Here is a 72,089-nt window from a genome sequence, read left to right as displayed (position 1 = left end):
GGCTTAGAGTAGACACTTTTAAATCATCTAAAATGATTAAAGAGACAGAGTGACTGGCTGTCAGGGTCAGTGTGGTGTCATTCATGTTAGCAGTTGACTGAACATGACCTCAACTCTCATGAATATTATAGGTTGTTACGTCCACTCCAATAGAGGCGTTCCCCATTCCTGAACATGTCATAGATCATCATCAATGTTCAGGACTACATTTTACACAGGTAATATTACGTAATGTTTTAAAAAGCACACAATAGTGGATGTATTGACGTAATGTGGATATTATTATTCTTGACGTGAGAGGTATAATTCAGATGGTTGCTTTTCTTCAGTTCGGTAAACTCTTGTGTCCATGATTATTCATTTTTACACTGCAAAGCTGGCTCGATTCTTATCTCTTTCTTCTGCCCACCAGCCTGTCATCTTATCTTCTGCTCCCTCTGTGAACTGTTTTCTCATCCTCTTTTTCCAAGCACAGCAGGGAGGGACTGGATGTCTTGGACTGGCCCTGATTAACACCAAACACAGGCCAGGTCACAGAGAGGCTGTGTGTCTGTCAGCATCACACGGCCTGCTCCTTTATCTTCTCTGTCAGTCTGGTGGAGCAGCAGAGACACTAAATGTAGCCCCCCCCCATGCTAATGAGCTTTGTGTGTGCATTTCACTGGTGCGTTTGTGTTGCAATGTGAGCCGCCATCCATGCATGCAGGCGTTCATGCAAGCCTTCCTTACTGAGTGTGTGCATGTCTGTACGTGTCACTGTATAGGCGTACATAGCCTTCTCCACATAGTTGTGTTGTGACAGGTAATGAATAAGAAACAAATTCATCTCAAATTCTTATCAAAATCAAAACCATGTTCGATTTAACTTACAAATGGCCAATATAACTGTGTGCAGAGCAGCCACTTAAATGAAATACAGTGCCATCAGGACTCTGCCAGGGAACAGCATTATGTTTCTATGGTGCAATAAATCTTGCTTTACTAAACCAAGAGCTATCATATTACTATGGCTGTGGCATATTGGGTTATCAATTCCTTTTCTTCTTCTTTCCCTGGAGGAAGGAGCGTTACCCTGGTAATTGTCATGGTCAGCTGTGACGCTTGATGAGATCTCAAATCTGACCATGGCTGTAATGTGTGTGATCTCCATTGTGGCTTCTACCAGTTTTGTAATCTATGCAAGTGAATCAGGATTTTAGGGCTTTTATAGCAGAATCTGGTTCAGGGCTATTCTGTGATTCATGGCTTTGTGAGGTTAGCATTTTCGTCATGAATCTTGTTCTGGAGGCAGCTCTGCAGAGTGGTCACTAGCTGGCACAGCCACAAAGTCATAAAATCTGATTTTAACCTTAACCCTTTGTAGCTTGCCTATCTAATGGGCACTGTTTTTTTGTATTTTTGTAAAAATACTTTAAAGTACTACTTAGTTAAGTAGTTTTTTGAGGTATCTGTACTTTACTATTTACTATTACTTTTACTTTAACTTCACTACATTCCTAAAGAAAATATTGTACTTTTTACTCCATACATTTTCCCTGACAACCAAAAGTACTTGTTACTTTTTGAATGCTTAGCAGGACAAGAAAATTGTCAAATTCACACATTTATCAAGAGAACCCTTGGTCATCCCTACTGTCTCTGGGTTGATCGACTCACTAAATACAAACACATTTTTTGTAAATATTGTCAGATTGTTGGAGTGTGCCCCTGGCATTCTTTTACTTTTGATACCAAAGTACATTTTAGCAATTACATTTACTTTTGATACTTAAGTATATTTAAAACCAAATACTTTTAGACTTTTACTCAAGTAGCATTTTATTGGCTGACTTTCACTTTTACTTGAGTAACTATCTATTAAGGTATCTATACTTTTTCTCTGACAATTGGGTACTTTTTTCTACCACTGCTATTGGGAAATCGCTCAGTTCTGCCTCCAGGACAAAACTCATGACAATAAACATCAACATGCGACTATCATAGTGCTTATGTGAAACACCACTCTAATGTGCTCTGTATGACATTAGACAACCAGTGTCCGGAGCTCTATATTCCACCACAATCAAGTAGATTTCATGAAAATAATCTAATCGTGATCATTGTGAGACTAAACTAGACATTGTAAGGGAGTAATACAAGCTTATGATAAGTCTTACAATGTGTTATGCCCTATAACTGCATCTTAATGAATGTATTTCTTAACAAATACTTGCCTGTTTGTTTCTTTCTGCAATGCAGTGAACCTTTCTGGGTACAATTGTGTGTCAATGCTCTGGCAGTACAGTGTTGGTTTTCAACCAACCATTTACATTTGCACTGGTCAGTGTGGGAGTAGGATGTTCTCCTGCTGATTGGTTTCCTCCTACGCAGCAGGCACAAAGACATGTTCTGGAGTGCCATTCTGCTCCTGTTTCATTTCATCAGGTGTTCCTGGTACTAAATAATGTATTGATTTACCAGGTGAAATCTCATCCAGGGTCATAGTAGAGAGAGAGAGAGAGAGAGAGAGAGAGAGAGAGAGAGAGAGAGAGAGAGAGAGAGAGAGAGAGAGAGAGAGAGAGAGAGAGAGAGAGAGAGAGAGAGAGAGAGAGAGAGAGAGAGAGAGAGAGAGAGAGAGAGAGAGAGAGAGAGAGAGAGAGAGAGAGAGAGAGAGAGAGAGAGAGAGAGAGAGAGAGAGAGAGAGAGAGAGAGAGAGAGAGAGAGAGAGAGAGAGAGAGAGAGAGAGAGAGAGAGAGAGAGAGAGAGAGAGAGAGAGAGAGAGAGAGAGAGAGAGAGAGAGAGAGAGAGAGAGAGTTCATCATTACTTTTATTTATCTGAGCAGTAGTTATGGGAACAGGCTTTTATGATACTGCCTTGGCAGTTGCACTGATTAGCAAGGATGGCTTTCAATCCTGCATGTATTAGCACTTGAATAAAGGTTATTGTGCAGTTGGCAGGCTACCAAGGTCCATTTGTTTGAATGGCTGTGTACTGCACATTTAAACCTCTTGATTGGCACAAAGTAGTGGTCCAACACAATTCTTATTTCATTGGTCTGGTTTTTATCCATGTGTCAATGTTTCTGAGTTGTTTATCTCAGTAAGGTAGCTCTCTAATAAAGTAAGACTTCACAGTGTCCAGTTGTCAATTTCGAGACAACAAACTTCACTCCTAAGTGGTAAAACTGCCCTTACCACAGCTGCACTGCACTGCCCATGTTCTTCAACTTAGATGAACATGGACAGTGCTGGTTATTGGTCAAAAATAGTTACTTGTTCTTTTGTGTTTTCCAGCTAGTTTTATGTAACCACACATATCTGTGTGTCTGCTCTAATATAGCCTGTTAGTCTGGAGTTCACAGTGTGTCTCTAAGCTGTTAACAAGCTGCTGAATGGGATACCACCTACTGTACTTAAGTAGTTTTCCACTGTGATATTTACAGAAAGGCTGCTAATTTACTTTTACACTGAGATGAGAACAATACTGTTCAAACCGACATGTTTTGTTTAATATGTGACTTAACAGTGCAGTTAGATTAACAAGAATTTAAGTTTTCAACCGATATAAGACACTTATATGTACCTAAATGTTTAATATCCATAATTTTTATCATTATTTATTTGAATTGCGCGGCCTCCAGTTTCACCGGAATTTGTCCCGCTAGTGGGACGCCTAGGCTTATTAACTACAAGCTCATATCTTGGTGTCAGAGAGATTTTTATTTAATTTTATTTTTGCAAACCGATGTGCAGCTGTCAGATTTCAGGACAGGGTAAATTCAATCACTTTTTGACAGCACCCCTTTCGATTTGAACGAAACCTTCCATATTGTCACGTCCTGACCAGTAGAGGGAGTATTAGTTATTGTAGTTTGGTCAGGACATGGCAGAGGGTATTTGTTTTATGTGGTTCGGGGGTTATGTGTATGTAGATGAGTGTTGTATTTATGTGTTCCGGGGTTTTTGGTGTATGTTCTGGGTTTTTGTGTTCTAGGTTTCTAGCTTGTATATTTCTTTGTGATCTGTGTGGCTCTCGATCAGGAACAGCTGTTCATCGTTGTTCCTGATTGAGAGTCATATTTAAAGAGCTTGTTTTCACTTGTTTGTTTGTGGGTAGTTGTTTTAGCACTGCTTTTAGTTAGCCTGCTAAACTGTTGCTGTCGTTCTTTGTTTATTGTTTTTTCGTGTTCACTTTAATAAATAAGTATGAGTATTCACGTACCCGCTGCGCCTTGGTCTCATCTATACGACAGCCGTGACACATATATATTTGCCCATTGTAGAAATGCCCAGAAAGTTACTTTTTGGACCTGAATGTTCAAAAAGAGATGAAGGTGTTCAAAGTTAACTCAATTTGCATACCCCACCATACCATGAGACATCCATGTCTTGATCACTGGAAAAGATAAACGTTTGAGATTGATAGCATTTAAAAGCTTACATCCAGGGTTGTCAAGCTATTTTATAAATTATGGGGGGGAAAGGATGCCCTTTTTTCCACCGTTAACGTCAATTATCAACAACAAAAAATTAACTCCAATGTTTTTCATGTTCGCCAGTGTTGTAGCTAGATCCTATTTTACATCTAAGGTTTTTGTGTTTTGCCCGCCATCTGTCGAAACACAACATGCTCTTGAATACAGGATCGGTATTTTGGCTGATAAATGTCCTAAAATTTGAATACATTGAAATGTAAACTTTAAAATGGTACAACAAGATGGTTAGAGGTCCACACATCAGAGAATGTTGACTTGAATGGGAATATCCGTTGTTTTAAATTATACATCCAAACCTCCATAGGGAACTTATTGAAATCATAGAAATATAGATAATAGAATAGACATGACCGTTCAAGTTAACATTCCATGGTGGGTGGATCGGCTAACATCTTTGTGGTAGTAATCAGAAGTTAAAATGTCAATTCAATTGACATTTCAATGACGTACCAGCTAAATTGCAGTGGTCTGAAGGGATAGGTCTATTCTATGGATTATATTTCTATGATTGAAATGACACCCACCATGTATTCAAGAGCATGTAGTGTGTCAACCGATTGCAGGCACAACACAAAAGCCTCAGATAATGTAAAACAAGGTCTAAGCTACAACATACAGTAGGAGAATATGAAATCGGGGTTTATGAATTCTTTGATAATTGTCGTTAATGGTTAAATTACATATTTTTTAAAGAAATAATCAAATAGTTTGCAACAACGTTCTAAAGCTTTTAAATGATATCAAACTCAACCATTTATCTTTTCCAGTGATGAAGACAAGAATTTCTCATGGTATGGTGGGGTATGCAAAATGGGTCAACTTTGAGCACCTTAATCTTCTGAATGTTTTGGCATTCAGGTCCAAAAATCACTTTCTGACCACTTCTTCCATGGCAAACATGTATGGAAAGTTTTGTTAAAATCAACAGGAATTCTGTCAAAAAGTGATTGAATTCAAATGGATTTAACCTGCATCGTTTTGCCTTTTTGAGGGGTGGGGTGGGGGTCTTCACTTCGTTGCATTATTTTTCCTCTTTAACGTGAGGGGCAAACAGAAGGTACTGTTTTTGAAAGGTATACTGTTATCCAGGCAGCCTTTAGGCGTGTTTCTTCAGTCTGCGTCTTCTATATTTTCATGTTTCCTAGAACCACAAAACATAAGCAGTCTGACTGATGTATTATTGACTCTGTTTGCCTTGTAGATTTGTTTGACTCCATCCTGGTTGTTTCCAGGGTTGTTTCTTTCTGTCCTCACAGTTTCTCCCCGACACCTTCAGATGTGTCTGCCAATCACCCTCTCTGAGTTTTGGAGGCTCCAGAGCATGAATCAGTCAGTCTGGGCATCTGGACATCCGCCTAGTTTCCATCCTCTGATCTCTCTCTGTCCCCCACACTTCCTCTGTCTCTAGGTTTCTAGTCATATGGTTGAAGAAATATAGATAAAATAGATTAGATAAAGAACAGAGTAGCAGCACCATATGACGAGTGTAGAAGTGTGTTTGTATGCCATATACAGTGTGTGTCACAAGTGTGACACATTTGCATGTTTAACCAAATAAGCTTTTTATATTGCTTAATTGCCTGGTCATGTGACTTGAGCTGCATATATTTAAACCCCCTGTTTGGTGTTTCTTAGTGGCTGCCCACAGGAAGTGAATGTATTTCGGATGCATGGTGGAGCCTAGGTTTTGCCACGATGACTTCTTCTGGTTAACACACATGGCTAATGGAATTAGTTTGAGCTGAAGTCTCTCCTGGGCTGTATCGCTTCCTGTGCCCTTTTTTGTTTGGTGTGTGTGTGGGTAATTTATTTGAGGTTTTTGTGTGAGTGCTAGTGTAGTGTGTGAGTGGGTGTGTGAATATTTAGTGTGTGTGTATAAATACTGTGTATATATATATATATATATATATATATATATATATATATATATATATATATATACTGTACCAGTAAAACATTTGGACACCTACTCATTCAAGGGTTTTTCAAATCAAATCTTTATTTTTACTATTTTCTACATTGTAGAATAGTAGTGAAGACATCAAAACTATAAAATAACACATATGGAATAGTAACTAAAAAAGTGTTAAACAAATAAAAATATACTTAATATTTGAGATTGTTCAAAGTAACCACCCAAACTTTTGACTGGTACTGTATACGCAGTATACAGTGTATATATGGTCTTGTGAGAGTGCATAGGGTCAGTGCAGATAGTCCTGGTTACCATTTAATTAACTATTTAGCAGTCTGGCTATTTAGCAGTCTAATTGCTTAGGGGTAGAAGCTGTCTCGGCACCTGTTGGTCCAACAGCTGATGGTCCAATACCGTTTGACGGATGGTAGCAGAGTGAACAGTCTATGGCCTTCAAACTCAACTCTGGACCAACTGGCTTCTAGGTCCATTGTTCGCCTCTAATCAGGGACTGATTTAGACCTGGGACAACAGGTATGTGCAATTAATTATCAGGTAGAACAGGAAACCAGAAGGTTGCGGACCTCGAAGGGTAAGAGTTGAATAACCCTGGTCTATGGATTTGGTGGCTGGTCTTTGGCAATTTCTGCATGTTTTCATTGTTCGCCTCTAATCAGGGACTGATTTAGACCTGGGACAACAGGTATGTGCAATTAATTATCAGGTAGAACAGGAAACCAGAAGGTTGCGGACCTCGAAGGGTAAGAGTTGAATAACCCTGGTCTATGGATTTGGTGGCTGGTCTTTGGCAATTTCTCGGGCCTTCCTCTGACCCTGCATGGTATAGAGGTCCTGGATGGTAGGGAGCTCAGCCCTACAGTGATTTACTGGGATGTCCACACCCCCCTCTGTAGCTCTTTGCGGTTGAGGGCGGTGCATTTTCCATACCAAGCGGTGATGCTCTCGATAGTGCAGCTATGGAACTTTTTGAGAATCAGAAGGGCCCATGCCATATCTTTTCTGCCTCCTGAGGGGGGAGATGAGATGTTGTGCCCTCTTCATGAATATGCAGGTGTGTGTGGACCATGTTAATTCCTTAGTGATGTAGATGCCAAGGAACTTGAAGCTCTCGATCCGCTCCACTACAGACCCGTCGATGTGGATGGGGGTGTGCTCTCCCCTCTTTCTCCTGTAGTCTTACTTACGTCATATGGGAACACTCAACAAACGCTCTCTTCCTCTCTCCCCCCTACCTCCCTCCCTCTCTCTCAGTGTGATTGTGGTTGACTGGGTTCAAAGTGTTGTGTGTGACTGATCCTGTGTCTCTGGATAGAATGCCATATACAGTGCCGTGAAAAAGTATTTGCCTCCTTTATGATTTTCTCTATTTTTGACGACATGGGTCCCATTATGCCTGGCGAAAACCTGCATTCCACAGTAAGAACCTTATACCAATAGTCAAGCATGGTGGTGGTAGTGTGATGGTTTGGGGACGCTTTGCTGCCTCAGGACCTGGATGACGTTCCTTAATAGAAGGAAGCCTGAATTCTGCTCTGTACCAGAGAATTCTACAGGAGAATGTCAGGCCATCCGTTTGCGAGTTGAAGCTGAAGCGCAGCTGGGTCATGCAGCAAGATAATGATCCAAAAAACACAACGAAGTCTACATGAAAATGTAAAGCAACAAATTTGAAGTTTTGGAATGGCCTAGTCAAAGTCCAAACCTAATCCCAATTGAGATGTTGTGGCAGGACTTGAAACGAGCAGTTCATGCTTGAAAACCCACAAATGTCACAGAGTTAAAGCAGTTCTGCATTGAAGAGTGGGCCAAAATTCCTCCACAGCAACGTGAGAGACTGATCAACAACTACAGGGAGTGTTTGGTTTGGAGTCATTGCAGCTAAAAATGGCACAACCAGTTATTGAGTGTAGTAGGGCAATTACGTTTTCACACAGGGGCATTGTGTGTTGCATAACTTTGTTTTATGAAATAAGTATGTAATTGTTGCGTTATCTGTTCTCTCAGGTTATCTTTATCTAATATTAGGTTTTGGTTGAAGATCTGATAACATTTAGTATCAAAAATATGCAAAAGTAGAGAGAATTAGAAAGTGGGTGTCACGTCCTGACCATAGAAAGATGTTATTTTCTATGGTAGAGTAGGTCAGGGCGTGACAGGTTTTTTTTTCTATGTTTTGAATTTCTATGTTCTCAGGTTCTAGTTTTGTATTTCTATGTTGGGGTTTTGTTTGGGATGATCTCCAATTAGAGGCAGCTGGTCCTCGTTGTCTCTAATTGGAGATCATACTTAAGTAGGAGTTTTTTCCACCTGGGTTTGTGGGAGATTGTTTTTGAGTATGTGTATTTTCACTCTGCATCACGGTTTGTTGTTTATTTGTTCTTCAGTTTAATTATATGTATTGCATAGTTTCACAGTGTAAATAAAATGTGGAACGACACACACGCTGCACTTTGGTCCGCTCCTCCTTCCTACGAGAACCGTGACAGTGGGCAAATACTTTTTCACAGCACTGTAGATCAGGCCGCCTGTCTCCCATCTCACTCTTCTGTCACCACCAGAGGCACGAATCACCAAGCACAGATAGGGAGGAGATGGAACATGGTAACATAAATATTAACTAAAAAGGGGAGAGCAGAATTGATATTCCTCTTCAACACTGTGACAGTATAATAAAGCAATGGGAGTGAAATTAAACCACTATAAACATGGGCAGAAACTGTTATGAGAGGAATCGTAATTATGCTATGAAATGTCAGGAGCAAATACTAACTCACAGTCCCTGTACTCAAAGTCCCCCATACACAATAAAGCTATCAGTCTCCTTCATTGATTAAAGTGACAAACATTTTGATGATCGTATTTCAAATGTTATTTGGAGAATAACACACCATCAATCAGACATTCAATTCAAAGTCTGGAGAAATAATTGCTTGAGACCACATCCTGTTGGTCTCGTTGGGAAATTTTGAGCACTGGACTGCTGTTTCACATTTTGCTTATCATCAATTTTGTTGTTCATGGGGGAACATTAATGCAGGGGGTGAAAACAGACATCAAACGCACTGAGAAGCGTTCAGTCATATCTGCCTGTGTGTTCTGCATTGTGCCAGGCTGCACTATCATGGCAAGGTCTATCTCTCCAAACCACTGAGAGCTAACCTGCAGAATGAAGATAAAGAAAATGGCTTCAATTTTTCCTATAAGAAAAAGTCTGGTTGTTAGAGCGGAGAATCCATCCCCATTTCCCTGGGACCTTTGATCATGGATTACTCAGGGAGCGTGGTGAGGAGATAGCTCTGTGTTTGGCTGGGAAACCTCATGGAGCTGCCTGAGGTACACTGTCAGAGTCTCTGAAGTCCACTGAGAACCATTCAGGGCCAGCACTCACATTAGTGGATCATTAAAGTGGCACTCCAGTCTACTTTTTACCTAATTTAACACCTGATTTACTTAACGAAAGGCATATTCTCATTAGGTGGTCCAGGTAAGTCTTTCGTTCTCTATTGCTCCTCTATTGTTCCTCAAGCAAGGGAGGAGGCTGGTGACATCACGAAATCCCATCAGACCAACTCATTGAATGACCTACTTCTTGAAGTTTGCAGTTGTATAAAAAAATATATATATTTTGCTCAAAATGTAATTTTTTGCCGTTTAGTGTGTGTGCAGGTGGCCTAGTTGTTAGAGTGTTGAGCCAGTAACCAAAAGCTTGCTGGTTCGAATACCCGAGCCGGGAAGGTGAAAAATCGATGTGCCCTTGAACAAGGCACTTAACCTACATTTTCTCCAGGGGTGCTGTACTGGTATGGCTGACCCTGTAAACAACACGACACTGCACCTATCTGGTGTTTGTGATGATACAACTTTGTATTTTTTATTTACTGTATTTATACTTGGGATATCGCTTTTAAACAGTAAAAGTTCAAACATTTATGGAGGATGTCTTTAAATACGACATACGACTAATAAAACTTGAAACTTAAATGATAGCCAATTTTCCTGAGTTGGCCCAAAACTCCATTCACATTGTCCAATTTCTCTGCTTATAAACCACTGATACTAGAAGAGATTTTCTATACATTTTCCTTGAAATCCCTTGAATGAAATATTGCTAGCTTGACTCTTAAAACTAATCAAACAATATCTTTCATCAAGCTGCTGCTCCCCTATTTTCAGAAAATCCAGTGGGTGTTTAATGTGAGTTTCTGGTCATTCCTTCTGTGTTTCTTTACTATTACTCCAGTGACTATGACTGCAACAGCCAATAAAAGTATGTTAAGGTGATGAATCACGCACGACATCTGTTATTTATTGTATTCACTCTCTATTATCAGAGATAAATGTGTATTGAACAGCAGTCAGAAGACAATAGTGAAGAGCAGCATAATAGGCAGAGCCTGCCTCTAAACTGCTTTGTATTAGCCAGCACATCCCTGGAGAAAACTTGTCTGCAGTCAAAGAGTTAAAGGGAATATGAGTGTCTGGTTTAAACAGGTTAACCGTCAGGTCTGTAGAGCTTTGGAGATGGATGGATTTCCACTGACCCACAGGCACTCATGAATTAAAGACATGACAGTCTAGTGAAAACTACAGTGTTTTCTTCTTTGAATGCTTCAACATGTACTGTGTTACTCTATGAAATTGTACGCTCAAATGGCAATGCCTATGTATGTATGTATTTATTCATTTATTCATCAAATACACGGTATGGTAAATTGGGCTGTACTACGAAAATGAGTAACTACTGCATGAGAAAAATGATTGATCAGTTGGTCATGAGGGGAGGACATTCCCCCCTCTCTCTTTCTCTCTCCTCTCTGCAGATGCATGTTGTGATGTTATAGGGTTATAAATGGCTTCTGTGGCTGAACTTAGATTAGATTTGTTTCAATGAGATTCATTCCAGCCCTAACTCTGGTCTCAGTGCTCTCACAGCTTGTTGCTTTGATGAATACCTCCTGCCCTGTCAACAGCCATTTGCTAGCTCCCCTTTCATAAACTCCTCCTCAGAGGGAGGCCGAAACTCTTCCTCTCACAGTCAATGCCCCTGTCACTTCCTCACCTTCTCTACTCTTACAAAGTCAACAGAAATACAGCTCCCTGGAAATAACAGCTATAGCTTGTTTGTAGATGTATTGCAATTTATATTAACAAGCATAGCCATTCCTAATTTTGTATTTGCATCACATGCAGTATAAGGGAGTATGTGGGATGCTCTGATTGATACAGTATGTTGGGACTGTTATAGAATTAGGAGTCTTAGGAGTGTAGGCTTTTTAATGCCTGTTGCTTCATGTAGAGTAAAGTATTGATGGGAGGGGCCTCCAACTTCTGTTCGTTACACACCCTTAGGCCTCCCAGCTCCCAGCATGCTTTAGCAAGATGTGACTTATTCCTGCTCAGTGAAAGCCTTCTCCATGATAATGACCGGGGGTGAAAGTTAGCCAGTACTGTCCGGTATGGAGTATTGGAGCCTATTACAATAGTTAAAAACAAAGATGCCATGAAAACTGTAGGCTACTACACTATTATTTAGACACCCTGAAGGTTGCACCTCAAAGCAGCATGTACCATACCCCTAATGAGTAAACTCCAACATGGCTTTTAGGAAGTGCCACAACATGGCAGAAAGACATCTCTACTGTATTAACAATGTTTCATTCTCATATGAAAGGATACAAAAGGGGATTGCTTGCCATTAGGATTAGTACGGCAAGTCCTTTACAAGTTGTCCAAAGGCTCAGAGTCAAGGAGAGGCTAGTTATTCAGTCTAAAAAGCTTTTTCAGACAAAGAAAAAGAGTAGGAGAGTAGGGGCTGGTTCACAGCATGGGTTGACTGAAACAGTGGTCATAATATAACAGAAACTCTTGAGGGTGCTGTGAATTAATGTGGACATTGAATTGTGTGCCCTGCGCACTCATCATTAGGCCTAGAGATTTTCACTTTCACTTAATCTGGATCAGAGTGGTTTGGCTAAGAGCAAAAAGTAGAAAAAGAACCCGACCCTCACTCCCAAAATGTAAGATATTTTCTTCTCAGTGCCATGGCAACTGGTAGACATGGAAATTACTTCTTGTCCAAACACAGAACATACTGTACACAATAGAAACAATTCTACGCTCTGCCTGCTTAATAGTTCCCTTATGACTGATAAAGAATTAAAACCTCTGATGGAAAATAACATCTCTGATTGTGCATGCTGTGGAAAAATACAATTCCATTGTGTTTGTCTAAATAGCCTATATGTCTACGATAGCATGGAATAGATTAAACAAATCCAATTCCCGCCGCAGAAAATGTATAAAGGATGACATGATGCATTTTTGATGTCTCGTCTAATAGCATGTCATATTTGATGCAAGACGATGAGCCATATTAAGAAGAGACATCTCTTTATGTTGGATGGGAAATGATGGTTACTAATATGAGCACAGAGGGGATGTTCTTCAACCCTGTCTTGCTTTACCAATGACACCTCTTATCAACTGTATGATGTGCATAATGGCTAAGGCAGTCAGTGATGTGCTGGATTTAGTCATGCATCAAAACACAGATCAGTCGACATTGACTACAATAAGGGAGCACAGAGATTACAATGACGCAAAGATCACAGTGTTCAAATCAAACTGTGAGAAAAGACAGTTGTGTGGCTTGTGAAGATGTGGTTGTAATTGTGATTTTCTCTCTCGGTTAGAAAAGCTGAGTATCTTTGCCAGTGCTATTTATGTGCTGGCATGAGTGCCACCCGATTGGCTTTATAGTGTTAATGAGGTTAGGTGGGGCAACCTGCCAAATGTGTCTTCATGATGGATTTTGTTTTACCACACTGACAGTATCTCATAGTCTACAAAGGGTTTCCATTCTATTCTCCATCCCAATCTCACTCACTGAATCGGTTGGCACCCCCTCTCAATATGATGATGTCCCTGACAAACTTATATGAACTGCACCATAATTGTGTGTGTGTGTGTGTAACACTCATTCTGAGGTGGATTTCAGACCCAGTGATCAGGTCTTAGCCATCCTCTTGACCTGGAAGCAGAGATAGACTTCCTCTCTCAGTGATAAGTCTACTATCGCTCTCTCTACTCAAATTGAGATTGGGAAATGCCACCATTTTTCCTCACAGGACCTGACCTTTTCTGCTCTGAGCCTTTTCTCATCCTGGGGTTTTTCTATTAGCTTTTGTGAAGAAGCCTTGATTTCTGATATCTACAGTATAAGGAAGCCACTGTCACTGCATTGTGTATGTTTGTTTACCGTCAAGCAAACACACACGTAACACACACACTTTGTGCGCCTTCAAATTTATGTCCCGAAGGCAAGACACAAATCTTCAATAATCAGTCTAGTTTCTGCATCTGTAATTCAAGAGCCCCTTGCGACTGTATAATTTAACAAATGTGCAGCACAATGTTCAATTTAGACAAATTATGCAATTTATAATAAATGCAGTTTTGAGCTGGGAAAACAAACATTACATCTACAATATCTGCTGAACAACATTAAGTGCAAAAAACAACAATGCATAAAATATACAACTACTGTAGATTCATTTGAAGCAATTAGGAATAGTCTAGTCAAATAGTGTGCTGAATCTCTACCAATGTTGCACATTATTTTGTAGCATGTGGCTAAACTGGCTATCCTCTTTTACGTGATTTGCATTATCTTGTTTTAAGTGAAACACCATTAAAACCATAATGTCCAACTTGAATGATCTGTGCCAGTGTTCTTTAGGGTAACACTTATGTTGCAGTCAATGAGATCAAATTAATAAGCACAGAGCTTATGATGCCACCGTGAACTCTTCAACATCAGAACATTGGATCAGTGACTCTATAGGATCTCTGCAGGAAAGCCGATAACGGCATATAGAGCAGGGGGTTACCATCTAATAGGCCTCTTCCATACACTCTCCCCCTGCAGAATGCACATCGCTGCCTGAGAAACAAGCAGCAGGGGTAGGATGTTATTTGCAGAAAGACCCTCAGAGGCTGAAACTATCAAGGCTTGTTCTTTCTCTGTCTGGTGTCCTTAGGCCAAAATTCAACAAATGACAGGTACAGAGTGGGCTCAGAGATGGCTGAAACATTCATATATGACTCTTCATCTCTGTCACACCAATAGACAGCTGCTCCCTCACATACAGGTTTGGACACTCTGAAATAAATGTAGAATAGATGATGAAGAAATAAGCTTTATACTGTAGCTGATTCACAGCATTGAATGATGAGGTATGCCTAAGCCTCACAAAGGACTGGAGATGCATGTCATAGACAGTGCCTTATCCCATAGACTTTATAGAGCCAAAAATACATGATCCTAATCCCACAAATCCGCTCCACAGAATATTCTCTGTAACCCCCTAGATCCTGACAGTCAACTAGCCTATTACTCTAATCACTATTTACTATGGGAAAAGATCCTCACAGGAAAAGCTCTATTAGCTTTTCCTGCATGTTTATGTGATCATGCATACGAAAAGTCTTCTTAACCAAGACTGAGATGCCCATTTGGGTATATATACTGACCCTTGCGAATAAGACGTTTATACAGTCATGTCTTCATCTTACCTTCTTACAGTATGTGTACATAAGCAAGAGTAAAGAGAGAACAAAGAGTGCTTCTGTGTTTACAGTAAACTGCTGATTATGTGTTGTGTGATCTACTACATGTCGGTGAACTGTTTGAACTCTTCATATGCTCTTGAGACTACAAGGTTAGCTGCCTGTTCTAGAATGCATATTGTGTGTGTTGTGTCTGTACCATTTAGTTCTATGGTCAGTACATCTAAAGTGGGTTGTTTCCAGAATGCCTATTGTGTTGTGCATGCTGTTCTGTACATCTGGGTGTGCTGTTTTTGTTAACCCCGTCCAATGCCATAAACGGGTCACCACTCTAGGGAGGTGATTATCCTCTAGCCTGGGTAATGGTCCTTACTCACAGCACTTAGTGAAAAGAAATGGAGGGCTGAAAGACTACACACTAGGAAGGAAGAGACTCTCTCCATCACTACTGTATGTGTTTAGTAGGGTTCTTTCATCTTGTTTTCATGTTTAAGTAATCCCTTTTTGACATTCAACGGAATTAGGCCAACAACAAATAGAATGATCAGATTACTATGGAAACACAGGGGAATGAAAAAGCAGCTACTATAGCTATACTGTTCTTGCTTTCCTTTTTTATTTTACTTTAAATAAACCATTAAACCGTATACTGTATGTGAATGTCTTGGTCCCGTTTTCAATTGTACCACAGTATGCTGAAGAAGGGCTCTCTTTAATATGACTGCAGTAGAGACAATAAGGGTATCTCCTACACTTCATTGGTTTTCCATTACCATATTTCACATTGGACGATCCGCCAGGGTGAGTGCTATGATCAAATTTGATTATTGCCTTCATACATAAATAGACTGAAAATGGCATGATAAGGGGGTCATTTGGTTAATTGTGACTTAATTTAGCAACAATACTGCCAATAAATCTCATCCTTGGATTGAATGGGTGCCAGGGGAACGGTAATACATACGAGCAAAATAAAAAAGCAAAAGCACAACAAATTCTGATTGCTTTTATCCCTTTGTTTTCTGGCTCCTCTTTGTCTTAATTTCTGTATTATGACCTCTAGAGTCGATGTCCGTGCCCCCACGGAAATCAAATGAGCATAATAAAAAAATCCCCCATAAAAATCTAAGGCATGGGCTGCGTCTCAATCAACCGTATCTACCAATGTCGGCCTTCCATATCTGCAGTGAAAAGTGTCATATCTACAGCGGTGTTGTCAGGCCATTGTCAGGACATCCCGAAAATCGTTCTTCTCCCGAAAACGTCTTTACCGTCCAAACGGTTTGTTCCACAAACTATTATGGAAATTTTTACTCTCACGACTATCTGTTTTGCTCTACGACCCCCACAAGCGTCACGGGACTAGTCTTAAGTTGGTACCGCAGATCTGCCAACTTCTGTCTGTAGAGGCCAGACAGTTTGGGCTACACACTAATACAGTTTGGGCTACACACTCATCTTTCCCTTCTGTGGAAAGATGAGACTCTCACGAACACATACATGATGCCCCCAAGCCTCACAAGACTCGTCTGAAGGTAGCAGTTAAAAAAATGTATGGAAGTAGTTTAGAGCCTAAAAAAATTGGTTAAACTAATGTACATGACAAAATGTCCGTTGGCATAATACTAAAGCTCTGAAATAGATGTTATTCCTGTACAATGGGTGTGGAAGGGAAAGTAGTAAGGGACTTATGCAACGTATCTTCACATCGACTGAGCTGCTTTTGATAAATGACAAAGTTGGATATTTGGCTAAACTGTTGTTAGAGTCAAGTGGCAGGGATAACAACACCATTAGCTACCAAACCACCTTGTGACTCTCATAGTGTAATTAAAAGGCTGTCATCGAAAGCCTGTCGACTAGGGAAGCTGTCCAAGAGATCACATGGGTGCCACACCAACATTCCCTCCCTCAACCAGCCTCGCTATGTTGCATCCTCTTCTTCTCTTCTCTCCAGCTCTCTTCTCAAATTGCTTTCCTCTTCCAACCCCCTCAATCTCTGTCGTTCCCACGCTTGGCCCCACTGCCTCATCTCCTCTCTGACACAAACCCAACTTCCCCATCTCTCCTCCTCTGCCCCTTCACCCCTCCAGCCCAGCTTCATTCATTTCTCTCATTCTTTTTCCCTATCCGGTATAGTTGGGCAAGACTGCCCTCTCTAGTCATAACATTAGTTTCCTTCTTTCCTCTCTCCTGTCAGTGTCAGTCCATCCCCCCTCCGTGCTGCAGTCCCTGAGGTGTCTTTAGTTTGGTGGGGGCGAAAGGTGTTATGGAGGAAGACTGTCATCTACTATCTTCAGTATTCTCTGTTTGTTTCTGAGCTATTCTCTCTGAGATATGGCATCGGTACAGTAGGACAACAGTGCCATCTGCTGCACCAAAATTTGACTTAAAAAGTGGGCAATCCTTTCAAATAATAACCCTATTTAATGTCTCTGCTTGTGTTCGATAGCTACACAATAACTGTCATCATGGATCATGTTTCAATGCCTGTAGACATATTGTGCAACAATATTTTATGGAATATTTGCTGTACATTACTGTTTTTCCTCATACAATACAAGCCACCTACTTAATAAATCTGCAATTAGCCTAAACGGTACAATTGTGTAGCTTATTCTTGTTATTACTGTAGCTGCAATACTCTTTCTCCCTCTACCACCCCCCCCATCTCTCGATCTTTGTCAGACTGTCAGAGTTGTTCCTTTCGTATCTTATTGCTAAACAGCAGCTCACTCACACAGCTCCACCTGAAGCAGAGGTCACCCTCCATGCTCCCACACAGTGGCTCCATCAGCACCTTCCCTTTGTCTGTCTCCTTCTCACCAAATCTCTCCTATTTTAACTCATTCCTCCCACATACAAGCTCTTATTCAATGCCTTTTCACGTAATCTCTCTCACACACACGCACGCACGTACACACATAGAGAAGATGGGGAGGGATTTGTTATTAATATATGTTCTGCGTTTTTGACACAAATCAACTGTACTAGTTGTTCAGGCTCTGGTCCTGTCCCATCTTGACTACTGTCCGCTAATATAGTCAAGTGCAGCAAAGAAAGACCTACAGTAGCAAAGCTGCAGCTGGCTCTAAACAGAGTAGCACGGGTTGCCCTTAACTACACACACAGAACTAACATCAACAACATGCATGCCAGTACTTCCTGGTTGAGGGTTGATGAGAGATTAACTGCTTCTCTTCTAGTTTTTATGAGAAATATTACTGTGATGAAAATTGTCTGCATAATCAAATAACACTCAGCTCAGAGACCCATTACATACCCCACAAGGCATGCCACCAGGGGTCCACAAGTCCAAAACAAATTGACAACGACGCACAGTATTAGACAGAGCCATGATCGCATGGAACTCCCTTCCATCTCCAGTTACTCAAGCAAACAGCAAAATGACCTTTATTAAACGGATTAAACAACAACTCATGGAACGGCGGGGACTGTGAAGGGGAAAACACATAAACACAGGCACATACGGGTTGTGACTTCTGACAGTGAGATGAAAGGTTGTCAGAATGCCTAGCCTACATACCACAGCCAGCAGGTGGGAGAACTATACCTACCTTTTGATTGCTGGCTAGTGGGAGGTCAGTGCTGGGAGCACTACATAATGTGTCAGCACACTAGAAAATGGAATTAAGTAGTCCTACCTCCAGTCAGAGGCACATTACAGCTAGCAAAGAATGTGGCCAAAACAAAATGATTTGTGCGCGTGTGTATGGACTCACGCCTGGGAGACCACCCGGTTACAAAACAAATGCAGTTCTGCTAACCTGGTGCACTTGTTTATGTACAGCAGCCTATAACAAAATTAATGCGCCCCAGCACAGGCCATCATCCAATTATAGAGCCATAGCCAATAGGCACAGTGGCCCCATTTTATTCCAGTGAGTAAAATGTTTTGATATTTTTTATTTTATGATTTTTTTTTATGTTGAGTATGCAATAAGGTGTCTGTAATCGAGTATATATTGGCAAGAACTAATGTTGACATCAGTGGAGGCTATGGAGGGGAGGACGGCTCATAATAATGGCTGGAACTGAGCGAATGGTATGGCATCAAACACATGGAAACCATGTGTTTGATGTATTTGATAGCATTCCACTTACTCCGCTCCAACCATTACCACAAGCCCATCCTCCCCAATTAAGGTGCCACCAACCTCCTGTGGTTGCCATTAGTAAATGCATTTCTATAGCTTCCAAAATATTTTGTACAATGGTGGAGTACAAACATGGCTGCACAGTAGCTTCAAAACAGCGTCCAATTAGTCTTCTAGGGTTTATACCAGGTTTATACACATCATTGGATCTGACATTTCTGCATGCTGGCATTCATAGATATGAACATTAGCTAGATGCGAAAGTCAAACCTAGGCCTATCGAACGTCAAGCTAACTCCACCACAGTGATTCTAAGAGGGAAAAGGCTATGTGGACACTTCTGACCTGCAAACCAATATTTAATTTCAGAATTGGTGAGAGGTGAGGCATACCTTTGAAGCACGTCTGGAGTAGCTGCAGCCCCCTTCCTTTCTTTCAGTACCTGGCAGGTTATGATAATGTCATGTGGGAGAGTATTGATGAGTCTGCAGTCCTCTAGCTCACGTCGTAGACAAGACCTGCTGTATGAAGTACTACAAACCCATGGCAGGGTGAGACAGATGGGTATACAGATAAGATTTACTTGGATCCCAGTCCATGTGGGACTGGAGGGGATCAAGGCAGCTGATGTACTGGCCAAACAGGCCCTTAGCAGTGGGGAGGTGGGAAGATGTTTTCGGGTACTTTTCTCCCAGCTCTGCTGACAAGTATTTTTCTCCGCTCGTACAGGAATAAAGGCCTAGTGTATTACTTTGTTAGTTACAGCGAGCAAGGACAACCAGCACCATCAATCATAGTTAACGAGTTTTAATGTTATTCCACCATTGCTACACATACACCACAGGTGTCGTAAAAGAGTGTTGTAAACCATCACTCAGAACCCCATCAATTATCTTCCTTTTTTTATACATATATATACACACTACTGTTCAAAACTTTGGGGTCACTTAGAATTTTCCTTGTTTTTGAAAGAAAAGTAAAAACATTTGTCCATTAAAATAACATCAAATTGATCAGAAATACAGTGTAGACATTGTTAATGTTGATAGTAGCTACTTGCGCCTTACAGATTGTGGTTGTTGTGGATGGCTGTTCACAAATCTAAATGTGTATTTGAACCCAGTAATGGTTGAATTCAAGATGTTTAAGCTGCCTATCAGTCATTGTTTTTGAAATCGGTGGACAGCCAGTGGAAAATGCACTCTTGCAACAGCTTTATAGTGCGGATCCCAACCTATGGAATAAAAGTGGGGCTTTTATTGCTCAATATAATTAATGCTGATAAGAAAAATATCCATAGGCCTAATGGACACATGCTCAAACTTTTGATAGACTTAAAGGGGCAATCTGTAGTTGATACATCCATTTTTGGTCTTAGAAATTATGTATATATACAGTGAGGGAAAAAAGTATTTGATCCCCTGCTGATTTTGTACGTTTGCCCACTGACAAAGAAATGATCAGTCTATAATTTTAATGGTAGGTTTATTTGAACAGTGAGAGACAAAATAACAACAAAAAAATCCAGAAAAACCTATGTCAAAAATGTTATAAATTGATTTGCATTTTAATGAGGGAAGTAAGTATTTGACCCCTCTGCAAAACATGACTTAGAACTTGGTGGCAAAACCCTTGTTGGCAATCACAGAGGTCAGACGTTTCTTGTAGTTGGACCCACCAGGTTTGCACATATCTCAGGAGGGATTTTCTCCCACTCCTCTTTGCAGATCTTCTCCAAGTCATTAAGGTGACGAGGCTGACGTTTGGCAACTCGAACCTTCAGCTCCCTCCACAGATTAAGGTCTGGAGACTGGCTAGACCACTCCAGGACCTTAATGTGCTTCTTCTTGAGCCACTCATTTGTTGCCTTGGCCGTGTGTTTTGGGTCATTGTCATGTTGGAATATCCATCCACCACCCATTTTCAATGCCCTGGCTGAGTGAAGGAGGTTCTCACCCAGGATTTGACGGTACATGGCCCCGTCCATCATCCCTTTGATGGGGTGAAGTTGTCCTGTCCCCTTAGCAGAAAAACACCCCCAAATAATAATGTTTCCAGCTCCATGTTTGATGTGGGGATGGTGTTATTGGGGTCATAGGCAGCATTCCTCCTCCTCCAAACACGGCGAGTTGAGTTGATGCCAAAGAGCTCCATTTTGGTCTCATCTGATCACAACACTTTCACCCAGTTGGCCTCTGAATCATTCATATGTTCATTGGCAAACTTCAGATGGGCATGTATATGTGCTTTCTTGAGCAGGGGGACCTTGCGGGCGCTGCAGGATTTCAATCCTTCACGGCGTAGTGTGTTACCAATTGTTTTCTTGGTGACTATGGTCCCAGCTGCCTTGAGATCATTGACAAGATCCTCCCGTGTAGTTCTGGGCTGATTCCTCACTGTTCTCATGATTATTGCAACTCCACGAGGTGAGCTCTTGCATGGAACCCCAGGTCGAGGGAGATTGACATTTCTTTTGTGTTTTTTGCATTTGCGAATAATCGGACCAACTGTTGTCACCTTCTCACCAAGCTGCTTGGCGATGGTCTTGTAGCCCATTCCAGCCTTGTGTATGTCTCCAATCTTGTCCCTGACATCCTTGGAGAGCTCTTTGGTCTTGGCCATGGTGGAGAGTTTGGAATCTGATTGATTGATTGCTTCTGTGGACAGGTGTCTTTTATACAGGTAACAAACTGAGATTAGGAGCACTCCCTTTAAGAGTGTGCTCCTAATCTCAGCTCGTTACCTGTATAAAAGACACCTGGGAGCCAGAAATCTTTCTGAATGACAGGGGGTCAAATACTTATTTCCCTCATTAAAATGCTAATCAATTTATAACATTTTGATGTGTTTTTCTGGATTTTTTTGCTGTTATTCTGTCTCTCACTGTTCAAATAAACCTATCATTAAAATTATAGACTGATCATTTCTTTGTCAGTGGGCAAACGTACAAAATCAGCAGGGAATCAAATACTTTTTTCCCTCACTGTATATATATACACTGCTCAAAAAAAGAAAGGTAACACTAAAATAACACATCCTAGATCTGAATGAATGAAATAATCTTATTAAATACTTTTTTCTTTACATAGTTGAATGTGCTGACAACAAAATCACACAAAAATAATCAATGGAAACCCAATTTATCAACCCATGGAGGTCTGGATTTTAAAGTGGAAAACCACATTACGGGCTGATCCAACTTTGATGTATTGTCCTAAAAACAAATCAAAATAAAGCTCAGTAGTGTGTGTGGCCTCCACGTGCCTGTATGACCTCCCTACAATGCCTGGGCATGCTCCTGATGAGGTGGCGGATGGTCTCCTGAGGGATCTCCTCCCAGACCTGGACTAAAGCATCCGCCAACTCCTGGACAGTCTGTGGTGCAACGTGGCGTTGGTGGATGGAGCGAGACATGATGTCCCAGATGTGCTCAATTGGATTCAGGTCTGGGGAACGGGCGGGCCAGTCCATAGCATCAATGCCTTCCTCTTGCAGGAACTGCTGACACACTCCAGCCACATGAGGTCTAGCATTGTCTTGCATTAGGAGGAACCCAGGGCCAACCGCACCAGCATATGGTCTCACAAGGGGTCTGAGGATCTCATCTCGGTACCTAATGGCAGTCAGGCTACCTCTGGCGAGCACATGGAGGGCTGTGCAGCCCCCCAAAGAAATGCCACCCCACACCATGACTGACCCACCGCCAAACCGGTCATGCTGGAGGATGTGCAGGCAGCAGAACGTTCTCCACGGCGTATCCTGACTCTGTCACGTCTGTCACATGTGAACCTGCTTTCATCTGTGAAGAGCACAGGGCGCCAGTGGCGAATTTGCCAATCTTGGTGTTCTCTGGCAAATGTCAAACGTCCTGCACGGTGTTGGGCTGTAAGCACAACCCCCACCTGTGGACGTCGGGCCCTCATACCACCCTCATGGAGTCTGTTTCTGACCGTTTGAGCAGACACATGCACATTTGTGGCCTGCTGGAGGTCATTTTGCAGGGCTCTGGCAGTGCTCCTCCTGCTCCTCCTTGCACAAAGGCGGAGGTAGTGGTCCTGCTGCTGGGTTGTTGCCCTCCTACGGCCTCCTCCACGTCTCCTGATGTACTGGCCTGTCTCCTGGTAGCGCCTCCATGCTCTGGACACTACGCTGACAGACACAGCAAACCGTCTTGCCATTGATGTGCCATCCTGGATGAGCTGCACTACCTGAGCCACTTGTGTGGGTTGTAGACTCCGTCTCATGCTACCACTAGAGTGAAAGCACCGCCAGCATTCAAAAGTGACCAAAACATCAGCCAGGAAGCATAGGAACTGAGAAGTGGTCTGTGGTCACCACCTGCAGAACCACTCCTTTATTGGGGGTGTCTTGCTAATTGCCTATAATTTCCACCTGTTGTCTATTCCATTTGCACAACAGCATGTGAAATTTATTGTCAATCAGTGTTGCTTCCTAAGTGGACAGTTTGATTTCACAGAAATGTGATTGACTTGGAGTTACATTGTGTTGTTTAAGTGTTCCCTTTATTTTTTTGAGCAGTATATATATATCCATTGATTCTTGAAGAATATATCTTAGAAATAAATTAATGCCTTGAGCTTAGTTCAACTGTCATACTCCATGAGAACCCAAAATATAAGCTTGTTTTACTCCAATGTTTGTAAACATTGTAAATGTAAACAAACACTGTATAGCCTTATAACATGGTTAAAACACTAATTGTTATATCGTGGATGGTCAGTCCTTGCATCCATAGCTCTTAATCTGAGAGTGGTTACATTTCTCCAGGCCCATCCCTCAGCTTTTTATCAAACCAGATGCGGGGTGTCCGTTTTGTTATTGTTTCATCTGTGGATTTGCCCTTTAAACAGCTGCATATTATGAAGATATCAAAGTGTCACCAACAAAAAGGTCAACAATAGGGCTATAGCAAATGCAGAATATGGCATTCCATTTTTCATGATCGCAGAATTTATTTTTCAACTCGAATCAATGAGCCCAATCAGTCCTCCATGACAACACAATCATAAACATTAGAGTAGTGCTGGCTAATAAATCCTTAGTTTTGGGGTCATGCTCAGGTAAAGCAATTTGGCTAATCTATACTTCCATATTTCCAAGTCTTATTCTTGAAGATAAAGGAGCATAACATTAATTGGAATTACTGGAATTCTGATAGACTTTGTTTTTAATGTAAAGATATAATTTAATTGTATTATGATATGTAGTAGAAACCAATGGGTTAGAAGAAGCCTATGTAACCAACCCATAAAGTAAAATTTAACATCCATATATGGCCAGCTATGTAAACTTTAACATTGATTTATCCTGCAATAGATGTCGTTTAATTGGTAACATGCATTTTTGTCTCCTTCTAATGCCTCTTAAGGGGAAAGTAATCTAAAATGAACAGAACGTAATCATATTACGTTACTGAGTTTGGGTAATCCAAAAGTTACGTTACTGATTACAATTTTGGACAGGTAACTATTAACTGTAATGGATTACATTTAGAAAGTAATCTACCCAGCCCTGGTCAAAGCCCACATCACCTCCTCCCTCCCAGTACACTCGATCCTATCCAATTCGCCTACAGCCCTGACAGATTCACGGACGAAGCAATCGCAATTGCACTGCACACTGCCCTCACCTACCTGGACAAAAGGAATGCATATGTGAGGATGCTGTTCATCAACATCATCTTGGCCATTAATACCTTAGTGCCCTCTAAGCTCACCACAAAGCTTACAGCCCTGGGACTGAACTCCTTCCTATGCAACTGGGTCCTGGACTTCCTGATGGGCCGCCCCCAGGTGGTGAAGGTAGGAAACATGACCTCATCGACACTGATTCTCTACACAGCTGCATCCTCAGTTCCCTCCTGTACTCCTTGTATTCCCCATGACTGCGTGGCCTTGCACAGTTCCAAGTCCATCATCAAGTTCGCTGACCACACAACAGTAGTAGGCTGATGGCCTACATGGAGGAGGTAGGCACTCTGACGGCATGGTGCGTGACGTCTGCCTCTCGAAGCAACATCAGTACAAGAGCTGTTCGTCGGGAGCTTCATGAAATGGGTTTCCATGGCCGAGCAGCCACACACAAGCCTAAGATCACCATGCGCAATTCCAAGTGTCAGCTGGAGTGGTGTAAAGCTCGCTGCCATTGGACTCTGAAGCAGTGGAAACTGTTCCCTGGAGTGATGAATCACGCTTCACCATCTGGCAGTCCGACGGACGAATCTGGGTTTGGCAAATGCCAGGAGAACGCTACCTGCCCCAATACATAGTGCCAACTGTAAAGTTTGGTGAAGGAGGAAAAATGATCTGGGCTAATCCCATTAGTTCCCTTAACGCTACAGCATACAAAGTCATTCTAGATGATTCTGTGCTTCCAACTTTGTGACAACTGTTTGGGGAAGGCCCTTTCCTGTTTCAACATGGCAATGCCCTCGTGGATAAAGTGAGGTCCATACAGAACGGTTTGTCGAGATTGGTGTGGAAGAACTTGACTGGCCTGAACAGAGCCCTGACCTCAACTCCATCGAACACCTTTGTGTTGAATTGGAACACCGGCTGTCACGTTCTAACCTGTAAAGGTGTTATTTGTTAGTGTTTAGTTTGGTCAGGATGTGGCAGGGGGTATTTGTTTTATGTGGTTCAGGATGGTTGTGTGTATGTGTCCATGTAGAGAGGGGTATTTGATTTATTAGTCCAGGGTTTTGGTTATTGTTCTATGTTAGTTTATTTCTATATTCTGTCTAGTCATTTGTATTTCTATGTTTAGTTAATTGGTGTTGGGGCCTTCAGTTGGAGGCAGCTGTCTATCGTTGCCTCTGATTGAAGGTCCTATAATAAGGGGTGTGTTTGGATTGTGGGTAGTTGTATTCTGTTTTGTGTTCTTCACATGACAGAACTGTTAGTGTCATTTTCGTAATTGTATAAGTGTTTCATTTTGTTTCACCTTCTTCAATATTAAAAAAAAGATGAGTATACACTTCCCTGTTGCGTCTTGGTCCTCCACACACGACACCCGTTACATCGGCTGCGAGCCAGTCCTAATCGCCAACATCAGTGCACGACCTCACTAATGCTCTTGTGGCTGAATGGAAGCAAGTCACTGCAGCAATAACCCAACATCTAGTGGAAAGCCTTCTCAGAAGAGTGGAGGCTGTTATAGCAGCAAAGGGGGGACCAACTCCATATTAATGCCCATGATTTTGGAATGAGATGTTCAATGAGCAGGGATCCACAGTAGTGTACAGTATGTATGTATTATTATTTGTATTATTATTATCTATTTTTATTATTGTCACGTCCTGACCAGTAAAAGGGGTTATTTGTCATTGTAGTTTGGTCAGGGCGGGGCAGGGGGTGTTTGTTTTGTGTGTTTCGGTGTTTTTGGTTTATGTTCTATATTTTCTATTTCTATGTGTATATCTAGTTTTCTATTTCTATGTTGGTGTTTGGCAATGACCTCCAATTAGAGGCAGCTGGTTGTCGTTGTCTCTAATTGGAGGCCATATTTAGTGGGGTTTGTTTTCACTTGTGTTTTGTGGGTGGTTGTTTCCAGTATAGTCTGTGCACCTTACTGGACTGTTTTCGTCGTCAGTTTATTTTGTTTAAGTGTTTTCTTTAAATAAAGAAAGAAGATGAGCACTTTACCCGCTGCGTTTTGGTCCAATCCTTACGACGCCTATGACAGAACCACCCACCAAACAAGGACCAAGCAGCGGGGATTGGAGCACCACACAAGGACCAAGCAGCGGGGATTGGAGCACCGAAGAGAAGGATGGACATGGGAGGCAGAACGACGTTTCCGGGAGAGGAAACTAAGGGAACTAGATGAGGCCGAGAGGCATCCCCCCCCCAAAAAATGGGGGGGGGGGCACACGGGGAGTTGGGCAGAGTCAGGATGGAGACCTGAGCCAACTCCCCGTGTTTATTATGGGGAGCGACGGATCAAGCAAGCACCTTGTTATGTGGAGATACGCACTGTGTTGCCCATACGCGTGCACAGTCCGGTGTGGTCAACAAGGGCTCCGCAGCATTGCCAGGCGAGAGTTGGCCGGCAGCCAGGGAGAAGTGCGCCGGCGCAGCGCATCTGGCCACCGGTGCATCTCCTCGGTCCAGTTTACCCTGTTCCTGCTCCTCGCACTAGCCCTGAGGTGCGTGTTACTAGGCTGGCGCCTCTAAAGCCAGCCCCACGCATCAGGCCTCTAGTGCGCCTGCCCAGTCCAGTACGTCCTGTTCCTGCTCCCCGCACTAGCCCTGAGGTGCGTGTTACTTGTCTGGCGCCTCCTAAGCCAGCCCCACACATCAGGCCTCTAGTGCACCTGCCCAGTCCAGTACGTCCTGTTCCTGCTCCCCACACTAGCCATGAGGTGCGTGCTACTAGTCTAGCACCTCCAAAGCCAGCCCCACGCATCAGGCTTCCAGTGTGCCTGCCCAGTCCAGTACGTCCTGTTCCTGCTCCGCGCCCTCACCTTCCAGTGCACCTCCATAACCCAGTACAGCCAGTGCCTGCTGTGAGCACTCTGCCATTAGTACGTCCTGTTCCTGTTCCCCGCACTCATCCTTCAGCGACGCTCCTCAGCCCGGAGTCTCCAACCACGCTCCTCAGCCCGGAGTCTCCAGCGACGCTCCTCAGCCCGGAGTCTCCAGCGACGCTCCTCAGCCCGGAGTCTCCAGCGACGCTCCTCAGCCCGGAGTCTCAAGCGACGCTCCTCAGCCCGGAGCCTCCAGCGACGCCGCGCAGTCCAGAGTTTTCTGAACGGGAGCTACGCCCAGAGCCAGAGCCACCTCCGTAGTGGGAGGATTGGGAAGGGGGAGGGGTGTAGAACAGGGACCATCGTTGACGGTAGCCACCCTCCCTTCCCTCCCTTTAACCTGTTGAGGATCTTATCCCGATCTTATCCCGGTATTGGGATTCATTGTCATGTGACCATGGCGGGGAATTCAAAACTGCAAGAGTAATCATTTCAAAAAATCAAATAATCAACTATTTTCCTCCATTTGAAAGATATATCTCCTAAATCTAACCACGCTGTCCGATTTTCAGAGGCATTACGGAGAATGCATAAAGTTAGGTTATGTGAGGAGAGTACATTGACAATAGCTGCGTGTAATGTTTAGCCAATTCAAAGAAGGGCATCAACAGACAGAAAACTAGCTAGAATTATGCACTTACCTTTGACAATCTGCATCAGATGACACTCATAGGACATTATGTTATACAATACATGCATTTTTAGTTCCATCAAGTTCATATTTATATCCAAAAACAGCATTTACAGTCGCGGTGAAATTCAGAATTTTTTTCGGCTCGAATGCACCCAGTGAATCCAGCATTACAAATCACGGAATTACTATTCGAAAACATTGGTAAATTATAATATTGTCATTCAAAGAATAATATATTATCATCTCGTAATTGCTACCGAAGGGCCAGATCTCAAAATAACTTTACTGGGAAATCACATTTTGTATAAACTGGGTACTATGCTAACAACAATAAGCTATATGCTAAGCTAAGCTAAGCTATACCGTTAGCATTAGCATCATCTAATATCGATAATAACATTCTAAATATCCCCTTACCTTTGATTATCTCCATCAGAAGGCGCTGCCAGAGATCCCAGGTCCAGAACAAATGTGGTTTCTTTTGACAAAGTTCATAATTTATGTCCAAATAGTTAGCGTTCAGTAGGCTCCCACAAAATGAGGTGGGCAGTGTAAAGTCACGTCGAAAAACTAAAGAAAACCTAGTAAATAATCTATTTACGTTTGTTTAAACATGTCAAACGTTGTTTAGCACTAATCTTTTGTTCCATTTTTAACGTGAAACATCAGTAAACATCAGTAATATTTTCACACAACCTATCAAGTGTCTAGAATAAACGATAATGACAAAGGCACTCTTCTCAGATTCATGCGCAGGCGCAAAAAATGAAGTGATGACGTGTCAACTTGTAAGCTTTCTAATTCGGTGTGTATTTATCACAGATGCTTCAAACAACTTTCTAAAGATCGTTGACATCTAGTGGAAGCAGTAGGAGTTGCGAACTGAATCCTTTCTCACTGTGGTATCTTTAAAACAATGACACTAAATAGTACAGTCACAAAATTCTCTTTTTTTTTTATCTATTTTTCACAGGTTTTTGCCTGCAATATGAGTTTTGTTATACTTACAGACACCATTCAAACTGTTTTAGAAAATTCAGAGTGTTTTCTATCCGAATGTGTTAATAATATGCATATCCTAGCTTCTGAGTTGGTGTAGGAGGCAGTTAAAAATGGGCACATATTTCTTTCAAAATTCTCAATACTGCCCCCGTGGCCCGTAGAGGTTAAGTTTGGGGTTGTTTTTGTGTTTTTTTGTTGTTTTTGAGGTGCATTCGGGGTCTGCACCTTTGGGGGAGGTACTGTCACGTCCTGACCAGTAAAAGGGGTTATTTGTCAATGTAGTTTGGTCAGGGCGTGGCAGGGGTGTTTGTTTTGTGTGTTTCGGTGTATGTTCTATATTTTCTATGTGTATATCTAGTTTTCTATTTCTATGTTGGGTTTTTGTCAATGACCTCCAATTAGAAGCAGCTGGTTGTCGTTGTCTCTAATTGGAGGCCATATTTAGTGGGGTTTGTTTTCACTTGTGTTTTGTGGGTGGTTGTTTCCAGTATAGTCTGTGCACCTTACTGGACTGTTTTCGTCATCAGTTTATTTTGTTTATGTGTTTTCTTTAAAGAAAGAAGATGAGCACTTTACCCGCTGCGTTTTGGTCCAATCCTTACGACGCCTATGACAATTATATACTGAACAAAAAATATAAACGCAACATGCAACAATTTCTACGATTTTATAGAGATACAGTTCATATGAGGAAATCAGTAATTTGAAGTACATTTTTTAGGCTCTAATCTATTGATTTCACGTGACTGGGACTACAGATATGCATCTGTTGGTCACAGATACCTAAAAGAAATGGGCCTCACAATGGGCCTCAGGATCTTGTCACTGTATTTTTGTGCATTCAAATTGCCATTCGATAAAATGCAATTGTGTTCGTTGTCTGTAGTTGCCTGCCCAAACCATAACTCCACCGACACCATGGGGCACTCTGTTGACATCGTTAACTTCAGCAAACCGCTTGCCCACACGACACCATACACATGGTCTGCAGTTGTGTGCCCGGTTGGACGTACTGCCAAATTCTCTAAAACAACATTGAGGGTGGCTTATGGTAGAGAAATTAACATTCAATTATCTGGCAACAGTTGTGGTGGACATTCCTTAAGTCAGAATGCCAATTGCACCCTCAAAACTTGAGACATCTGTGGCATTGTGTTGTGGCAAAACTGCACATTTTCGAGTGGCCTTTTATTGTCCCCAGCATAAGATGCACATGTGTAATGATCATGCTGTTTAATCAGCTTCTTGAAATGCCACACCTGTCTGGTGGGTGGATTATCTTGGCAAAGGAGAAATGCTCACTAACAGGGATGTAAACATATTTTTGCATTTTAAAGAAATAAGCATTTTGTGCATATGGAACATTTCTGGGATCTTTTATTTCAGCTCATGATACATGGGACCAACACTATATTGTTTATTTGGCTTTGTCCTGCATTGTTGGATCTCGGAGCTCAAGAATTTCATTGTACCCTGTAATTACATCTGCAACCCTGTTAATGTGACTACTAAACTCTCTAATCTAGTCTAACATTAGTTCTCTTAACCTGCTATGTTAACATTAAGCTGACCCATGGTGCACCTGGCTATGGCCGGTCTAACTAATATTGAAGCGCTGATGTTACACCCATGACTCAAACAGGTCAAATAAAATCAAATGTGATTTGACACTCCATGTCTGCAGTTACCCAATTTTGACTTTATGGTTTTGGAATATGATTTTGGTACTGTAGAATCTGACTTTGTGGCAATGGTGGAAGGGTTAGTGCTATCAGGAAAGCTTGGGACATCCCTACCCTAAACTCTAACCTTAACCCCTACTCTAACTTTAAGCATAACGCTTACCTAACCATAACCCTTTAAAGGGACATTTCTAAATTGTTCAACTTCATATTCATCATCTCCAGCACCACCCCAACATCAACATATGTGAAAATGGAGTGTTTCTATGTTTTGTAGTAAAAAAAAAACATAGAAGTGTTTCCAATGACATAATCAACCAATTAGTAGTCGATGCCTACTCATTGGTTAAAATCACACGATGTCACTGGAAACACTTATCTTCCCCTCGTTTTTTTCCTCAAACATAGAAAGGTGCCATTTTCACATGTTGATGTTATGGTGGTGTTGGAGATTATGAATATGCAGGGAGGCAAACTGGTGAGGGCCCAAAAAGGTGAAAAATTCAAAAAAAATCCCTGCTAGGGGAAATGCAGGTTTTTACTAATTAAACAACAACGAATATGATCTACATGATCAGTCTGTGTGTAAAATAAAGTGGTTAATGTCAACCTAACTCACAGCTAAAAAAATTTAAGAAAGCAATCCAATATTATTTGTTGCCTAGACTTTACTGAAAATGACACTCAAGTCTTGAGAAAAAACAATACACTAATATTGCAGTTTAGGTGCCAAGGATTCGGACATGTTGCAGTAGTATGTAAAAGGGAGATCCCACGATGTGAGAAATTTGCAGGAGGGCATAGTCAGAGAGAGTGTACAGGTGGAATAAAGAAAGCACTGTGTGTCAACTGTGGGGGTGCCCATGTAGCTGGGATCCGAAGTGCCCTGTGAGAGAGAGACAGGTTGAGATTGCCAGTTTGAGTGGTGAGGCGGTGAAGAGTATAGAAGATAGCCAAAGGGTGAGTGAGTTGACTGGGAGACCCTCATTGAGTAGGCCTGAAGAGAGAGACCCAGAGAGGCTGCTTTAGTAAGGTTGGATTTCTTGCTTTTATAGCCACGGTGATCAACGCAGTGCACTGATGGAGCGGAAATCACAGAAGATAGATGTGGTAGTTGCAGCAGGAGAGAAAGATTTGAGTGTGAGAGATTTTAGTGCAGAAGATCTACAGGAAGTTTTGAGAGAAAGGTTTTCATCCTCCCAGGCCTACGGCCTGGTGTAGGATCGTTTAGGGCCAAGGAATGGGATGGGGTGGTGGGTTTTGGGGGATAGTGTTTAGGTGCAGGGTTAGATGCTGGTGCAATTTAAGTTTTTCCCATATCCCCTTTTCCCTTAAATGTTTTGTTTTGTTACAATGTGGAATGCACATTCCCAACTGAGATAGGCAGCAATACACAAAAAGCGTCTAATCCGCCAGGAAATTGACAAGAAGAAGACCCTAGAACATTTACAACTTCAATAGTGTAACGTCAGATGGACTTGTTTAGATGTTTTGTGTGTCGGCTGCTCAGAGGGAGAGGGCGCTGCTCGTTTCAACACTCAGGACGAAAGCAGTAGCCTGATTATGTTATAGTCACCATGGTGGCCTAGTAGCAGCCTTAGCACAGAGCTCCTGTAAATGTGTACATGTTTCGTTGTTTTTACTTTTTAATTGTTGTTTTTTAATCAGCTCTTTGTATTTAATAACATCAAGTTTTTAATTGCATATATCTGGCGTTTTTTGAGCCACGGATTTTCAGATTGACTGACAGGTTAACACTTTTTGACTTGGCTAGCTAGCTTTTGTTTGAAAAATGCATCTGGACACAGTACCATCTTTTTTGTTTCACCTGGCTGCCAATTCAAGATCTTTTGAGAACATAATTTGAGGAGTTGTCTGAAGCGTGAGAGGAATGGGAGATACAGAAATACAGGAGTGCTGAGGCAGAGGGTTTGTAATGAGGATGACTGGTTACTATTCTGAACTTTGTGTGGTGAGCTTTCTGGTGCCCAGAGCTGCTGAGGCATCACCCACGTGGGTGCTACACAGAGTGGAAGTCCAGTAGCTATAAGACTCAGGCTGGTTCCCAGTCTTGCCCTCTACAAGATCATCAGCAGACTTCATCACCATTGTCTACCATCCTCTGACCAGCTCTCTCTGTTCAAGCCATGAACTGATCCTCTCCATCTTCAGAGGATGCAGCTTTCAAATGATTGGCCTCTACTGGCTGACCTTTCATGATATATTGCTTGTCTGTCTTTTGCTCTTCAAGCAGTTTGAGATTCCATGAAAAGCGCTATAGAAATGTAAAAATATTATTATTATTATGTTGCAGCAGTACGTAGGAGGTAGATTCCGAGGTGTGAGAAGTGTGGAGGAGGGCATGGAACAAAATAATGTGTAGTTTCGGTTGAAAAAGTGCAGTGTGTCAATTGTGTGTGTGGTCATGTTGCTGGGGATCAGAAATGTCCTGTGCTAGTGAGACAGGTTGAGGTTTCCAGGTAGTAGCAGCCACAGAGAGGTTTTTGGTTGTCAGAGATTTTAGTGCAGAATAACTACAGGGGGGTTTGAGAGAAGGGGTTGCAGCCTCCCAGCACTATGACCTGGAGTAGGTTATGTTCGGACCAAAGTAGTTGGTGTTGGAGGGGTGGTGAGGATAGTGGTGTATAGGGTTAGATGGCGGTGCAATTTCCTTTTCCTTTTCTCGTGAACAAATGTGCTATGCACTTTCCAAACTGTGAGCGGCAGTAATACGAAACATAGCGTCGAGTCCACCCGAAAGCCCCGCACAAAGAAGAAGAGTAACGTCAGAGTTGGGACGTCCCAAGGATCCCAAATAGCATCGACCCTAGTGGAAAAAGACCAGACGCGGTAGCGCCATTTTGAACTGACTGTGAATGGCTGGTGTTGAAAGGACTTGTCGGGGAGGGTGCGCGAGTGATTGAGCAAGCCGGGAGAGGGAGGAAAGAAAGACAAGCAGGAGGGTGGCCCGCAACCTCTGTCCCACTATATAGCGCCATCATTTGAGAAAGACCGCTTGCACGAGTCCATACCCGGCCATACAAGCCCGGGAATCCCACTCGCCATGGCAGGTAACGTTAAATGGAAAGCGTAATGTTAACTAGCTAACTGATAAGACATCTAGCTAGCTACCGGTGGTAATAACGGAACTGTAGCTAGCTAGAGAAGTCTAAATATAGCATTGTAATGTGTGTGTATATATATATATATATATATATATATATATATAGCTAGTTAGTTGCTAACGTTAGCTAGGAAATATACCGGCGGTAATGACGTTATATATAAACAATACTATATTTAGATGTATCTGTAAGTCTAGCTAACTTAACGTTAGTTAGCAATTAGTTAACTAAGTAAGGTAACTCATGACATATCACTGGCCCTGAACCAATCATCCTCACTGGGGTCCTAGCTCCACGTTCCTCTCACACATCATAACTAGCTAATATGCATCGCTGTCATTTCAAGCTAACTGTTAGTATTATACTGTTGCTAGCCACAGCTATACCAAAGACTATACTTCCCTTTACCATTGTGGCTATAGTATATAATATAGCTAACTGTCTAAAATGAGTTAAGTTAGCCAGGCAACCAATTATTGTTAGTCAAGCTAGCTAGCTTGCTAAATTATCCATAAAGTGATGGTACTATCGCGTTAGCTAACTAGCTACTGGTAGCTTGCTAGGCCTGTGCGCAGCAAGCTAACCTAAACTTTGAGGGAGACACCGGTGGCATTTGTGAGTTTCTTCTGTCCTGCATTGTGGGATAGCAAGGCTACTGGTTAGTTCACGTTCTCGAACCACCATTTCTATATGATGTCTTGAAATGGAAGGCTATCTTATCACATTTAGCAGGTTCGCCAGTCGCCGCAGCCTGACGAGTTGAGCGGGAGTCATGATGTGAAAGATGAGTGGATGATGACTGGCTTCTTCTGAACAGCACCTTGCACCTGTACGATGTCCACCTTTAATACCCCACCACCATCATGGATTAAGCCATGAGTCACAGTTGAGTTTTACAGCTGGATGTAATTCAACTGGTTGTGGGATTTGATATTTACGTTTGCTTGAAAATGAAGATTAACAACACAATATAACTTCCATTTCTCTCAGAAGGAATGCTAGGTGTGATGATAAAGACCTGGCTGAAATCAATCTAATGCAGAGTGCATCTAGCTATGACTCAGATTATGCATGAGATTCAGTGTAGGCAGGGTAAACCCGTTTTGGTGATTTCTGCAGTGGTGAATCGTGACTATAGGACCTAGGCCTTCAGAGGGACCAAAAATCTTCCAATACATTGTATCTAACAAAATAATCAAGAAAATTACAAAAAACAGCTTCACTTAATGCGCCCAACATATCTGCTGTAGTCGGACCATTCTAGTTCTATTGAAGGTGGAGCAATAGTTTTTGAATGAATCAAACAGGCCTGGCCGTGCTTCGGACTGCCGCACACAGAGACAGAACCGGCATGGACACAACGTGAAGCACAGCATACAATAATGCACTGTTTACACAACTCATGATAGCCAACACCACTATAACACCATCACCAAAAGGGACAACAGTGTCACATCATAGGTGACAGGCTAATGGTGCTGAAAGAACAGTGACCGTAATACTTGTAGACTCCATGGCACTGAAGGAGAGCTAATTTTGGTCAAACACATAGACACGACTGATAGACAGGCTGCAGCAGTCACACACAGCATCAAATAATGTTAAAGAATAAGCAGCCCATTCACTCTAGTAGGCCCCATGAAATCATAACAATACAAAAGCACAACTATTTCATGTCCAAAATGAAATGAACCTCTTATGGACAGACAGCTCACCAATATCCAATGGTAGCGCCTGGCGCGAAATACGAAAAACCTTAAAAATGCTATAATTTAAATTTCTCAAACATATGACTATTTTACACCATTTGAAAGATAAGACTCTCCTTTATCTAACCACATCGTCCGATTTCAAAAAGGCTTTACAGCAAAAGCAAAACATTAGATTATGTCAGGAGAGTACCCAGCCAGAAATAATCACATACCCATTTTTCAAGCTAGCATATATGTCACAAAAACCAAAACCACAGCTAAATGCAGCACTAACCTTTGATGATCTTCATCAGATGACACTCCTAGGACATTGTTATACAATACATGCATGTTTTGTTCAATCAAGTTCATATTTATATCAAAAAACAGCTTTTTACATTAGCATGTTTTGTTCAGAACTAGCATACCCACTGCAAACTTCCGGTGAATTTACTAAATTACTCACGATAAACGTTGACAAAAAACAGAACAATTATTATAAGAATTATAGATACAGAACTCCTTTATGCAATCGCGGTGTCCGATTTTTAAAATAGCTTTTCGGTGAAAGCACATTTTGCAACATTCTGAGTACATAGCCCGGCCATCACGGCTAGCTATTTTGACACCCAAGTTTGGCACTCACCAATCTCAGATTTACTATAAGAAAAATTGGATTACCTTTGCTGTTCTTTGTCAGAATGCACTCACAGGACTTCTACTTCAACAACAAATGTTGTTTTGGTTCGAAATAATACATAGTTATATTGAAATGGCTCCGTTTTGTTCGTGCGTTCAGGTAACTATCCGAGGGTGATGCGCCGGGGCGCTTTTCGTGACAATTTCTTTTGAAATATTCCATTACCGTACTTCGAAGCATGTCAAACGCTGTTTAAAATGCATTTTTATGCGATTTTCTCGAAAATAGCAATAATATTCCAACCGGGAGACATTGTATTCGTTCAAACAGTGAAAGAAAAAAATTGAGTCGTCTCGTGCACGCCAGTGTCATTGTCCTCAGAAGGACCACTCACAAAAACCCCTGCTGTTTTTCGCCCAGAGACTGCAGAGCTATCATTCCACTTTCTGGCGCCTTCCTAGAGCCAATGGAAGCCTTAGAAAATGTCACGTTACAGCAGAGATGCTGTATTTTTGATAGAGAGGCTACAGAATGACAAGAAATGGTCAGACAGGGCACTTCCTGTATTGAATCTTCTCAGGGTTTGGCCTGCCATATGAGTTCTGTTATACTCAGACACCATTCAAACAGTTTTAGAAACTTTAGAGTGTTTTCTATCCAAATCTACTAATTATATGCATATTCTAGTTTCTGGGCAGGAGTAGTAACCAGATTAAATCAGGTACGTTTTTTATCCGGCCGTGAAAATACTGCCCCCTATCCCAAGCAGGTTAACAAACCAGCTATTACTTCCCATTGCAAATACAGTTGAAGTCGGAAGTTTACATACACTTGGGTTGGAGTCATTAAAACTAGTTTTTCAACCACTCCACAAATTTCTTGTTAACAAACTATAGTTTTGGCAAGTCTGTTAGGACATCTACTTTGTGCATGATACAAGTAATTATTCCAACAATTGTTTATAGACCAATATTATTTCACTTAAATCACTGTATCACAATTCCAGTGGGTCAGAAGTTTACATACACTAAGTTGACTGTGCCTTAAAACAGCTTGGAAAATTCCAGAAAATTATTTCATGGCTTTGGGCAAATTTACATAATTTGAGTCAATTGGAAGTGTACCTGCATTTCAAGGGCTACGTTCAAACTCAGTGCCTTTTTTGCTTGACGTCATGGGAAAATCAAAATAAATCAGCCAAGGCTTCAGGAAAAAAAATGGTACACCTCCACAAGTCCGCTTCATCCTTTTGGAGCAATTTCCAAACACCTGAAAGTACCATGTTCATCTGTACAAACAATAGTACGCAAGTATAAACACCATGGGACCAGGCAGCCGTCATACCGCTCAGAAGGAGACGTGGTCTGTGTCCTAGAGATGAGCGTACTTTAGTGCGAAAAGTACAAATCAGTACCAGAACAACAGCAAAGGACCTTGTGAAGATGCTGGAGGAAACGGGTACAAAAGTATCTATATCCACAGTAAAACGAGTCCTATATCAACATAACCTGAAAGGCCGCTCAGCAAGAAAGAAGCCACTGCTCCAAAACCACCATTAAAAAAAGCCAGACTACGGTTTGCAACTGCACATGGGGACAAAGATCGTACTTTTTGGAGGAATGTCCTCTGGTCAGATGAAACAAAAATAGAACTGTTTGGCCATAATGACCATCGTTATGTTTGGAGGAAAAAGGGGGACGCTTGCAAGCCGAAGAACACCATCCCAACCGTGAAGCACGGGGGTGGCAGCATCATCTTGTAGGGATGCTTTGCTGCAGGAGGGACTGGTGCTCTTCACAAAATAGATGGTATCATGAGGAAGAGAAAATTATGTAGATATATTGAAGCAACATATCAAGACATCAGTCAGGAAGTTGAAGCTTGGTCGCAAATGGGTCTTCCAAATGGACAATGACCCCAAACATACTTCCAAAGTTGTGGCAAATTGGCTTAAGGACAACAAAGTCAAGCTATTGGAGTGGCCATCACAAGGCCCTGACCTCAATCCCATAGAAAATGTGTGGGCAGAATTGAAAAAGCGTGTGCGTGCAAGGAGCCCTACAAACCTGACTCAGTTAGACCAGCTCTGTCAGGAGGAATGGGCCAAAATTCACCCAACTTATTGTGGGAAGCTTGTGGAAGGCTTCCCAAAACATTTGACCCAAGTTAAACAATTTAAAGGCAATGCTACCAAATACTAATTGAGTGTATGTAAACTTCTTACCCACTGGGAATGTGATGACAGAAATAAAAGCTGAAATAAATCATTCTCACCACTATTATTCTGATATTTCACATTCTTAAAGTAAAGTGGTGATCCTAACTGACCTAAGACAGGGAATTGTTACTAGGATTAAATGTCAGGAATTGTGAAAAACTGAGTTTAAATGTATTTGGCTAAGGTGTATGTAAACTTCTGACTTCAACTATATATTTTATTACGTTCCTCCCACTATCCGATGATCTAAAGTTTAAATGCAACAATGTTTCAGTCATGCGCTGTTGAAACTACCACAACTCAAAAACAAACTCAATATTTTTACCTCACTGGTTTGATGACAACCTGCAGAACACAGTCGGCTACATTTTGGAATGATACAGGTTCACCAAAACAGAAAGATCACCACAACACTTTTTTTTTTTCAATCACTCATCGATTATCATGTTGAAATAAATTGTGTGAGAGGGGGGAGATGAGGTTGCGCATCCTTTTAAAATCAACACAGCAACAAAAAAAACACAATCTGGGAATACTGTGTATATCACTGGTTGATGGACAATTTTTAGAAGAGAGCTAGCTACATTTTGAAGTATTGCCAACGCGGTAACTGTAACGCAACACTTTTTTTTTGTTAATCAGTTCCATGGACATCAGGGTGAAATCAATAGAACAGGGAGCAAACTTTTGGGGTGTAGCGCAGTTTAAAATAACTATTTTCAAAGTCCACATGGTAACTTGGAATAACCTATACATGGTTGGAATGGCAGATGTTGATTTCAGGAGGCTGCCATCACGGAAAATGGAACCAATCACTTTTTCTGTTAACCTCAACAAATCACGACCCGCCATAGGATATCAACAGTGACAATGGTTGTCTGCTTTTAAGTCATAGTTTGACTGTCAAATCAGTGTGTTGGCTGGTGGCCCAGCACGTATGACACAATCAATAGTACAAAACAAAATATGTTGATCTGTTTTAAGCAACTGATCTTATCATTGTCACCAATCTGAGGTTAAAAAGGATGTGTAATTCGATCTGGTCAAAGCAAATTCACAGATTTTTACAGTCATATTTCTCACTAGTGTAACCATTTTAGAAATAAATAAATCCTCTTGTGCACAATTTAACTGGGCACTCTAGAAAGAACTCCCCATAGTGACTGTGCAGCAGCCCATTCATTCGACTTCCCTATTCAGTGTGACAAAGTAGGCAGCGCTCTAAATATAGACCGGTCTGCCTTCCAGCATGTATTGTAAGTTAGCCAGCTAAATAGGCCTTTGCAATGCCTCTCATGATGGAATTAGGGCTGATCAATTTAAATTGAATTAATTCCGATTCATGTTTTGCGCGATATCCCAAATGCCTGTATCACAAGAATCAAGTTTTTTTTGAAATTTTTTTTATTTTTTTTTTATGAGCGTTTATGTCCTCTTGTTGTCTTTTTGGTCTCATCTCCTTCGCTCCTTCTATGCTGTGTGCACCTTCCCATTTACACCGGAGATCTGAATATAATGACGAGATACTCATGTCTCTGCCCTAACAATCGGAGTCGTTGTCCCGAAGGCTGACGACAAGCTTAGGTCCAAAATAAACCCATATAAACGCATTGGGCTTATTTTGGACAGATTTTGGCAGTAGTGAAACCTCTCACTTTGCCTCTTCCTCTCTGTTTACACACACAGACACCAAGCCCCTGCCACTCACACCAACAAAGTTGAGTGATTTCTACTTCTTCTCTGACAAGCGGTTTCAACTCGCTATTTGCTTTTGAGGTTTGGTCCAACAGAATCAGTCATATTAACACCAAAGCACACTGAGAAATTATTTTACTGAAATAGAGGAAGTTGACCTTTCTAACGATACCTTTTTATGTTCCAACTACTCAAATTGCACTCCGAGATGACCCTACTAAAACAGGAGTATCATTGAACATTGATTCTGGAAAATGAATGCTCAATTGGTTGCGTGTTGCGTTGCGTTACCGTGTAGCGCTAGCATCATTTTAGCCAAAGACTTATACTGTCTAGTCTGTTTTATAAATGTGCAATAAGCAGCAAACGCTATTTTATTAGGAATTGGCAACTTGTTCTCATTCTGCAAAATAAGGTAGGCTACTTGATTTCAACATCGGAACAAATTGGACAGGCTAACATCCTTTTCAGATGGACAGAAGGGTGTGTTTATAACAATTCAACTGTTATGCCTTTTTTTAAATAGCAAGTAGTTGGCAACTTGAAATAAAGATTATCTGGCTATTCACCAGCACGTGGGCTTGTGCCTGAAGTTGTTTGAAACCTGTGTTGATTTTCTATAATTCGTGCTACAAGAAGTTAGTAGTTATTAGTGAAAATGCATAATGCATGGTTCTGGTTACATTTGTAACAAAAAGGGCATTTTCATGGCAGACATGAATGCCAGATCAGTGATTATTGCAAAAACGTTTATTTACCCTAATTTCACAAGCTCTGAATTCATTAGATTATTGCTGACTGTTTGAAATGTGGTGTACTTGACCTTTTAATTGTACAACAAAGCTTATTTATTTAAAAAATTGCCCATAAATCTGTAATAATCTAGATATGATTTCTAGGCCATATCGCCCAGCCCTAGATGGAATAAGTTATTACTTGTTGACAGATGGCTCTATGGTGCTTGTATCACAATTTTCTGCAGAGACAGATGACAACCTAATTTGGCATACTAACCACATTTACAATTGAGATCACTTGTAGTCAGCCTAGTAACATGCTATATGTTTGAGGGTTCTGTAGTTCACTCACCCTTTTTCATGGGGCCTAATTTCAGAAAATAAACCAGTCCCATTGCCTTTTATCGATAGGACATTAGGCTTCACCCTCTGCATTGAGAACCTCATTGTCATTACCGCTCCTCCTGCAGTTATCACACACCCAACCAATCTACACCCCAAACATATATTTGTATGGACAAATCTAACCAGTTCCATTGTGCAATGAAATAAATTATTACATGTGGAAATGTACAACTCAACCTGTTTCATTGTGCAATGCCAGTTTTCAATCAAGTACGTGTCAGGACTAGTTATACTGTACCTGTATTAACCCAGCAAGAGAGAGAGATTTTGATATTGACACATTTGAGGCTGGCTATGTACAAATCTTTTTGGAGAAAGTTATATTTCTGATCTACAGTGCATTTGGAAAGTATTCAGACCCTTACATTTTTCCACATTTTGTTACGTTACAGCATTATTCTAAAAATTTTTTTTTTTTTAAATTCTCAATCTACACACAATACCCCATAATGACAAAAACAGGTTTTTCGAAGGAAAAAAAATGTATTACAAATAAATACTAACTGCAATATCACATTTACATAAGTATTCAGACCCTTTACTCAGTACTTTGTTGAAACACCTTTGGCAGCAATTACAACCTCAAGTCTTCTTGGGTATGACGCTACAAGCTTGGCACTGTATTTGGGTTACTCCCATTCTTCTCTGCAGATCCTCTCAAGCTCTGTCAGGTTGGATGGGGTGGGTTGCTGCACAGCTATTTTCAGGTCTCTCCGGAGATGTTAAATCGGGTTCAAGTCCTTGCTCTGACTGGGCCACTCAAGGACATTCAGAGACTTGTCCCGAAGTCACTCCTGCATTGTCTTGGCTGTGTGCTTAGGGTTGTTGTCCTGTTGGAAGATAAACCTTCGCCCCAGTCTAAGGTCCTGAGCACTCTGGAGCAGGTTTTCATCAAGGATCTCTCTGTACTTTACTCCGTTCATCTTTCCTTCGATCCTTACTAGTCTCCCAGTCCCTGCTGCTGAAAAACATCCCCACAGCATGATGCTGCCACCACCATGCTTCACTGTAGGGACGGTGCCAGGTTTCCTCCCGATGTGACCCTTGGCATTCAGTTCAGTCTTGATTTCATCAGACCAGAGAATCTTGTTTTTTTAGTTTTTTAGGTGCTTATTGGCAAACTCCCAAGCTGTCTGTTATGTGTCTTTTACTGAGGAGTAGCTTCCGTCTGGCCACTTCTCCCCCAGCTCTAGGAAGAGTCTTGGTGGTTCCAAACTTCTTCCATTTAAGAATAATGGAGGCCACTGTGTTCTTGGGTGCTTCTATGCTCCAGAAGCTTTTTGGTACCCTTCCCCAGATCTGTGCCTCGACACAATCCTGTCTCGGAGCTCTACGGACAATTCCTTTGACCTCATGGCTTGGTTTTTGCTCTGACATGCACTGTGAACTGTGGGACCTTAGACAGATGTGTGCCTTTCCAAATCCTGTCCAATGAATTGAATTTACCACAGGTGGACTTCAATCAAGTTGTAGAAACATCTCAAGGATGATCAATGGAAACAGGATGCACCTGAGCTCAATTTTGAGTCTCATAGCACAAAGGGCCTGAATACTTATGTAAATAAGGTATTACTGTTTTTTTTTTTTTATATACATTTGCAAACATTTCTAAACCTGTTTTTGCTTTGTCATTATGGGGTATTGTGTGTAGATTGAGGGGGAAAAAGATTTAAGGCTAATGTAACAAAATTTGGAAAAAAGTCAAGGGGTCTGAATACTTTCCAAATGCACTGTATTATAGAAATATCGTACTGTAGTAGTATTCCCCCTGCCTTGACCTAGTGTATGTTGTTGGACCTTTTGACATTAACAGCTGTTGATCTTGAGCTGTGCCTCGGTGCCTGCGAGTCGTATCTCCAAGTGTATTGTCAATAGGCTGTGGAAGTATAGTCCTAGGCCATTGCTGTTAATTTTTACTGTATTGTCTGTCCATGAAGTATGATGTTATTAAAGACAAATTGGCTTATTGCACGAGATCAGACCAAGACAGACATAGAATGACCTTCTGAGACTGTCTACACATTTTCTCACTGCAATGGTCAGGATACAGGCTCCCGACTCTCTTCTAAACTCCTTTTCCAGTCAGATTTGTAACGTAAACCGTCATGCAATATCTTGATCCGTAACTGTCATTCGACCATTTCAGGAACTGGAGGGGGGAGCAATGACGTGCAGTGGTGCTTCTCACAGGTGAAGGGTGCCATTGATGATGACGTGGCCGAAGGTAAGAGCCCTTACTCACATTGGTCATAGCAACAGTGGTACTGTACAATGGCAGTACTTGTTGCAGAATCATCATGGAGTCCTAGTAGTTGTTAATCATAGTAATTTATTGTAAACTATTGTGCTGGATAAATCCTAGTCAATGAGACACGCTCGTCCACTTATCTTGCATTCCCCCGCGGTCACCCATGTCTCCTAATCTCCCTAAATATTACACTGCTATCCTTGCAGACAGTCCAACACTATGTGCAAGAGTGGCTGCAAAGTTTATTTCTGACAGTGGCTTGCTTGCTTGCTGCTGTCTCTTGTTGGCTTTTGTCCTGTGGCCTCTCTCATGCTGACAGTCTGTCTGAACATTCAGCAAAGGTGCAATGTACGCCGAGTTGCCAAGCAATTCTATCCTCTACTGCAAATCCTCAGACCTGCCAACCTGCACGCGTTTTGCGTACCATGGCTGTAATTTGAGGTCCTAGTACCCTGGTATGAAAAATACCCTAAAATACGAAATAATAGGCTTCAACTTGGCACATTTTTGTTTTTTGACAACAGTCTGAAGTTGGAACTGAGCCAATCGGAGGACTTGGGCGAGGAGAAAAAAAACTCTTAACTCTCTGCTCTGGCCTTCCTTGGGCCCACCCCACCCCCCGGAGTCATAGTATTATTTTCCTCCCTCATGCTGGATGGCAGCTCTCCACTTCGTCCGTTGACACCATTGATGTGTGAGGAAAATGGTAGTGAAAATGGAGAACAAACTTTTAGCAATAAACATTTTCCAACATTTTATGTGTTAGTCAGCCACTATTTTGTAGTTATGTGCTTATCTCCTTAGGTAAGGCGTCATTATGACGAAGGTAGTTAGCTACAGCATTTAGTAAACTAGGCAAACAGTTTCTTGCCGGCACATGTTTTGATCCCCGCAACCATAGTAGGAGGAAGCGCATTGACTAGCAAGGAAGTGCGTGTTGTTGTGGTAGTTGAGTGTTTGTTGCTACGTGGTAGAAAACAGACACGGCAGAGAGCTGTTCCACTAATATCGCTCTTCAGAGAAAGTAATGTCAGGCTGTTAGATTAGTAAGCCTATGTATGTTAATTAATCAGTTCTTGATCTGACCTCTTGATATAGCCATATGTTTTCATTTTTGCAATAAAAAAAAATATTGCAGTACTGGTATGTCACAGCCCTACTTTTAATTTGAATCATTTTACACCCTAAATTTAACCTAGAAAAATGTGTCATTGAGACCACCTTAATTTCAGTTAGGATCCAACACTCTACTACGGTGTTGGCTACAGTGTTTGATATAATGTAAGACTCTAGGTTTCAGAAAATCACAGTTACAGGTTTTTGAAAAATGCTAAATGCTCGACCTCCTCCCTACCCAACCTTAGGGCTACATCACCACCACCCAGTCCTAGGGAGAGCCCTGATTGTACAATGAAACATATTTCTGGTTTGCTGCTGAAGAGCAGCAGATTACCAAGTATCTATAAGTCTATAGTCTACCATTCCTACTAAGCCAGTGTTCTGCCAACAACATTATTGGGCTAATAAAGGCGCATTTGCCTGTGATTTGAGCAGTGTGGGTGTCGCGCTCCGCCGCCGTGGGGTCCGCCTCTGGGCTGAAGTGTTAGGTCTGAAGAAGGTGACCTGATTCACTGTATGCACTGCTCCTGGTCGTAGGTCAATCTCTTAAGGATTTAGTGTGTGTGTTACTCTGTAGACTGGCACTGGGCATATGTATGTGTGGTAAATGGGTGGGGGGGGGTTGTCAGGGTATTGACAACGTGGCATTCAGCCTCCCCCATCCTTACACGCGATACAAACACTCACCCACATACCCTCGGCCCCAGGGTGTTCAGCCCAGACAATGGCCTCCTGCTGCAACCTTTCTCGGCATTGTCTTTCTGCTCCAATAGGCAACAAAGTGTGTGTGTGTCAGCCTCTGTCTAAAAAGCCTCCATACTGCTGTTGGTGTAATGTGTGCTGCGGCCTGAAGAAACTAGGTTACCGATCATTGTGTGTCTGCTTTGGATGCGTTCACATCCTCAGTAGAATACTATGGCCTGCCTCAACTCATCCAGGCCTAAGACTCCAGCTCTTAGACATCAGACAGACTCCCAAACTAATCCAAGGCCTGTAATGCTGACATGCTACCTGCCCTTGCATGGATACAATCACCTGAAATTCCTTAAGTGTTGGATAGAAAATGATAGTGGCCTAATTTCTTATTTTCCTGACGTTGTTCAGCCGACATCATATCTACTGTGGAGTTCAACCACTCAGGAGAGCTGCTAGCCACAGGAGACAAGGGCGGCAGGGTCGTCATCTTTCAGCAGGAAATAGAGGTATGGCTGCCTGTCTCGAAGTTTAGTTTGAATTCAAAATCTGCATTATTAATTCTAGTTGCGTTTGAATGAAAAGGAGGTGATGAGGAAAACAAAGCTAATATCTTCCAGCCTTTCCTCTGCCTTTCTCCATCCCTTACTCCATATCCTCTTTTCCTCCTCCTAACAGAATAAGAGTCAGCCACAGTGCCGCAGTGAGTACAATGTTTACAGCACTTTCCAGAGCCATGAGCCCGAGTTTGACTACTTGAAAAGTTTGGAGATTGAGGAGAAGATCAATAAAATCCGCTGGCTGCCCCAGAAGAACGCAGCTCAGTTCCTGTTGTCCACTAACGGTCAGTTACCTTCACCTACAAACAGCCGGTTCACTCTCTGGTGAACTTTTGTACATGGATGACATCACATCACCAAGCTTTGTTTGGCTGTTAAATATATTTATCTAGTTGTCTGTTCTGATTGGCAGACAAAACTATAAAGTTGTGGAAGATCAGTGAACGAGACAAGCGACTGGAGGGCTACAACCTGAAAGAGGAGGATGGACGCTGCATCGACCCCAACACTGTCACTGCACTTCGGGTACCAGTTTAGCTAGCTGATTACATGCCAGGGGCTATAGTATAGAGAGATACTTGTTGTCACTGTGTGGGCGTTGCCCATACTCATAGATCCTCACCCGCTAACTCTTCCCTCTGTGCCCTTGCAGGTGCCCGTGTTTAGACCTATGGACCTTATGGTGGAGGCGAGCCCTCGAAGGGTGTTTGCCAACGCCCACACCTACCACATCAACTCCATCTCAATTAACAGTGACCATGAGACATATCTATCCGCAGACGACCTGCGCATCAACCTCTGGCACCAGGAGATCACTGACCGCAGCTTCAGTATCCTCAACCAGCTGTTACTTATAGGGGGGGGGTGTACCACCAGTTTATCCATAATACCTTCTCAGTAGTTGTTAGTCCCCCTTGACTCTAGCCCCTCCAAGACATTGTGGATATTAAGCCAGTCAACATGGAGGAGCTGACAGAGGTGATCACAGCAGCTGAGTTCCATCCTAACCAGTGCAACACCTTTGTCTACAGCAGCAGTAAGGGCTCCATCCGCCTCTGTGACATGAGGGCATCAGCGCTATGTGACAAGCACTCCAAACGTGAGTACCTATGATCACCAGTCACTTAGAGGCTTCAGCATCAACCTCTATATTAGGGGCTTACACATTTGACCACATTTGACCAATGGCTTGAATGAATTCACATCGCTGCTGAGGACAGATGTGGGAATGGCTTGGAAAAGGCTAGCTAGCACAGCAACATGCACTTATCGCTAATAGCAGTTTATAAATGAACGTTACCTCATCTCCCCCTCCAGTGTTCGAGGAGCCAGAGGACCCCAGTAACCGCTCCTTCTTCTCTGAGATCATCTCATCAATTTCGGATGTCAAGTTCAGCCACAACGGACGCTACATGATGACCAGGGACTACCTGTCTGTCAAGATCTGGGACCTGAACATGGAGACCAGGCCTGTGGAGACGTTCCAGGTGAGACTGGTAGATGGAGTGTGGGGTGTACCAGGTGGGACTGGCAGAGGGGGGGGTGGGGACATACCAGGTGGGACTGGCAGAGGGAGTGTGGGAACATACCAGGTGGGACTGGCAGAGGGGGGGTGGGGACATACCAGGTGGGACTGGCAGAGGGGGGGTGGGGACATACCAGGTGGGACTGGCAGAGGGGGGGTGGGGACATACCAGGTGGGACTGGCAGAGGGGGGGTGGGGACATACCAGGTGGGACTGGCAGAGGGAGTGTGGGAACATACCAGGTGGGACTGGCAGAGGGAGTGTGTGTGCGGGTTTGAGGTTGGGGAAAGTCAATAGACTTGGTAGTTTATGTGTGGCATAAAGAAGACTGTAAGTCGCTTTGAATAAATCTGTCAGCTAAATGGCATATCATAGGGTGTCAATCAAAAACGCATATTTTGACCAGTGGGTAAAATATGTTAATTATGTAGATAATTCTCTAAGAAAACCAATGGTCCAAACCTCACCCCTCTATAATAACCCAGTCAAAAATAAGGAAAATTGCATCGCGCTGGATGCTGTGCGAGAATTAAGCTACCAGACAGGCTCCCATTGAACTCATCTTTGTTCTCGAATCCGCATTGACATAAAACAATATCGAGGTAATATGGATATTGATTTTGAGACGTGACATGTAGTATTTTCATATGTTAGTATACACTTCATATTAATGTGAAGATTTCTCACAAAAACAAGCGTATCTCTGTGAAATGTCAACGTAGCACTGAAACAAGAAATCTGCACCGCTCTGTGCTTTTTATCGGATGTATTAGGTTCCAAAATCCAACTATGGATACACTTAATGAAATGTAAGAGCGAGACCCCACTGAACAATTCAGAACATGAATAATCCTATTTGCATTTACATTTACATTTTTAGTCATTTAGCAGACGCTCTTATCCAGAGCGACTTACAGTAGTGAATGCATACTTTTTATGCATTTTTTTTATCAGAGTGTAGGTTTTTATCAAGGACTGACCCACCTAATTTTCTTTATGAAGTTTCAGACAATGTCCACTAGAGGGTTCTCTAAGATTATGTTCTTGCCGGACTCATGCACTATCGCACCTTGAAAAACTTTGAACCCAAACAATGAGTTTTGCTTTGAACTTATTTAATGGTGTTGTAAGCCATTTCAATCATCTGAACCAGCACATTCTAAATATTTTAATCAAAATGACCCTCCTAAATACCCAGAGTTGCCCCCTGTGGTGAACTCTGAGCTGAGGTTAGAGTATGTGACTCTGTTGATGACCTTTGACCTGTCTGTCTGTCTCCATGGCAGGTTCACGAGTACCTCAGGAGTAAGCTGTGCTCGCTCTATGAGAACGACTGCATCTTTGACAAGTTTGAGTGCTGCTGGAACGGAAACGACAGGTTAGCATTGCCAAGTTCTCATTGTATTCATAAATGACAATAACAAGCCCTAGGTTCTTCATTTCTTGTTTTAATCCTCTCCCTCATTTCCCTCTACAGTGTGGTGATGACAGGCTCGTACAACAACTTCTTCCGGATGTTTGACCGGGGCCAGCAGCGGGACGTGACCCTGGAGGCTTCCCGGGAGAGCTGTAAGCCACGGCAGGTCCTGAAGCCACGCAAGGTGTGTGCCGGCGGGAAGCGGAAGAAGGACGAGATCAGCGTAGACAGCCTGGACTTCAACAAGAAAATCCTCCACACCGCCTGGCACCCCCAGGACAACATCATCGCCGTGGCAACCACCAACAACCTCTACATATTTCAGGACAAAGTGAACTAGATGTGCCCGTGAAGGCAGACATGACATCCACTACCTTCAGCCTCTAATTTTAGTCCAGGACAGTGATTGAGTGACACCAACGTCGCAGTCAACAACAACAAAAAACCTGTCATTGGACAAAACAGACTATGCCATGTTTCCAGGTGTGGAAAACTGAAACCTCATTCTTGCCCACCATCAGCCTCTGTGGCACAGTGACACGTCGCTCAACTTGTTATTGTTTCGGTGATGTAGTGCCAATTTGTGTGCCGCCCGCCAAGTATTGTCCCACCCAGCCCATCCCCAGGGCAACATGGGTAAAGAGCACCATTTTATATGTATGTCTGACAAGCACACTTTTTTTGCTGATGGTTAGAAAAATCAAAACTCACCTAGGACCATCCCTACCCCTGTTCAACTCCTCTCATTGTCTGGTGCCATAGTCATGTTTTTTTATTAGTCAACTGCCAAGCTGTTCGCTTTTTGTTTTTAATTCAATTGTAAGAACTTTAGTTTTTATTTTTGTTCGTCTTCATAGTTGGAAAGGAAAAGACGCAGTGCTTGCTCATCGTTAAATGATTTGTTTTATTTAAGCAAGGTTTAAAGATGAACGTTTCGGCCTTCATCATATCACGTATTTCTTCATGTGCACGCACAAAAAATTCATGCATACACAGACCCAATAGGACACAATCTCACACTTATTGAAGAGCCTAGCTGTCTCTCAAAGTTGTTGCTGCTGTTGGTGGACTGCTGCACCTCAGAGGAACACTTTAAAACATGTACTGAGAGCATGTTGTATGTATGTAGTGTGACTGGTCCTTTCTGCACACACTACTAGATGCACAACCAGTCTGTCTGGCCCAGTGAGGACTCCTTGCTATTGCTGTGAGTGGACCAGCAGGCTAAGGCTTGGGAGAGAATTGATTGAGTCTGGGAACCAGAGTTCTTGCTGTGTCTTGTCGTTCTTTTTTTTCTTCTTTTTTTTCTGTTGACGGTTTTCTGTTGTCAAAGAAGTGCTATAGGTATCATACTTGATCTGTATCATTGTACTCCATTAGTATAACGCAAATGACATATTGAAACGCTATAGATGTGTGTAGCGTTTTAAGCCGGCATTTCGTGAAGAACTGCCACCATAACAGTGGCTAGGTTCAAGGAAAATTCTGAATCTGAGTACCCATTACCATGCTCTAATATGATCTTGCTCATCAAGCCTGTCTACACCAGTGAAATTTGAAGGTTGAAATCATGATGTTTGACAATAATTACAAATACAATCCAACTGTTGTAAATCTACAATGACGGGAATAAAGTAAATACCTTTTTTTTTATATATATACTATTGTGTCACACCCTGGTCATTACATTCTGCTTCAGAATAGACTATATTCCTGCCATAGTCTGAGGATGACACCCCTCTGTTGATAACCCCCCACATGGAAATAGGAATACTGACTATTTATTCCCCAGGGACATGACATTCTTATACAAGGACTTGTATATGTGCACCTTGGGTACATGCATATGTGCACATTCTCAAATTAAAAGGGTCTTTCAGTTCTCGTAAATATACAGATGCCAGTAATTGTGAAAGTAGTGAACGCCCATGTGATATTTTCTTTCCCTGTTATTTTCTCACAAGGTGGTGAACCATTTCCAGCAGTTGCATAATGTTTGTCTGCCCTGCTCGACTGCCTTCGTTATCAACAACTGGTTTATCTGACGTCATCACAGAGTTCCAGGAATATTGCTGTTCTCCTACCTACTGGTTCCAGATCAGCTAACAAAACACAAATACTGTGACTGTGTGGCTACTCTGCAGTAAAGTAAAGGGGACCCGGGTCAGTTTTGGTACGCGATTGCGCGCACGTCCGAATGTGTGGAGTGCACGTGTTCCATTGACAGTCTTATGCAAGCCACCCTGCACACAGGCAAGATGTCCGAAGCTGCTGCTGTATCAGAGAACAACGGACTAAATGGTAGGTGTCGTCGAAATGCTTGGTTATATTTCATTGTCATTCTAATTGTTTATTAGAAAACTTGTCAGGTATTTTGAAACTGCATTTTGATACTTTACTACCTGGTTTTGAGAGAGAAAACAATATCTACTGAGCTTTGGGTTGATTTTCTATGTAGACATGGAAAAGGCTGTGTTGGAGGGCTAACATCGTGAACGGTGTGCTATTTCTGTATTGACGGTATCAAGGACCAATAGAATTTTAAGAGGCGGTGTAAATTGTATGATTGACCAGCAGTAAAGCAATCGTTGATGCACGTGGAGCTGAATAGGCGGGGAAATTTTGACGGCAATAAGACATAGAGATAAATGGAGGACTCTTCTTTATGCCATTATAGTTTCTATGACAGCATGGGCAGCGCCATTGAGGCTACAACCCACAGGAACCTCCACCCAGTAGTGGACTGCTAGGACTACTTTCAAATGGCGGCTGCCCTCAATGGCGCTGCCCATGCTAAAATAGAAATTTGGCCACTAGAGGCTTCTATAAATCTCTATGCAACTAGACGCGATGGAAGAAGAAGAAGAAAAAGAAAGAAGTCTGAAAAATCAAAAATTGGGTTTGGCCAAATGTTCGGAATTTAAAAATGTTGTAATAGTTCACATACCCAAGAGCTGAGGAAAAAACATTCCCGAAAACCTAACAAAATCTACTTTGAAATATTACTTCAGTTTTTTTATGCATAATCAGCTAATTTTGCATTGTGTAACAGTGTAATAGCTAACGTTACTTGTCGTCTATGTAAACAATACACATAGCCTACTGGGCTATTTAATCTGGTTTTGACTAGATGGGATCCAGCTAATGTCAGACAGAAGTGACTTTTCGTAGCAGGTTAGGATAATTAGCTTATTAATTAGGAAAGGGGTTAGGGTTCGTATAAATGCGGAAAAAAACGCCCCGACGCGACTCGGAACATGCGACTTTTGAAGTCAATTTGACATTAGCTGCATCCCTTCGGGCCATGACCAGTTCATCTGCGAGTGTGAATTTATATGTAGACCAGCAGTGTCTGCTACACCTACCTCAACACACCTGTCAATGTGGGATTGCTGCTCTCGAGAGTCTGGTCAATTTGTATACAGCCTGATACCTAATGGAAAATAATAATACAATAAATATGATCAGTCTATAATGATCTTTGTCATATCATATGCTTTATTACAGGTGTATTCACTATATCAGCCCCAAACATACATTTAACACAATTTGATCTTCCTTTGTCAGAGCCTTCTACTCAACTGTGTTTGTCGTTATGAGTGTGTCTATATGGATATGTTCTGTTAGTCCATCAATATGTGCTATGTGATCAGACTGGAATGGACTGAGGGATGTGTTTATCAGAGTGTCACACATACCATGCCTCAGGAGTAATCACACAGTCAGCTCTGTGTTAACCTGCCTTTATGGGGCTGGGTTTGGATGTGGTAGAGCATTACCAAGCCCTGAACCAGGGGGGCTCGTTGACTTGGCTCGCTGATTTATCTATGGGGACAGACGTTCTGGATATGTGGAAAGTGGAGAATGTTTTTTTAGGACACACCAGGGCTAGGAGGGGTGGAGTACGAAAGTGGGGGTGGTGAGGCTGGGGATCAGAAGCTTTATGTTCTGAAGTTTGAGAGTACATCTCGTGTCAGTTACGTGCTAGCTGCTGTGAGGGTCAGGGGGGGGAACAGGTTTATTATTGTTAGAGACAGCTTACTCACTCTGCCTATAAATAAGTGGACACTCATTTTTGCTGTGTAATTCTCAGAATTGAGTAAAGCTTCCTGTCCACGGAAGTGTCATTGTCGGATAAAAAACTTTGGTACCAAACTCTGCATCTGCACTGTTCTTCAAGTAAATGTGTTTTTGTAAAAAGTAGTATGTTAAAAGTAGTCCTTGTGCATAGAGTTGTATGGTTTAACTTTGCAATCATTGGTTTTTGTTTGACACATTTTAAGGTGAAAAATCAGTCTCAGCATCACTCTGTTACCGTGGAATTGCTCATCTCACTCCCATCCACACACTAGAAATTCAGTTGACTTTACTCTTCTTTTGTGAGTCTTTGGAGCCATTGGTTAAGCTATATATTTTATGGTAAGAACGAACCAGGATCTATGTTTCTCTACCCCGTTTGTTTGAGTCTTTTCAGGGTGTCTACCAAGTTTTTATGCTGTTTCATGGATCCCCCACACCAAGTAAGCCAGGTCTCCAGGAGCTTCATGGGGTTTTGGTGGGCTTTGTTCCTGTGGTGTTCAAGCCAGCTTGACAAGGGGTTTTGGATGGTGGTCAGGTCATAACACTAGGCTTCCTGGGCTTCTCTGTGACCCCCTACAACAGCTAATAATGGCTACTCGGAGGAGCAGCCAGAACGTTCGGCTCACTACCGGCGCCATGGTAACCTTGTTTAGGCGATGGAGCATAGACAATAGCTGTAAATAGTGGCTTGGCTCAGGCCACTGTGTCATCCTCGGGATGAACCTGGGTGCTGAGTCGGGCTTGGGGCAGGGGGATGGGGACTGCTATCATCCAATGCCTGGCTAGTGAAACAGTTTACACTAGTTACCATAGCCACAAAGTAAAATAAATGTCTATATCAAAAAAAAAATTGGTTTTAAGGTTAGGATTAGGTGTACGGTTAGCAGTGTGGTTAAGGTTAGGTTTATAATAACATTTTAAGAAGAGAAATTGTAGAAATAGATGGGGTTTATGACTTTGTGGCTGTGGTAACTAGTGACAACCCAGTGATACTGACTGAGAGGCTAAATCGACTAAGCTAACTGGCACATGACCAGATTGTTTACTCTCTCGGCTATGAGATCATGTGCTCTGCTTGTGAGCTCTAGCTTCCTTGTTTCTGGCAGGATGTGTGATGGAAAATGAGAGAGAGATTTGCAATGTCTCTATTCCTTTGAAACTTTTGTGTGTAATATTTACTGTTCATTTTTGATTATTTATTTCACTTTTGTTTTATCTATTTCACTTGCATTGGCAATGTAAACATATGTTTCCCATGCCAATAAAGCCATTTGAATTCAATTGAGATACTGGATGTCTCTCCAGTGGCAGTATGTGGATGTCTATTGCCCTGCAGCCACTTGCCTACCAATATAGCAGTGGTTTCCCACCAAGGTTTGGACAGAACTACTCAGTTTCTTTATTTGTACTATTTTCTACATTGTAGAATACAAGGGAAGACATCAAAACTATGAAATAACACATATAGTATCATGTAGTAATCAAAAAAGTTTTAAACACATCAAAGTAGCCACCCTAAAATGGCGGCGGAAGAAATGGCAGCAGTTTTACTGGCACTCAACCAATTGTGCTATTATGTGTTGTTTTTCGTGTTATTTGTACATAATGTTTTTGCAACCGTATCTTATGGCAAAAAAGAGCTTCTTGATATCAGGACAGCGATCACTCACCTCGGATTAGAAAAATATTTTTTCAACAACAAGCAAGACTCACATGATATTCTCCAAACACCCGGCAGGGCCGACATCCCAGTTATTCGAAAGAGGAGGTACAGAGGACGAAGAGCCGGATGCCTTGTCAGGACCCGCAGAAGATGAGTAGGAAAGCTGCCTTTACCGTCAATATTACTCGCCAACGTGCAATCATTGGACAATAAATTAGACGAGGTACGATCACGTATATTCTACCAACGGGACATCAAAAACTGTAATATCCTATGTTTCACGGAATCGTGGCTGAATGACGACATGGATATTCAGCTAGCGGGATATACGCTGCACTGGCAGGACAGAACAGCACACTCCGGTAAGATGAGGGGAGGCGGTCTGTGCATATTTGTAAACAACAGCTGGTGCACGAAATCTAAGGAAGTCTCTAGATTTTGCTCGCCTGAAGTAGAGTATATTGTGATAAATTGCAGGCCACAGTACTTGCCTAGAGAGTTCTCAGCTATACTTTTTGTGGCTGTTTATTTACCACCACAAACAGATGCTGGCACTAAGACTGCACTCAGTCAGCTGTATAAGGAAATAAGCAAACAGGAAACCACTCACCCAGAGGCGGCGCTCCTAGTGGCCATAGACTTTAATGCAGGGAAACTTAAATCAGTTCTACCAAATCTCTATCAACATGTTAAATGTCCAACCACAGGGAAAAAAATTCTAGATCACCTGTACTCTACAAAGCTCTCCCTCGCCCTCCATTTGTTAAATCCAACCACAACTCTATCCTCCTGATTCCTGCTTACAACCAAAATTTAAGTAGGAAGCACCAGTGACTCGGTCTATAAAAAAAGTGGTCAGATGAAGCAGATGCTAAACTACAGGACTGTTTTGCTATCACAGACTGGAACATGTTCCGGGATTCTTCCGATGACATTGAGGAGTACACCACATCAGTCACTGGCTTTATCAATAAGTGCATCGAGGACATCGTCCCCACAGTGACTGTACGTACATACCCCAACCAGAAGCCATGGATTACAGGCAACAATCGCACTGAGCTAAAGGGTATTGCTGCCGCTTTCAAGGTGCGGAACTCTAACCTGGAAGCTTACAAGAAATCTCTCTGTGCCCTGCGACAAACCATCAAACAGGCAAAGCGTCAATACAGGGCTAAGATTGAATCATACTACACCGGCTCCGACGCTCGCCGGATGTGGCAGGGCTTGCAAACTATTACAGACTACAAAGGGAAGCACAGCCGCGAGCTGCCCAGTGACACAAGCCTACCAGACGAGCTAAATCGCTTCGAGGCAAGCAACACTGAGGCATGCATGAGAGCATCAGCTGTTCCGGACGACTGCGTGATCACGCTCTCCGTAGCCGACGTGAGTAAGACCTTTAAACAGGTCAACATACACAAGGCTGCGGGGCCAGACAGATTACAAGGACGTGTGCTCCAGGCATGTGCTGACCAACTGGCAGATGTGTTCACTGACATCTTCAACATGTCCCTGATTGAGTCTGTAATACCTACATGTTTCAAGCAGACCACCATAGTCCCTGTGCCCAAGAACACAAAGGCAACCTGCCTAAATGACTACAGACCCGTAGCACTCACGTCCGTAGCCATGAAGTGCTTTGACAGGCTGGTAATGGCTCACATCAACACCATTATCCCAGAATGGGCTTGACCTCTCTTCCTGACCTTGTGTGATATGATGCTGAGCATGCTTCTGTGTCAGTCAACAGTTCTTGTGGTGTTGCAGGTAAGTATGGTGTATGTTGTGCTGTGTGTGTGTGTGTGTGTGTGTGTGTTTAGTCCATCACGCTCTCTTTCAGGGGAACAGTTCATCTCATCAGTGTGGTGTTCTTTTGTGTTCAGTAAGTGACGACAATTGCGGTGGTACACCGCTCCTTCTGCGGTGCGGACGTGATATGAACGTTCAGTGTCTTTGACTTTTTGTGTGTATAATCTTTGGCAATTTTGGTACATGTATTGGTTGCCTGGTGTGGCTTTTATGTATTTCAAATTGCCAAATCAAAACTCCAGTGTCAGTGTGACTCCCAAGAGTTTGTATCCTAGCTGTTATTTGCTCTCTCCCCTGTAGCCAGTCCCTGCCTGTGCTCAGCATGATCAGCTGGCTTGTATATCAGCAGGGACTGTAAAAACTGACATCACACAGAGGTATTTACTGCCCTTTCACCATGCAGTAAATGGATACAAGACCGGCTTAGGGAGAGTTAAATTTCCATACTTGTGGTTGTGTGTTTCTGCCAGACTTGCTGTCTGTCTAGTTCAGCGTTCAACACAGTGCCCTCCAAGCTCATGACTAAGCTCAGGACCTTGGGACTAAAAACCTCTCTCGGCAACTAGATCCTGGACTTCCTGACAGCCGCCCCCAGGTGGTGAGAGTAGGCAACAACACACCCCCCACGCTGACTCTCGCCGAGTACACCCCCATCCACATCGACAGGACTGTAGTGGAGCAGGTCGAGAGCTTCAAGTTCCTCTGTGTCCACATCCCTAAGGAATTATCATGGTCCAAACACACCAACACAATAGTAAAGAAGTTACGACAACACCTCTTCCCCTTCAGGAGACTGAAAAGATTTGGCATGGGCCATCAGATCCTCAAAGTTTTACAACTGCATAATTGAGAGTATCTTGATTGGCTGCCTCACCGCTTGGTATGGCGACTGCTTGGCATCCGACCGCAAGGTGCTACAGAGGGTAGAGCGTACTGTATATAGCTGCCCAGACGGCATTGATCCTTTTTGCGCCAACTATTTTGACTCATCACATACGCTGTTGCTACTGTTTATTATCCATCCTGTTGCCTAGTCACTTTACCCCTACCTATATGTACATAGCCACCTCAATTGCCTCGTACTCCTGCACATGGACTCGGTACTGGTACCCCGTGTATATAGTCAAGTTATAGTTACTCATTGTGTATTTATTCTTCGTGTCATATTTATTTTTTTCTATTTTTCTCTCTACGTTGTTGGAAAGAGCCAGTAAGCATTTCACTGTTAGTAAGTCAGCATTTTCACCTGTTGTTTTACAAAACGTGACAAATAAATTGTTGTTTGATCTTTATCCCCTTCATCTTCCATTGTCTACATTAATGCCTTCAGAAAAAAACATCAAAGTTTTTCTTATAATATTTAGTTAAGCATACAGGCACAATGTCCCAAGGTCTGCTCTAACAGAAACCATAGTAATAACATCAACAATGAGAGACAAAAACATACCAAACTTGCTCTCTAGAGCTCAATAGGGATACATTTGCTTATTCTCCCCTTACTTCGGAATGTAACCAACGTCATGTGTCCCATGTGTGCTTGTCCTCAGGGTCCTGGGTGGAGTTGGAGATGAACAGAGCTGTGGCCACGACTGCAGCGGGGTTGTCCCAGTGTGCCTCTGCCGTAGGCCAGGCTCTGGGGCTGCTCCCTCTGCCTCAGGTGGAGGAGGAGGTGGAGGCCATGGTGGGGGGACTGGAGCACGTGCCCTCCTCATCCTCCATCCATAATGGAGACATGGAGAGGATTTTACTGGACGCTCAGCATGAGTCCAGCCGCAGCAACTCTTCATGTGACAGGTAGGGGGCAGAGTACAGTTCGAATCTTGGCTTTGGAAAACTAGGTAAAGATAATTAACCCCCCTGTTGTGTCCATTTCATGTTAATTAATTCTGTGTTCCCAGTCCAAAATGACCGCCCCATTATAGCTGATTATAAATCCATAATAATACATATAATACATATATTATCACCTAATGTTGTGTTAGATATTTTTATCAACTTAAGTTCTTGTGAACATTACAAGTTTTGAACTTCTATTTTCTTTTTATGGCCTGTAGGCCTCATTGACCTGAGCTCATAGAACTAATTTTTGAGTAAAAAAAGCATGATGTATGGATTATTTTTGACAATAACAAATACTCAAATGAAACATATTGTGCTATTTATCACAGACTACTTTGTGTCAAAGTTTAACAAGGACTCTCTCCTCCTTACCAGTGTCATGATCAAAGATATGATCAAGAGCCTCACATACAGTTTATCGTTTGGTCATTGTGCAGCCACAGAATGAATTGTGAGCAAGGCCTCAAAAAAGCTTTATATTCCAGAGCTGCAAGAAAAGTTCTACATATTATTGAAACAATGTTGCGATTGTTTGTGAGAATGCCAACAGGTGTGGTTCCTGTGGGGGAAAGATTATCTTGGGGAAAGGTTCCCTTGGGAGTTGCCATGGAAGCCAAGAAAGGGAGTGAGGTGTGTGTGTGTGTGCTCAAACACACATGCATGTGGGGGTCTGGGAGAGGAAGTATGTCCATCTGATGAATGGGCATGTGCCTGAACTCAATTTTATACACTAATTTTAGTCTCACCCATTCATTTCTAATGACCGGTCATTTTTGACCGGGAACACCACAGGTGTACAAAAGTTAAATAAAACACTCAAAATATTATGAAAGTCATCAAAATGTATTTTGTGTGTTCAGATGCCCTGTGCGGACAAAGTCATGGAACCTTATGACAATCAGATTAAATTAACTACATTTTTCAGAGAGAAAACTTGTAAATCGGTCCAATTCGACCGGAACACAGCAGGGGGGTTAAAAATCTTTTGATTTCCCTGGTGAGGTCACATACTAGCCCAAAATGAATGTAGATGTAATATCTGAATTCATATAGTATGAAGTGTGCTGTGATGGCGATGTAAATATAATTGATTTACAATAGGAAACAACATCCTCATCAGCTGTGTGTGCGCAGGGTGAAGTCCCCCACCAAACTTAAATCCACTCACACTGTGTGCTTTCCCTTTCTGACCCATGAAGCTGCCTGCCATAAACCCAGGCTTATCTGATCGCCCAGAGTCAGTCAGCTGTCAATGAGTCACCTGACAATGTTTACCAGGGGTGTTTCTACAACAGCTTACTAACTGCAGAAGCTCACAGACAGACAGACTCATCCATCCACTTTGAGGTTGCAGGCTGAGAGGCAAAGTGAGATCATAATAGAGGCAAGATCTGCATGCACATTTAGCCATTAGAGATGAAATCTCTTGATTAATATATTGGGAATTTGAACATGCCCCAAAACTTCAACCTGATTACTTCCTACAAGTGTACATTCTCATTCACCAAGGGAGAAAAGACTTGGAGTGCAGTGATTGGCTGTAACAGTTTGTTATTTTGTTGTTTGATCCTCCCTACAGTCCTCCCCGGCCTCATAGTCCCCAGGAGGATGATCACGATGGACAGATCATATTTGATGTGGACGTGAGCAGCAGGAGAGACAGCCAAGTAAGAGTTATTGCTCAGTCTGCCTGAGCTGGCTATGTCACTTGTCTGTTTCCATGGCAATATAACCTGCTGCTTCCCTCACTCTCTGTATCCTGGTGAATGACAACCATAGCATGTGTTACTGTGGTGATGGCGGCAGGAAACCCCGACCCGGTGGGTTTGAATCCATGGGCATGGCAGAAGCCACAGCTTCAGGTTCCATTGCCGTTACACACACACACACACACACACACACTTGTCAATGGATGACATGGCAAAGCCACACTCTTGTCTGTTGATGATTGGAGACTTGACTCTCTGTGCCTGTAACCATGGCAGCCTCACACACAGGGTTTATTGTAAGGTCTGTATTGTATGGGCGATCGGCCATATAGTCTTAGTGGCTCGACCTAGGATGAGTTGGATGGGCTTGTTGATTTTACTTAAATCAGTGTCCTAATGCTCTGCATGTGTTCCTGTGCAGTCAGAGGAGGATGCCCTGGAGAAGGAGAGGGACATGGATATCCTCATGAAGGACTCCGACTGGGTAGCAGACTGGTCCAGTCGGCCCGAGAACATTCCCCCTAAGTGAGTGATGTACACAGCCCATTGCTCCTAAAACATTCAGGTCTTAGTGTATCTGGTCTCCTTGGTAAATCCTAGTGTGTTTGCATCAGTCTACTTAGACTGAACAATTTGACATGATGAAGAGAAGATGAATTATACTGTTATGGACAACTTTGGTTTATCATTGAAGAGTGATGTGTAAACTGGATGATGATGATGATGATGATGTTGACGTTACTGTATGGTAACTATAATGTGTTCTTGCCTGTAGGGAGTTCCATTTCCGCCACCCCCGGCGTTCAGATACACTCAGCATGAGAAATACAGGGGCGATGAAGAAAGGAGGCGTCTTCTCTTCAGAGTTCCTCAAAGTGTTCATCCCCTCACTGTTACTGTCACACATCCTGGTTCTGGGGCTGGGGTAAGAGAAAACGCAGGACACTATTTGGCCATCAACCTCAGCTCGGCAATCATTTCTGTGATGTCACTTTTTTTATGGTAGTGAAAAAGCCGAGTGATGGCATTTATGGAATGTTTGTTTCAACCCATCAATGGGTCTGCCTGCAGAATAACATTTTCCATTATTTAGCCGTTAACTGGCTAAGTAAACACTCTATCCATAGATGAATGTAGACACACACACAGCAGCTCCCAAATGGAATCTCATGAACAGCTTTTCATTTCCTTTTGTTTACAGTTAACATAAAATTAGAAAACTCCGATTCAATATAGAATGTGGTTAGGAAAATTGAGAGTACTGTTTTGTTTACTGGAAATCAGATACCCCTAGAACAGAACTGCATGTACAGAAAATTATCAAACAATATATATTATCAACTCTGACTCATACCTGCTCACATACACACACACACACACACACCAAACACTTCCATGCAGTTTTCTGTATAGACCAGCAGAGGGTGTATGGCGGCAGCAGACAGTGGGAAGCGGCAATGCTCCAGCCCTGTTTATGTCTGTGTCTGGCTGGTAAAACAGCTGCTGCTGGGATGGATATACACCTGCACCACACCCTTAACACACACTTTAAGACAGCATACATTATACATTACATGACAGGGACACACTCCATCTGTCAGTTATCAACTTACTAATGACTCAGGGTGTAACTGCCCTCTCCCTCTCTCCCCCTTCAGGGTGTACATTGGGAAGAGGTTGACCACGCCCCCTACAAACTCTTTCTGAGCAGGAAACTGAAAAAGTGCCTGAGGAATGGCTGTAATTTTTTGGGGGGAAATGTTGCTGTTTTACGAAGAATGCCCATCTCTCCTCAAACTTTCCTTCTCTCCCTTACCCCTCTTTCTCTCTCTCTCTGTGCTTTTTCCCACCTGTCAAAGCATTTCCTCTTCCTGTATCCTGCGCAGACCTGAGATGTGCTGTTCTCAGGACAGATGTGTTGCCCTTTCTCTTATTTTACCCCCTGCCCCCCTTTCTATCAGTCATTTTCTGACCGCTTCCAGAGTAAGGCCATATTCCCTTTTGCTCCTGTTTGGGTGGGTATTTTGGGAAGCGTAAAACCAAACCTAACTCTTCTACACACTAGATCCAGCACTCTGTAATTGCCTGGTTGTACGAGAGAGAGCTGTCTGCCCTACAGATTTAGAAGATAGAAGTAGCCCAAGATCGTGCCACCTACAACAGTGGTTGGGTGAAACTCTCAAACCCTGAAAAGGTCCAACCAAATTCAGAAAGAAAGAAGCTAACCTGAAGATGTGAGCATGCCTTTGAAAGTAATCGTTTTGTTCAGAAGTAGAAATACAATTTACTATAGTTGTTATGGTATTTTTGTATAAATGTATTTTACCACCAGTGGTGTATTGATAATGAAGCCTGGGTTTTGATTATGAAGGGTGTTACCATAGTGGCCATCTCAAACCCACAACCACCTGACGCTGTGCACTGGAGGGAATCTGCTTGGCCTGCCAGATGAGATGTCTACAAGACCTATGGTATCAGGAATATATCTACACCTTGATGGAAAATATCATATTACACATGTATCCAGTTGTTAATCATTATAAAAATGTATGTAATTTCAAATGCATTTTAAACAATTTTCAAAACTTACATGAATGACTGGAACATTATGGATATATTCCTCCTATTAAATGTAAACTGACACAGTTGTTTTGTGGGTGGAAGTTGGGTAGTCACACTGGGGTGGTGTGTTTGTTCTGGTGTGTGTCATTCTCTTGTTTGTCTGTTTTGAGTTCTCTACAACATATCATGGGCCTAGTTATTTAGGCCTGGTTCACTGGGTACACCTCTGATATGCCTGCACAAGTGTGACAGGTCAACTTCCCACCTGTACACCTGTACAACATACATGCATACACTTAAGAACAAGCTCATGTGGGTTGTTAGTCCAGCTGGAGAGAGATAAACCCTAATGTTTCACCACACTGATAGCAGGAGCTGGAATGGAGTCCAGATGCAGAATAGTTTGAGAGGCACAACCCCATGTACAAACTTAAGCATGCTCTGACAGTCACAGCGACCTATGTCACAGTGCTCCAAGATGGACAGCAGTATTTCAAAGTTGACACAATGTGCTGTTTGTACTAACTCCACCATTGGACCTTGCTGAGATCAACCTCTTGTATACAGTATCTTATTTGTATCTCCCTCTACACAACTGCCAAAAGGAACTGAGGTCCACCTTGAAACTCAACTGTTCTGAGTGACCACGTGCCTCACCTCTGTTCCCAAGCCTCCGTTGTGGTTCTGTTGGTCTCACTGTCTGCCTGTGATCAGACGTTGAGAGGCTACTCTATGGCATGTTTTTGGGGTGTTGTTTTTTTTCTCAATCAGTTTTATTGTCTGTATTGTTGTGACATTGGAGTCTGAACAGACAGAGCATGAGGTATAGCTATGATGAGACGGAACTACAGGGATTTAATGAAGATTATGTTTTCAGTCTGAAATTAGGATGTTAGAAAGACACCTTGCAAGGCCCAAAGTGAAAAGGAAAATGAATGTGTAGAAATGGTTCCCCTCAGACTGCTATGCTAACAATAGTTATTATCATACACATCCTTTTGATTTCATTTGATGTTTTTTCCCCTCATTGGAATATGTAAAAATAATTTGTCAATAAAATTCCCTGAATCAAGCTGAATTGTTGCTAAGGATTCTTTTGTGACTGATCAACTACACTGAACAAAAATATAAATGCAACATGCGACAATTTCAACGATTTTACTGAGTTACAGTTCATATAAGAAAATCTGTCAATTGAAATAAATTCAATGGGCCCTAATCTATGGATTTCACATGAAGCTGCAGGGGTGTAGCCATGCATAGGCCCACGAACTTGGGAGCCAGGCCCAGCCAATCAGAATGAGTTTTTCCCCACAAAAGGGCTTTATTTCAGACAGAAATACTCCTCCGTTTCATCAGCTGTCCAAGTGGCTGGTCTCAGACGATCCTGTATGTGAAAAAGCTGGATGTGGAGGTCCTAGGCTGGCGTGGTTACACGTGGTCTGCGGTTGTGAGGCCGGTTGGACGTACTGCCAAATTCTCAAAAATTATGTTGAGGCGGCTTATGGTAGAGAAATAAACCACTCAATTATCTGGCAACAGCTCTGGTGGACATTCCTGCAGTCAGCATGCCAATTGCACGCTCCCTCAAAACTTGAGACATCTGTGGCATTGTGTTGTGTTACAAAACTGCACCTTTTTGAGTGGTCTTTTATTGTCCCCAGCACAAGGTGCACCTGTGTAATGATCATGCTGTTTAATCAGCTTCTTGATATGCCACACCTGTCAGGTGGATGGATTATCTTGGCACAGGAGAAATGCTCACTAACAGGGATGTAAACCAATTTCTGCACAAAATTTGAGAGAAATAAGTGTTGTGTGCATATGGAAAATGTCTGGGATCTTTTATTTCAGCTCATGAAACATCGGATCAACACTTGTTGCGTTTATATTTTTTGTTCAGTTTAGAAACACACACAAAGTTAAATTCATCATCTCACTATTTTCATGGTTTTGGTATTTTCCTAAATAGCTATTGTGCTCGGAAGGAAATTTGGGGAAAGCATTGGAGGGACACCCCTTTCAGCTGCATCTGGTCTCCTACCCAGGTACCAGCCAGAGCCCATTCCTGCTTTGCTTCAGATAAAAGCCAGCAGGTAGAGGCAGGGTGATATGGCTGCTAGCAAGTCCTCATACCTCAGCCCATAACACAGTCAGTTGTCATATTCCAGAGCCTTCATTTGAAACTGGTCAGGCATACACAACACAATGTTTAGCAGAGTGCGTGCCTGCACAGTCATTTGTCATGCAATGGCGCTTGTCATGTCTCTCCCTGAATGTCCCTAGAGAGGCCACAGGCCTGGTTCTGCTAACTGGCACCTCTGCCTCTTCCTGGACATTCTCCCTCTGATGTTGTTTCTCATATCGCTGTCTTTATGTAAGTGCATGGAGTCAACACTGAGTTGTTGCTTTTAACATGATTTTGAATCTCTTTTTAAGCTCCTCGACCGGAAGGTAACCACCCCCCTCTCTGTCTCTCACACACTCACACACACACACACACACACACACACACACACACACACACACACACACACACACACACACACACACACACACACACACACACACACACACACACACACACACACACACACACACACACACACACACACACACACACACACACACATCCTTTTACAAACTGATTAGGGCTCAAATTATCAATCAGTGAAACCCCTTTTAGTGGCCTCTGGCTTTCTGTAGGCACAGCACAGATATACTGTAGAGGTTTCACCAACCACTGGTGAACAACACCTGGTCTTTCTATGACATAGAAAGGGGGATACCTAGTCAGTTGTCCAACTGAATGTATTCAACTGAAATGTGTATTCCTCATTTAACCCCACCCCTCTGAATCAGAGAGGTGCGGGGGGCTGACTTAATCAACATCCACGTCTTCAGCGCCTGGGGAACAGTGGTTTAACTGCCTTTCTCAGCGGCAGAACAACATATTTTTTACCTTGTCAGCTCAGGGATTCAATCCAGCAACCTTCCGGTTACTGGCCCAATGCTCTAACCACTAGGCTACCTGCCGCCCCATAGACTGACCAGGTGAAAGCTAAGATCCCTTATTCATGTAACCTGTTAAATCCACTTCAATCAGTGCAGATGAAGGGGAGGAGACAGGTTAAAGTAGGATTTTGACGCCTTGAGACAATTGAGACATCAAATCAAAGTTTATTTGTTACGTGCGCCGAATACAATCGGTGTACAGTCATGGCCAAAAGTTTTGAGAATGACACAAATATTAATTTTCACAAAGTCTGCTGCCTCAGTGTCTTTAGATATTTTTGTCAGATGTTACTATGAAATACTGAAGTATAATTTCAAGCTTTTCATAAGTGTCAAAGGCTTTTATTGACAATTACATGAAGTTGATGCAAAGAGTCAATATTTGCAGTGTTGACCCTTCTTTTTCAAGACCTCTGCAATCCGCCCTGGCATGCTATCAATTAACTTCTGGGCCACATCCTGACTGATGGCAGCCCATTCTTGCATAATCAGTGCTTGGAGTTTGTCAGAATTCGTGGGTTTTTGTTTGTCCACCTGCCTCTTGAGGATTGACCACAAGTTCTCAATGGGATTAAGGTCTGGGGAGTTTCCTGGCCGAAAATATCGATGTTTTGTTCCCGAGCCACTTTTTCCTTATGGCAAGGTGCTCCATCATGCTGGAAAAGGCATTGTTCATTACCAAACTGTTCCTGGATGGTTGGGAGAAGTTGCTCTCGGAGGATGTGTTGGTACCATTCTTTAGTCATGGCTGTGTTCTTTGTCAAAATTGTGAGTGAGCCCACTCCCTTGGCTGAGAAGCAACCCCACACATGAATGGTCTCAGGATGCTTTACTGTTGGCATGACACAGGACTGATGGTAGTGCTCACCTTGTCTTTTCCGGACAAGCTTTTTTTCCGGATGCCCCAAACAATCGGAAAGGGGATTCATCAGAGAAAATGACTTTACCCCAGTCCTCAGCAGTCCAATCCCTGTACCTTTTGCAGAATATCAGTCTGTCCCTGATGTTTTTCCTGGAGAGAAGTGGCTTCTCTGCTGCCTTTCTTGACGCCAGACCCTCCTCCAAAAGTCTTCGCCTCACTGTGTGTGCAGATGCACTCACACCTGCCTGCTGCCATTCCTGAGCAAGCTCTGTACTGGTGGTGCCCCGATCCCGCAGCTGAATCAACTTTAGGAGACGGTCCTGGCGCTTGCTGAACTTTCTTGTGTGCCCTGAAGCCTTCTTCACAACAATTGAACTGCTCTCCTTGAAGTTCTTGATGATCCGATAAATGGTTGATTTAGGTGCAATATTACTGGCAGCAATATCCTTGCCTGTGAAGCCCATTTTGTGCAAAGCAATGATGACGGCACGTGCTTCCTTGCAGGTAACCATGGATGACAGAGGAAGAACAATGATTCTAAGCACCACCCTCCTTTTGAAGCTTCCAGTCTGTTATTCGAACTCAGTCAGCATGACAGAGTGATCTCCAGCCTTGTCCTCATCAACACTCACACCTATGTTAACGAGAGAATCACTGACATGATGTCAGCTGGTCCTTTTGTGGCAGGGCTGAAATGCAGTGGAAATGTTTTTGGGGGATTCAGTTCATTTGCATGGCAAAGAGGGACTTTGCAATTAATTGAATTCATCTGATCACTCTTCATAACATTATGGAGTATATGCAAATTGCCATCATACAAACTGAGGCAGCAGACTTGGTGAAAATGTATATTTGTGTCATTCTCAAAACTTTTGGCCACGACTGTAGACCTTACAGTGAAATGCTTACTTACAGGCTCTAACCAATAGTGCAAAAAAGGTATTAGGTGAACAATAGGTAGGTAAAGAAATAAGAACAACAGTAAAAAGACAGTGAAAAACAGTAGCGAGGCTATATACAGTAGCGAGGCTATAAAAGTAGCGAGGCTACATACAGACACCGGTTAGTCAGGTTGATTGAGGTAGTATGTACATGTAGATATGGTTAAAGTGACTATGCATATATGACGAACAGAGAGTAGCAGTAGGGTAAAGAGGGGTTGGTGGGTGGTGGGTGGCGGGTGGCGGGACAATGCAGATGCAGATAGCCAGGTTAGCCAATGTACGGGAGCACTGGTTGGTCGGGCCAATTGAGGTAGTATGTACATATGTCATATGTACATGAATGTATAGTTAAAGTGACTGTGCATATATGATAAACAGAGAGTAGCAGTAGCGTAAAAGAGGGGTTGGGGGGGGGGGGGGGGGGGGGGCGGCACACAATGCAAATAGTCCGGGTAGCCATTTGATTACCTGTTCATGAGTCTTATGGCTTGGGGGTAAAAACTGTTGAGAAGCCTTTTTGTCCTAGACTTGGCTCTCCGGTACCGCTTGCCATGCGGTAGTAGAGAGAACAGTCTATGACTGGGGTGGCTGGGGTCTTTGACAATTTTTAGGGCCTTCCTCTGACACTGCCTGGTGTAGAGGTCCTGGATGGCAGGCAGCTTTGCCCCAGTGATGTACTGGGCCATACGCACTACCCTCTGAAGTGCCTTGCGGTCGGAGGCCGAGCAATTGCCGTACCAGGCAGTGATGCAACCAGTCAAGATGCTCTCGATGTTGCAGCTGGATTGTGTATGTGGATTGTGTATGTGTGCCATTCAGAGGGTGATTGGGTAAGACAAAGGATTAGGATTAGGATTAGGTGCCAGGCTGGGTTTTTCATGCTCAACAGTTTCCCATGTGTATGAATCAGAGGCTCCTCAGAGGAAGGGGTGGACCATACTCTTCAGTGAATTTCATTTAAAAAAAAAATGTTATCCATTTTATATAAACTATACTAAACATATTCACGTCACCAAATAATTGATTAAAACACACTGTTTTGCAATGAAGGTCTACAGAGGCCTCAACAACATTCTAGGGTAGCACCATGGTGTAGCCAGAAGACAGCTAGTTTCTGTCCTCCTCTGTGTACATTGACTTCAATACAAAACCTAGGAGGCTCATAGTTCTCACACCCTTCCATAGACTTACACAATAGTTATGACAACTTCCGGAGGACATCCTCCAACCTATCAGAGCTCTTGCAGCATGAACTGACATGTTGTCCACCCAATCAAAGGATCAGATAATAAATCTAGCACTGAAAGCATAAGTTACAGCTAGCTAGCACTGCAGTGTATAAAATATGGTGAGTAGTTGACTCAAAGAGAAAGACAGTAGTTGAACAGCTTTGAACAAATTAATTTCTTCCAAAATGAAGGAGAAGCGAGAGAGAGAGAGAGAGAGAGAGATATTTGTTGTATTCTTTTTCACTTTCACTTTCACTTACTTAGCTAGGGAATGCAGCTAGCTAGTTTAGCCTACTCAAAAACCAGGTTCAAACAGAGAGGGCTTTTATGTTAGGTAGCTGGCTATGTCTATCCAACACTGGAACTCTTTCAAGTCAAGGTAAGCTTTTGGTTTTATTAATTTATTGCCACCGGGCCTGCCGGTGTAACTGCTAAACTGCTTGCGGTACTGCATGATTGTGGTGGGTTTACTAACACGTTAATTCTAGTAGCTATGTTCACTATGACATTAACATGGTGACAACGATGTAGGCTGTGTATAGCGGTTAGCAGTTATGATATGAAGGTTTGGCTTGGAAAGTTTTTTTTGCCTGGTCACAGAAAGCTGATGTGTTGTCCACGAGCGAAGGGAAAAGGTGAGAGAAGGTGAGCGCGTAGATGCGAGAAGGAATACAACGATCAAAGGGATCATGCTTTTTTATGTGGCTGCTAGGAAAGTGAACTGTTTGCATGTGATCAGGGGTGTATTCATTCCGCCGATTCTGTTGAAAAACAATTCTTAAATGGAAGCAAACGGAATAAAACAGAGGAATAAACATACCTCAATTTGTCAAATAGAAACTCTCGTTTGCACCTGTTGGAGTAAATATACATTTTACACCCTAATTCAGCTAGATGCATGCAAGAGCGTGCAAGACAATATTGAATGTGTCAATGTCTGTCACCTTGATTACTCAAATTTCTCTTGACCTGTTATCTACGTTGTAACTTTTCATTCATAGGCTAGGTTGTAGCAACCTCATGATGGGTATAGGAAAAATGTAAGTATCATGTAGTAGCCTAAACCTGTTGATGTTACATTGATTTGGTTGAATGGATATGAATGACAGTCATCAAATATGCTGTAATAGAAATAAGGCCATGCTCATAAAACATTTTTTTATCATCTTCCATCATCTTAAGCGGCACCAACCGTGACTGGTATCAAGAATTCCTCATGTTTCGTATACTCAGTGTATTTTCTGGTTCAGTGCCTAATGAAGAATACTGTCCTCTAGTGGTGAAAATGAGTATGAGGCGAGGCTCTGCTTTGTGTGTTAGGGAGGGCTGGGGACCTGTGTGTCTCCGTATGTTTGTAGCCTATATGAAATTCATGTTCAGTAGAAATGACTGATATGTGTGTCAATATGGTGAAGTTATGCAATAGTCGTACACTCTGATAATACAAATGACACAGATACTGAGAGTCAGACTCTAAAGTGAAGTGTAACTTGATCTAAACACAATTGCACTGAACCTTTTGATACTCAGCCTGGCATGTGGCGAAGTGGTTGACAGTCAGTATGGCTTACTGAATCGGCTGAGTCAGTAGGCTGTTGAGCAGCATCCAAGAAAAGTTCACCCTGACTCCAATTCTTCTCTAACAAGTGGGACATGAGGCAGAACAGTAATTAATGGTAATCAATGAAGGGGGGATACAAATAGGAATTATCCTAGAATTCAGTTCTACTTCCTTTGTAATAATGTATGCATACAAGTGGGATGGAATGCCTAGACATCATTCCATCTTCATAATACACTGAACAAAAATATAAACACAACATGTAAAGTGTTGGCCCCATGTTTCATGAGCTGAAATAAAAGATCCCCCAAATTTTCCAAACTCACAAAAAACGTATTTCTCTCAAATGTTGTGCACAAATTAGTTTACGTCCCTGTTTCTCATTTGCAAATATAATCCATCCTCCTGACAGGTGTGACATGTCAAGAAGCTGATTAAACAGCATGATCATTTCACAGGTGAACCTTGTGCTGGGGACAATAAAAGGCCACTCTAAAATGTGCAGTTTTGTCACACAACACAATGCCACAGATGTCTCAAGTTTTGAAGGACCGTGCAGTTGGTATGCTGACTGCAGGAATCTCCACCAGAGCTGTTGCCAGAGAATTGAATGTTAATGTATCTACCTTAAGCTGCCTCCAATATCATTTTAGAGACTTTTGCAGTACGTCCAACCGAACTAAAAACCGCAGACCACGTGTAACCACACAAGACATCCGGCTTTTTCACCTACGGGATCATTCGAGACCAGCCACCTGGACAGCTGAAGAAACTGAGGAGTATTTCTGTCTGTAATAAAGACCTTTTGTGGGGAAAAACTCTGATTTGCTGGACCTGGTTCCCAGTGGGTGGGCCTGGCTCCCAAGTGGGTGGGCCTATGCTCTCCCAGGCCAACCAATGGCTGCGCCGCTGCCCAGTCATGTGAAATCTATAGATTAGGGCCTAATTAATTAGATTAGGGCCTAATTCATTTAAATTGACTGATTTCCTTATATGAACTGTAACTCAGTAAAATCTTGAAATTGTTGCATGATACATTTATATTTTTGTTCAGTATATGTACATCCTCCTCCATCTTCCTTTTTTCTTTATATAATATCAGTAAAAGCCTGTTGAGATAGGGAGTGTTGTGTTTTCACTAGAAAAGGACACACAGAGCTGGCCACCACCCTGTAACCCATGGTAACACCACAAGCTGCAATGGGAGGAGCTGGGGAACTTGCCGCCTCTGGATTGGCTGGAAGCAGGTGTTCTGAGGTTCCATATGGGGATTGTGTAGGAGGAGGAGATGGGATGGGGTAGGAGGAGGAATTGAGAGCGACATAATGTTTATTTGTGTGTGTGTCTGTTGCCAAAGAAAACAGTGATCATTGCTGTGCACTACCTGTTAATCCAGACACAGAAACACATTCTCTATCCATTGGGGGATGGATGCAAGTGCTTCAAGTTCAGATATGTGTTTTCTGTGGCAGTGTAACAGAAGCGACAGTGTATAAAATATGGATTTACGACTCTTTGAACACCATCTGTTTTCGTAATGCCAGGACCATACCCTTCATATGCGGATGGAATACCCAGAGGTCAGACATGGGGCCCTTTCAGTTTTTTGGCAAACTGCCCACTTTTCTCTCTTATTATCCAAGTCCCTCCCTCTTCCCTCTTTATTGCAGAGTGTTGTACAGTATGAAAGGCCACCACAGTGACAGGCTTCTCACTACTCACTACTCTTGATTGTTGGGTGTGGTTGTGTGGACATACTTTTAGTGTTTGCATGTGGACA

The 72,089-nt window shown here is 42.5% G+C and overlaps 2 protein-coding genes across 3 annotated transcripts; both read left to right on the top strand.

Annotated features, from left to right (window-relative positions):
* The first annotated feature begins 33,809 nt into the window (after positions 1–33,809).
* On the top strand, positions 33,810–50,695 carry LOC115204152 (serine/threonine-protein phosphatase 2A 55 kDa regulatory subunit B alpha isoform). Its single transcript, XM_029769514.1, has 10 exons — positions 33,810–34,034; positions 43,621–43,698; positions 45,946–46,043; positions 46,213–46,378; positions 46,507–46,619; positions 46,747–46,924; positions 47,029–47,193; positions 47,412–47,581; positions 48,906–48,997; positions 49,097–50,695. Exons 1-10 carry the CDS (start codon positions 34,028–34,030, stop codon positions 49,374–49,376), a joined length of 1,347 nt encoding a protein of 448 aa, XP_029625374.1. The 5' UTR covers positions 33,810–34,027; the 3' UTR covers positions 49,377–50,695.
* Positions 50,696–51,050: 355 nt separating this feature from the next.
* LOC115204154 (BCL2/adenovirus E1B 19 kDa protein-interacting protein 3-like) lies at positions 51,051–63,772 on the top strand. Of its 2 annotated transcripts, XR_003880314.1 has the most exons (7): positions 51,051–51,337; positions 58,136–58,382; positions 60,007–60,094; positions 60,558–60,661; positions 60,912–61,061; positions 61,795–62,370; positions 62,508–63,772. XR_003880314.1 is itself a non-coding variant. In XM_029769515.1 (6 exons), exons 1-6 carry the CDS (start codon positions 51,268–51,270, stop codon positions 61,841–61,843), a joined length of 708 nt encoding a protein of 235 aa, XP_029625375.1. In that variant the 5' UTR covers positions 51,051–51,267; the 3' UTR covers positions 61,844–63,772. The 2 variants fall into 2 exon arrangements, 1 of the variants encoding a protein (XP_029625375.1); XM_029769515.1 differs by having other exon boundaries at positions 61,795–63,772.
* Positions 63,773–72,089: the final 8,317 nt, after the last annotated feature.

Source organism: Salmo trutta, chromosome 12 (assembly GCF_901001165.1).
Source record: "Salmo trutta chromosome 12, fSalTru1.1, whole genome shotgun sequence".
Taxonomy (NCBI): domain Eukaryota; kingdom Metazoa; phylum Chordata; class Actinopteri; order Salmoniformes; family Salmonidae; genus Salmo; species Salmo trutta.
The sequence above is the reverse complement of the archived record's forward strand: the minus strand, read 5'-3'. Positions and strand labels throughout refer to the sequence as shown.

What these genes read in the sequence shown, in the direction of transcription:
- LOC115204152 (XM_029769514.1), top strand. An exon ending in GATCACTGACCGCAGCTTCA is followed by an intron (nt 46,925 to 47,028) that starts GTATCCTCAACC and finishes AGCCCCTCCAAG; the next exon opens with ACATTGTGGATATTAAGCCA. An exon ending in ATGTGACAAGCACTCCAAAC is followed by an intron (nt 47,194 to 47,411) that starts GTGAGTACCTAT and finishes CTCCCCCTCCAG; the next exon opens with TGTTCGAGGAGCCAGAGGAC.
- LOC115204154 (XM_029769515.1), top strand. Translation starts at nt 51,268, where the DNA reads ATGCAAGCCACCCTGCACACAGGCAAGATGTCCGAAGCTGCTGCTGTA. An exon ending in AGAGAACAACGGACTAAATG is followed by an intron (nt 51,338 to 58,135) that starts GTAGGTGTCGTC and finishes GCTTGTCCTCAG; the next exon opens with GGTCCTGGGTGGAGTTGGAG. An exon ending in ATCCTGGTTCTGGGGCTGGG is followed by an intron (nt 61,062 to 61,794) that starts GTAAGAGAAAAC and finishes CTCCCCCTTCAG; the next exon opens with GGTGTACATTGGGAAGAGGT.